Raw genomic sequence first — 72,089 nt, forward strand, 5'->3', positions numbered from 1 at the left:
TTCTGATATGTGATTTTGTGTAAGACCATGTCTTGGACGTTGGCATCGATTTGATATTTACGTGTAAGACCATGTCTGGGACATTGGCATCATATATGATTACGTGTAATACCACGTCTGGGACGTTGGTATTGTACGAGCTTTATGAGCTATCCGAGTATCCTTTTTGATTTCGAATGGTTCTACAGGCAAAGACATGACAAGACCGAATATGAATTCGATTTAAATGAATCAGGTAAGTTTGAGTTATATGAAGTTTGGAAATAAAGGTAAGTTTTGTGGTATAACATGAAAATGTGAACTAATTGCTTAAATGTGATTATATATATGTGTTCAAGATTGAGAGTATTTGGCCTAATTGTGTAAATTATACATGTTCTTTGATAAACTATTTGCTTATAACTTACTAAGCTATTTAAGCTTACTATGTGTTTGCTCATTCGTTGTTAAATAGATTTTGGAAGCTAGTTACGAGCTCGGGAATCGTCAAGAATCATCGCCACACTATCGACTATCATTCGGTACTTTTGAAGTTTTAAACTATGAACATTTGGCATGTATAGGCTAGATTAAATATGTTGGGTTTTGAATTTGTATATGTATATAAATAGCCATGCGAAAATGGCTTGATCTTAATGCTAATATGCTAATGTTTAAGTAATTTTGGGACATGGTATATATGTGTGGTATGCTTGGTATATGAATTAGGTGTGATGAAAAGATATATATGTATATATGGTTCATGATTAGTTCATTTTGGTAAGCTTGATATAAGGATGATGGATTTGTTTTGGTTGTGTTTTGTTAATGATGCTATGATAGTGATTTTCGGTCATGTATTAGATAAACTTGTAAGTATGATTTATAGTATAATTTATGTGTGGAATGGTTTTGAGATTTGGCTTGATTAAATAGGTAAGAAAATAGAAAGATGAGTATATCAATGATGGTGTAAATGCTATTTGGGTACAATTTGGAATGGTAATTAACGTATATGTTTTAAAATGGTTTGGTTTGATCATTTGAGGCTAAATTTAATGACCGAATATAGGGATACTTGATTTGTTGTGTTTATGTGTTTTGGGGCATGATAATTAGCAAGTGAATTAGTGTATTTAAAATTGTTGCTTATATTCAAAAATTGTTTAACGTGGCTATGCTGTAATGCATATATGTTAGTAATGTTTATAACTGTATTTGGTTGTATAATGAAGCTTGCTTATGTTTTATATTTGTATGCCTAATAAGGTGTATGAAAAGTTTAACCTAAGTAAATGTGCGCATATGCATAACATATAAATTGCTATTTTATTTATAAATTATTTAATGAGTTGGGTTAGCCATGATTTGGTATTTGAATTTAGAAATGGCTTTGTTTTAAAGTGTTATGCATATATATATATATATATATATATATATATATATATATATATATAATAAAATGATATGGTTGATACTTAGTTAAAGATATGGATTGTTATGACTTAGTATGCATACGTGCATAGTTTATAAAATAGCGTGGCTAAAATTTGCTAATGAAATAAATATATGCAACGGATGTTTTGACATGAAATTAGTAAATATGCTGTAATGAAATAAGCTTGAATTTATATATACATTAAATATTCGAATGGTATGAATATGATATTAAATAGGTTCGAACAATCGATTTGTAAAGCATGCAATGTTGTATTGATGCATATTAATTGGGCTGAATAGGTGATTAAATTAATAATATTGATTTCTTAAAATTTTAAAACATAAATTGCTTATGTATTATAAGTATTAAGGCATGATTAGTTTTAGTTGGATAAGTGATCTATACGTGCGAATGTGATTGATAGGATTGGGCTGCTAGTTACAACTTGAGTTTAAAAAAAAAATTCGTGCTTGAGTTAATATAATTTGTTCATAAATTGAAATGAATGGTTGTTCTGGGTTGTGTTTAGGTCGGTAATGCCTTGTGACCCTAATCCGGCAACGGATACGGGTTAGGAGTGTTACAACTTTATAATTGAAAAAGGATAAAACTGATATTTTACTGCCTAGTTAAGGGGGGCCAAGCCCACTTTTTGCCCCCTCTAGCCACACCCTTAGTTAACGTGACGACTCATGTGGTAGTTTACATGTACTTCATAACTGACATGGCCTTATTTATCTTATATGCTATGTTAAAAAATAATTTAAAATTAGAAAATATTCAAAAGAATTTAAAAAAATTCAAAAGTATGAAGCATATGCGAATTGTCATACGAGTTGCCATGTATAAGAATTTAATTTTGTTGTCAGTATTTCCATTAAAAAATAACAATTCAACTCTTGGGTCAAACTTAGCTAAAAAATTAATAAGGGTTGAATTGATAAAAGATGGGAACATTAAAAGCTAAATTTATCGTTAAAAATTAGCTAAAGGTTATATAAGCCCCTACAGTTTAACGAAAATATCTATTAAACCTCTCCACGAAAATTGCCCTCAATTAAACCCCTAAATTAAAAAATTATATCAATTAAACCCGTTTATTGATGGTTTACATCTTTTACAATGATTATCATAAAGTACTCAGACGTATTCTTGACGGTCATAGGAGTCATGGTGCATAGCATATACAGAGTGGCAGCAAGGGATTCTAGCCAACATCTATTCTCTGCTTGTACAAGTCATCAACTTCAAGTCAACAATGTGCTGGTTGACTTGATGGCTCACCTCAAATCTCCCATCACCATTCCATATCAGCCTACTGTGGGTGGATTGCTCTATATTTTTCTACAACTTCTCAAGAACCCTTAGTGCTATGTTTGTTCTCTATTTTGCTTCCCCAGTCCTCTTAAGATGCATCATTTATATCACCAGTATTCTGATATCTTCCAACATTGTTATAATTGAATTGCACCTTGCATCCAAAAGCCACCCATTGGAAGTTTTTGCCATATTGTTGTCCGCTCTTGTTGGTACCCTTGAAGTAGGCCTTAGATCAATGCTCAATTGGTGTTTCTAGAAGATCATTACTTCAATTATGACCCATTCTTCAACTCTTCATCCAATTATATTGTTCAACAAACATTGCCCTAACACACTTCCAAAATTGGAATTTTCTATTTATCTCTTTCCATTTCTTGTGCCAATTTGTCTGGCACACATTCTGGGAAAAACTCATTGAGTATAGGCAGCAGACCTTTCTATAGGCATATAACACAACTAAGTAAATTCATTTGGCTGATCTAAATCCACCATAAGATTTTCTAAAAACCATTTCCATGACTGTTTGCCCTCCCCTTCAACTGCCCATCCCACAGGGAACATTTGATTGTTGCCATCCCTGCCAACAACAGCTAGTAGTTCCCTTTTGCAAACTGAGTTCAAGAAGCAACCATCAAACACAATGAATGGTTTGTAACCCTCCTCCCAACCTTGCAAAATCCAAAAAAAAAATGTTACACCAACTAATGGTACATACATTCTTACTAAACCAAAAAATAGATTCAGCAAAGTAAATACCATACCTTGTTTCAAACCAGCTAAGCAGGCATACAACCTGTAAAATATTGCTTTGCCATCATTGTCTCTGTGTACTTGAATTGAGACAGTACTACCAGGGTTACTAGAAATCAATTCAACAGCATACCCCCACAGATTGACATATTCATCTATGTAAAACCCCTTCTTCTCCTTAAGAACCCCTCTCCTAGCTCTCTGACATATGTTATATCTAGCATAAACTCTTATATTTTTGCAACTCTCCTTTAGCGTGGCCACTATCATTCTTGGATCGGCTAGGATTTTGTCCTTAAACACTTTTTGGATATACTTGCAAGAGATAATGTTGTTCTTATTACTCCTAACACACTCAAGGACATGATTGCAACTTTTAACCATATAGCAGTCATACTTATTGTCGAAGCTAGTAAATAACGTCCAATGACAACCATCCCTTGTCCTTTTAGGTTCATTCTTAAATAAACCTCAACTAAACCCCTTTTGCAATAGCATATTTTTGAACAGCCTCCTTGAATTACTCATTATCTTTAAATGTCAGACCTAATTCCCACAAAGGGATAACACAGTTAGGATCATATCTATGTCATAGTGATTTGTTCCCTAGGTAAGCTCCACATATTTCATCATCAGATTGGTTATCACTATCCCCATATTCCCCCGAATCTTAACTGTCTATATAGTCACTTTCATGCCCCTCTAGCTTGCCCTCATTTTCCTTGATCTCATCATCATCAACCATATCCTCTCCCACTTTTCTCTCTCCTTGAACACCTTCATTAGCATCATCCTCGTTACTATCTCCACTATCACCTTCAGGATTATCCTCAAAAATTTGCTTTTCTTGTCTAACAATTTTTTTCTAATGGTTTCTACTTTCTCATCCATATCACTGCCTACCGGTACATCAACCAAGAATGCCTCTTCTTTTGAACCAGCTTCACTACTAGAACCTACCTCAACATTTAGTACATCCTGACAAATCTCTACACTTGCACCCTCACCAACAGCATCTAATACAATACCAACATCATCTACACCATCAGTAGCAACACTTACACCTTCACCAACGGTATCTACACCCTCAGTATCAGCACTTAAACCCTGTTAAGAAATGGCTTACATGCAGCTAAGTCTGTTTTTTGTTGCATGCTTGTTGCAGCACGACAGTATGCTGACTTTGGGACCAACCAAGTAGGACCATGAACTAAACAGTAAAGCATGCAACCCTAAACCAATAGTGAATCTGTTTTTTTTTTTCCTTCGTTAAGGAAAACCCAAATATTGCAACTTAGTCAAAAAGTTGTCCTAAAACCAACAAAGCAAACTAGAAAATGGGTGTAGTCGGCTCCGATCCTTAATCTTTTATGTATAAAATTACATATATATATATAATTTACCTATATATAAAATTGTAATAAATGAAATATATAAATTTTTAAATTTTAAATTAAAAATAATATAATATATTATTTTAAAAAGTTTAAAAATAATATGGGCAGATCTAAAATAAGCTTGGGTTAGCTATTTACAAATATGAACGGGTTTGGATAAAATTTTAGACCTATATTTTGGGTCGGAGAGGACTTGGACAAGCATAAAGTGTATTAATTCCATGCTTAAATTCGACCCGAACTCATCTCAACCCGACTCATGAACACCTCTAAATGAGGAGAACTAAATATATAACATCAATATGTGCATTATTTAAAATTACCTCCAATTTTGGTAAAAAAATCAAATTATATATTATATATACAAATATATCACAATTACATTCATATAAATATATTTTAATAACTAGTAATTTCAAATGTAATTATAGAAAAATTAAAATAGTTAAGATAAAAAAAATAAAAGTTGCTTTAAGATATCAAAACTTTGTACCAACCAATACGAATCAGTACAAACTGGTATTGACCAATAAGCCCAACCACATTGAAATGGTTTAAACACTTGGAAATTTTAACCGGAACAAAAAATAGACTATTTGGTGTTGATTTGAAACTAAAATAATACATACCGATCAATACGATACCGACTACCATGCCTTTCAAGAAGCAAAAGACACATCCCCCGGAAGAATCAAGTGAAAATACAATAGGTCTTTCATTTTCTTACATTCTTTCTTGTAATTAGTATTTAGTGCCTCATTTTAAGTTATATGTATAAGTTCTATTCTATGTTTTAGTGAAATTACATATGGTAAATACCCCCACTTTGGAGAGGTTTTCTTCGTTTATTCCAAATCATCAATTTATAATTCAAGGGTTTTAATTTAGTCATAAAAGTTAGAGTGAATTTATCTTAATCATTATAAAAGATGAGAGGAGACATTTCTATCTAAACCTTAAAATGATAGGAAGTTGTAAAGATTATACATTATTCTTGAAAGGTAACAATTTAAGATAATGAATTGGAAAAATCCTTGGCAAGTACGAGTAAGGTGGAGGATGTAAGTAATCAAGATCGATTTTTATTTTATAAATTAATTGTGTAGATCTTTTCTATCCTTTCACCCTTAACAAAAGAATTTTTAAGCACCAATTCACCTCCTCTTAGTAAAATTTCATCCACCAAAGTCAAAAACTCCTATGCTATAGTCTGTCTCATTGCCAAGCATCTAAATGCATTCTAATATATATTTTTATATATATATAAATCAAAGGTACACAAAGTGTTTATCAACAAATGTTGGATACAGTGGTAAGACACATTACAATCTCAAGGAAGAATACATGTTTGAACCTTGAAGACACATTGTTGGGAGGGGTAGTCATAAATCTTGAACATGGCGTGATTTGGTAAAGGATCAATAAATTGAGGCTACGTTTGCTTCACTGAAAATAACTTTTAGAAAATAGATTGATTTTTTTGAAAAAGTTGATATTTTTTTTATGTTTGGATTTGGATTAAAATCAAGATTTAATTACTTACCAAATTTTTTAGTTCGGAATCAAAGTTCAGGTTAAAAAATACTTTTCAACCTTGATAGTAAACAAACCTTAAATTTTGTTTGGCTCAAATTATGATTTGTATTGAAAATATTTTTTCAATATTAATGATAAACACACCAATAGAGAGTTGGTTTTAATGGGATTACCTCCATCTTGACAAACCTAATTATTTATTTTAAATATATTTCTTTGAAAATAAAGGTTCGGTGCGCCTCACAAATTTGTGGTTGATTTCAAGAATATATTTTATTGAACACATACTTAAAACATAAGAAATTGGACCATAACTATGCTTGGATTACATCCTAATGAAGTGGACAAAAGCTAACCAACCCCATGCCTTGGTATTAAACTAATCCAAGCTTGCACCGAATATGCCGTCAATATAAGAAAACAATGTTTTCATGCCAGCTGAGAGAGAGATTTTATGAAGCATCATCTTTTTAATTCATATATTAAAAAATTTGAGTAATCCATACAGAACAATATGCCAAGGATTCTAGATTTACAGATTGTCTCCTAATGCTAATGATTTGGAAAAGAATCTACTAGTTTTTATGCAAATATTAAACTCAATTTTGTACATTTCTGAAATATTTTACATATTTTTGTGCACAACATTTCCAAATTTGCAGATATTACCGGGAGAGTGCAACAGAAGCTGGAATGACGGAAGGTGAAGCTTTTGTCACCAGGAGGTAGATTGGTATCAGCAACACCACTACACAACCGCAAACTTCCCATGTGCAACTGGAACCAACTTTGCTGGCCAAAGCCAATAGGTGAACTGGCTGGAGTTATGAATGACACTCTCTTTTGCAAACAAGCTTGGCAGATCCTCACAAAACCACACTCCTTTGTTCATGTAATGCTATTGTTCCAATAAAATTTTTCTAGAGGTTCAGGCTCCACCATCTGATTTCTGAATACGGAAAAGCATCCTGAAAGGATGTGACGTATAATAATGGGATGGCTTTACACCAGCATCCGCTCCAACAAGTTTCGTGAGTATTAACAGCAGAACTCCAGGATAATAACATACACCAGTGGCACATTCAGTCAATAACGGAACTCCAGAAAGTACGCTTGGAAGCATAGCTTATTGGGTAAGTTCTTTGTCAAAGCAACTTACAAATTTGTAATTACCCCAGCACATGGAAATGGCGCAAATAACCCATTTAACATTAATTGGAAAGCTTTTTGGAAGATCAAACTCCCCTTTAGAATTCTAATCTTCTTATAGAAAGTGTATCATAATGCTCTACCTCTATGTAAGGAATTAAGAGAACGAAATATATCAGTGTATCCCTATTGTGTTCTATGCTCCATGGAACAGGAATCTGTAGACCACCTGTTTCACAAGTGCCCACTGGCTAGAGCCATATGGTTCGAAAATTCTTGGTCAGTGCTAGTCGATGACATTAGGTCTTAAATATTTGTGCATGGATCGGACAATGTATTAACGACTCGATTCTAGTGCTGAGGCATATCTAAAACAAAACATAATCTGATCATAGTATAAGAAATATTCATGCTTGTCATCAGGATTACCAGATACTATTCCACATGTCTTCGTCGAGCACTAAATGAGGAGCTGTGCATGTACAATTAACATAGTAATTTGAGAACGATTAAAGACCACCAACAAATCCTTCCTTGAACTACATGCCTTTTTCAATTATCATTTCGCTCCTCTATGACAGATCCACAATGACCTTCGGAACAACCGTAGCCCTTGTTGAATACTCTCCCTTGCCCCTAGTTTTGATCACACATTACACTGGAACATCTAAAATCCAAAGTAAACTCTTTCTTGTCAGGACTATCCAGTAGAAACTTAAGGCCATACACATACAAACCTTGCAGGCAAACGATTGTGTTTTGATGGAAATCCAACGACATCCTCTCATAACAAGACAACAATGATTCGCATGGCGAGCAACGTCCTCCGATTCCACTACTCTATGGCACTAGTTGATTTTCTTGTTTTGTTTTGACGCATACCAAAAAAAAAATAATTCTAGATATAAGCACCAATTTAAAGTTATTTAATTATAAATGGCAATCCTTATTTTTTTGTTTAGTAACAAAAAATACTTATGTTGTATGATATGAAAATTTAGCATTAATTCTAACATTCTTACCTCTTGCCTTCAATTATTAAAAACAAATCTCTAGCAAACTATTGGTGTGCTGATTTAAGATGTTTGAAATGCTAGCATTCATCCATAGACTAAACAGTTTCAATTGCATCCTTTTCTCAATTTATGATATTAAAAACAAGGGTAAACTATCAAAATAATCACTTTTGTTAACCTTAGGTTGCATTTTAGTTATTTATGTTTGAAATGTTACAGTTTAGTCACTTACGTTAACGTGATGTAACATTTTAGTCACTGAGCCGTTAATTGTTGTTAATGGTGTAATGGTAAGCTGACATGACACATTAAATCATCAGTTCAAACGAAAAATTTAGGTTAAATTATACAATTGATCCCATATTTTTTCGTTTTGAGCAAAATTTTTTCTTTTATGTTCTTTTAATTTTCCTTTTTTTTCTTTATTTCCATTCTCTTCTGCTGCTCTTGTTTTCCTCCCTTCCTTATCTCTTTTAACGTAGTTTTTCTATGTTTTTCATTTGTTAAAGCTTTTTTATGTTTATGAAAAAGGAAAGGTGAAAGTTGAATCCAAAATAAAACTTGTTTCACATATTCTCACCCCACAATTACAAACCCTCATCGTCCATCATCGCTTTAACCAACTAATTTGGATCACTTAATGACCTAGTCCACAAACTTGCCTCACTCGAAGACCTCGCTAGTCGTGACTTATGACAATTCACCCTTAATAAAGTTTCCCGAGCCTGTTCCTTTAATCTTCTAACCAACCCCCACAACCACCTTATCTATCTTACCTACAACATTCTCGCCCTCTCAAAACTACGTTGTTTCACGGATTTTTCAAAAGAGCTCTACACTTACAATGACTAAAATGACCACCATACGAAACTTACCCTCAACTTTACCCAAACCAGTTTGGTTCCATGCTCCCATTCTCTCTTCGGTTCATCTATGCTCGGCTTCCAATCAAGCTTGCTTGGGAATATCTAAGAAGGTTTAGATCAATTTTATCATTTGCTGGATTTTATTTGTCAAAAAATAAAAGAGAAGGAAGAGAATAATCTACATGATTCTGTAAAAGTTTGGAAATAGAAAAAATTGTTTTGAATATAAAGAATTTAATTTATGTTTAGATTTGATTAATGATATGATTTTTTATATTGATTAGTTAGATCCAATTTTAGTTTCAAAATTATGTTATATTCAAATTGAGATTTGATTAAGAATTATTGATATTCAGTTTTGAGTGAAATTCAATTTAGGAATCATGTGAAAGAAACAGAAACTTGGCTTATTTGGTGCCAAAGATTATGTTTCTGTACTGAAGAATATGAGGCGAGAAAAATAAAGGGGAAGAAAAAAATGAAAATAAAGAAATAAAAAGAAACAAATTAAATTGTTCAAAAAAACTGTAGGGATTAATTTTAACAAATGAGAAAAGTAGAAAAACTACGTTAAAAGAAATGGAGAAAAACAGAGGGAGAAGGAGAAGAGAACATAAAATAAAGAAAAAAAAAAGGAAAGTTCAAAGAACATAAAAGAAAAAAAAATTAAATTGCTCAAAATGAGAAAAATATAGAGACCAAATGTATAATTTGGAACTCAGCGTCGCAACTTCAATAGTGCAGTGTCGCTACTTCGAAAATAGTAGGTTGACATCGCGACTTCAGTAGAGGACGTCGCAATTTTGAAGGCTAATGTTGCGACATCCAAAGGGTGTTGTCATCGCATTGAAGGTAGATGTAATGCCCCAATTTTTTTCTAAATTTTGAATTGCTAAATTGTGTCAAGTGATTTAATCCATTTCAATGGTTAAGCGCCTTGGATGTGTGCTTTAGGTCTTAAGTTTAACTCCCTTCTCTTTGGAATCTTTCCATTAATTTTGAAACTATGTCTGACTTGGTTCGTAAGGGTTATTCTTAATTTTTATAAGATTGCTGTTAAGAATGAGCTTGTTGGTTTAGTAGTAAGGCATCAGCTTACCCTTAGGTCTCGTGATTGAATCTTGTATGTGTAAATTGAAATTAATTTTTGTTTCCCTTATGTTGTGCAGCCAGAACAGTAGTAGGTGGGTAAAATTCGAATTCTTAGCAACTAGATAAGTTAATAACAAATATGATATTAAGGGAGAAAAGGTCCCCAAAATCTCTCCTCTTTTGTGCCGTTCACTTCTCCACTTTTTCTGATTTTCCAAATTTTGTTTTTCTCACGTTAGTTCCTTGTTATAGCAAAAGAATATTTTTTCTATGTTGATCTCTTAGCCAATTTTTCCTCTATTCAACTTCTGGAATTCTACTTTTTCTCGCTGTGATCCTACTTCTCCTTTCTCCTTTTTTTTTTGTTCTTCTATCTTTTCTCCTTTCATCTGATTTCCATAGTTTGTTGAATTGTTGATTGTGTTCTTCTTCTTCCATCTTCCTTGTTGTTGTTAGTGTTACGTTCTCGGTAAGTACGATTGTATTTCATTCAGTGTTTTTTTTGTTTAGATGTTTTGCTATTCTTCTTCAAGGTTGGTAAGTGTTGGTGAGTTAAATGGATTTTTAACTGGTTTTAATGTTGAGTTTGAACGTTCTTGTGCTGATAGAATTTTATCGTGGGGCGTACAACGATCCTTCGGGGAGTTAAGTGCTATTTAAAGCTATTTGTTTTCCTTCGAGGGTAAGTGTTCGGATGTTCAAATTAAGGCTGGCTTCATTTAGTTATAAGGATCGATTGCTCAGGTCATTATTGTATGTGTGTTAATTAATTGGTTCGTTCTGGATTTTGTATGTAGATTCCATGTTTGCTGCTGTTGAGATGTCGTATATGAAGCATTCAGGTGTGTGACCGAACCCTATAAGTTTCAAGTGTATCTTTATCACGAAAATTCGAAAACTGTGGAAAAAATGAATCTATCAACATCACACGGCCGTGTGTTTGGTTGTGTGCCAGACTATGTAAGCTACATAACCATGTGTCAGGCTAGACCTGTCTATGGGCCGAGCGGCCCGGCCCCGCCCGACGGCCTGCCCGAAATATGGGAAGGTTCGGGTAAAAATATAGGCCCGAAATATGGGCTTGGGCAAAAAACGGCCTGTTTAAAAAAGCAGGCAGGGCCTCGGGCACCACTTTTGGCTGGGCCAGCCCACCCCGAATATAATAAATATATATTTTTATTTTTTAATTTTAAAATACTTTTAAAATACTTTTTTTTTATTTTTTTATTTTTAAAATAATTTTTTAATGTTTATTAAAAATAGGCCGGGTCGAGCTCGGGCTTATGATATTTTCAGTAGAGCTGGGCAAAATTCAGCCCATATTTCGGGCGAGCCGGCCCGAACCTATGAGGCAGTGAAAATTTTCCCTGCCCAAGACGACCCATGGACAGGTCTATGTCAAGCTGTGTAAGTGGAAACACGAGAATATATAGACTTTTTCAGCACCTTTTGAGTACTAATTCATGCAGTTTCTAAGTAATTTTTGTTAAATTTCATACTTTAGTTATAAAATAATTAATTAACACTTAATTTATGAAACATATTGAATTTTAATTATTTTTATAATAAATTTGCACAATTTGATCTATTTTCGACAATTTTACGCAAAGGGTGAAAAATTGGTTGAACAGTCACCTTGAGAAGATTGGACCATCGAAGCACTTTTCGTATCAATTGACCTAAGAGTATGACTGATTAATTTCCAGCCATGGACGACCCAAATTATATTCCTTGAACACATTTAATAATTATTTTTGGTCCAACACCAATTGGGTTAAAATTTAATTATAGTCTAATTTAGAGAAAGGAGCCCAAATGTGCTAAGTGAAGAGGACTGATCCACTAAGAAAATAGTAGCCCAAATTGTCCAAATTAGTTGACCCAATCATCTTATTTAGCTTATTTTTACACTTGCAAATCAGTCCTTGAACTTTTCCTAAATGCCATTCAAACCCCTCCCATTTTCATGCATTCTATTTTTAGCCACAAGCTAAAAATAGCAAATTCAAACTCAACCACTCCTTCCACTAGCATGGCCGGCCATAGGATGAGGGATTGATTGCTATTTTTAGCTAATTTTAGCCACCATCTCCCACTATAAAAAGCCCCATTCACTTCCCTATTTTTCATTCTTCACTTCACACATCTCTCTCTCACGCCTTTTCTCTAATCTTTCTTTTTCTTTTCCCTTCTAGTTGCTTTCAAAGTTCTTTCTTCCCTTGCCGAATTCCCCTCTTGAAAAAGAGCTAGCAAGCTCCTTGGAGAAGTAGCAATCAAGTGTTCGTGAAGGCTTTGGATCAACAGAACGGGCAGAGAAGAGAGGAGCGCATTAGTTTGGCTTTGGAAAATCATCGGGATTTGTTTTTCTAGTTCATTTCTCTTAATCTTTTTAATTTATGTTGTGATTATGATTATGTATATTTTTTATGTTGATGTTCTTGCATTAATTAAAATGACTTAAATTTTGTTCGTGTTAGATTAATTGCATTTTGTCCACTTGAATTATTAAAAATGTGTTTGTGTTGTTATTAGGCCTTGGTAAATTATTCAATTAAATAAAATCATGCCTATGTTATGCTTGCATTTTAATTGTAAGGTAACAATTGAATTAATTATTAAATGGATTGAAATTATAATTAATTGACACAGTGTTTAATTGGTGCATGTTTAATCTTCTAAGGTAGTTGAGGGTTAAATTAGCGATGATATTAAGCAATACTTTAGCCTTGCATAATTTGTAAGATTATTTTGATTAAATTGTTTCAATATAAGAATATATTGTTACATCACTTTATCTTATACTTGCTTATGAAAATTTGATTAATTGTTTGAATTGAAATAGAAATATGTTTAAGAGATTAATGGATTTAGTAAGTTTGTGCATTAGTTAAAAAGATACCAAGTTGCCGTGAAATTATTCGTAACAACATGAATATAGTTTTAATTATTCTAAGTTAAAATGAAATTGATCTAATACATTTATGTCATATTGATTAAACCTTAGTTTTTAGAAATCGTGCATTGGAATATTATTTTCTTAGTTAATCACTTAGTTAAATTAGTTTTATTTTTAGATCACCTTTTCAAAACAACATATTTTTCATCACAAAATTGTTTAATTTTACATTTCATAAATATTCACTTGCATAGTCCTTGTAGGTACGATAACTCGACATTACTTGTCACTTTATTCCTTGCTAATGATTATGTACACTTGCACATTTCTATTGTCCCAAGTTTTTGGTGCCATAGTCGAGGACTGTTTTAAAAGACATTATTTGTGAAATTGTTAATTTCGCATTTTGGTCTATTTTTCTATTCAACTTTAATTTATTTATTTTTTCTTTGATTATTTCAAGTGTTTATGAGTATTGATCGAATTATTGACTTGCTCCCCATAGATCCTGAAATTGAAAGGACTTTTCAACAAAGAAAAAGAAAAACAACTTAAAGAAGGACCGAAGAGATGAACTTCGAAAACCGTAATCAAGGAAATGGAGCAAATCATGCTCAAAATCCTATCCTTATTGCTGATGATAGGGATAGAGCTCTAAGACAGTATGTTGTGCCATTATTTCATGAGCTTAATCAGGGTATTAAGAGGCTCGAAATTGAGGCATAACAGTTCGAGCTGAAGTTAGTTATGTTCTAGATGCTTCAGATAATGGGCCAATTCAGTGGAATACCTACTAAAGATCCTCACCTTCATCTCAGATTGTTTATGGAGGTGAGTGATTCCTTCAAGTTAGCCGGAGTACTCGAAGATGCATTGAGATTAAAGCTATTCCTATATTCACTAAGGGACAAAGCTCGAGCCTGGTTGAACTCATTGCCACAAGATTCTATTACCACATGACAATAGCTAGTAGAACGCTTCCTTATGAAATATTTCCCACCTAGTAAGAAAGCTAAGTTGTGGAATGAAATCACTGCTTTCCAACAGATAGATGACGAGTCCTTGTATAAGGCGTGAGAAATATTTAAAGAATTGTTACGAAAATGCCCTCATCATGGAATCCCACATTACATCCAATTAGAGACTTGCTATAACGTTCTCAATGCTCATACAAGGATGGTAGTAAACGCTTCTACCAATGTTGCTCTCTTTTCTAAGTCTTATAATAAGACTTATAAAATCATTGAGAGAATTGCCAACAACAATTACCAATGGCCAACCAATCGAGCAACTTCAAGACGAGTTGTAGGAGTACATAAAGTAGACGCCCTCATGTCACTTGTAGCTCAAGTATTTTCGATATCCTCAATGCTTAAAAATTTTACTACTAATGGGTTTAACAATGTTGTAACTCAGCCACCTAATCAAATCAAGAATATAGCCTGTATCTATTGTTGGGAAGGGCACTTGTTCAAAGATTTCCCATCAAACCCAAAATCTATTTATTTCATGGATAGCTAGAATCAGAACTGAAGAATTGAATTGAAGAACTTGGAGAATTGAACTTGAGGTTCATCAAACACAAGCCAATTTTTCAACAAGATTTCAAACAAAAGAACTTGGAGAATTGAAGCACTTCTTAAGGCTTGAGATAGAACGAACCAAGAAAAGCCTATTCCTCTGTCAACAAAAATATATACAAGATCTCCTAACAAAATACAAGATGTAGAATTGGAAGTCGATTTCAACACCAATGGAGATGAATGCCAAACTTTGTGTAGTTGAAGGAAAATAGTTAAATTAATGCTACTGAATATAGCCTTTGTAGTTGGAATAGTTAGTCACTTTATGCAGAAGTCGAAGAAACCTCATTTAGAAGTTGTTCATTGAATAATGAGGTATGCCAAAGGCACACTTGACTGTGGCTTATATTATAGGAGAAAGATGTGTGAATTAGTAAGACACTGTGATACAGATTAAGCTGGCAATCATGACATATGACTATCAACCATTAAATATGCTTTCAGTTTGGGATCCATTACCATCTCTTGATGCAGCAAGAGACAACCTAACTTTTTTCTCTCCTCTCCCCATCCTTCTCATTGTCTTTAGAAAAAAAAATCAAACTTATCAATCCATCATTATCTAAACTTATCCATTAATTAAAACAATAATATATGTATAAATAGACTTGCATTAAGCCGACTTAGGGAAGGTATAAATGAAAAAGGATTATATGAAACTGGTATATCATGTTAGTTGTATCCCTTTTCCACAATTTATTGTCATTTCAATATTTTCATCCTAAATTTTAACGTATCATGTTTGATTTGATTTTTTCCGGATAATAATATTAAAATTTAAAGGAAAATGCCGTAAACTTTTCATTATATGTACGTGAGTTAGAAACAATTAAATGAATTGATAGCTTTCTTAAAGCTTTGGTATTATTGCTTCTTTAAACATTCAAGCTAATTTTATCTTCTATTCAATTTAATCCCTCATTTCTTTTGCATAAATTATTTTATATTTGCTCCTCAATTACTTCAACTGTTAAAAACCACATTAGACAACCACAAACTTTCAATACAAACTATAAAATCAACATGAAAAAAAATTAAAAACCTAATAAATAGCTAATTTTAAAATTTATATAAAATATTTAAAATAATGGAGTTGTGGTTTCCACGTGGCAAGTTTTTAGGACTTCACGTGTCAATCAATATTCGGACAAAATAGAAGGGGAGAGCGACCAAACACAAAAACGGACCAAAGCTTCCGATACGTAGATTTTGTGCTGTAAACCAGAAAACAAATACCCAGCTCCACCGGTTTTGGCGTCAGTTAGCCAATCCTCGTTCGACACGTCATCTGAAAGAAAAACTTTCTCATCCGTGTTGAGATGTTATTGATTCTCTTCACATGGTTATCTTAGGATTGATTCTATCAAACAAATTTTTAGATTTTAATATGCCGTCCCGTTATGTATCAAGCTAAGAAACAGGCTTACAACTACGTTTTGTCTAATTTAAGAACATAAAATCATTTTTATAATGGTCCCACCAATTATAACCATAACATAAGAAAGGTCATATAAAAATCGAATTAATGGAGACAAAATATGTATATAAATTTCAATTTTATTTAAATAATATTTTGAATTAACTTGATCCAAATAAATTTGATTTAAATAATAGTTACTATTATTGTTTATAAAATGAATTATTTTTAGATTTTTTAATGATTAAACAAAAAAAACCGATACCATAAGATTCAATGCGGAAAACCTTGGTTGGCAGTATCTTTTCCTTCATGCCTTTATTTACATATCCTTTTTCATTTTTTAATTTAATTATTTTACAAATAACGTACTTTTCAGCTCAATTTTCCACTTCCAATTTTTCGGTGGAAAAAGAAAAAGAAAAAGCAAGAAAGCAAGAATCCTTCTTTTGGTAGTGATCGATCTTCACTGATTTTTTTTCTTTAATTGTTTCTTTCTTCAATCCAATCTCAAACTTTTGAAATTCTGGTAATCCTCTGTTTTTTAAATCCATTTTCTGCAGATTAATTTAAAAAAATTCTGAATTTCTCATTCTCTTAACAACGAAAATCAACGGTGATCTAGTGATCCGATCCATCCCATCTGATGATTAGTTTCCAATCAAAGCATCAATCGCATTTGAATTTCTCAATTCTCCTTCCTTCCGATGCTTTCTTTATAATTTGTTTTAATTGCTTAAGATTTCGCCTCAAAATTTGATAATTTTTCTTTTTCCCCTGTTTCTTTTTCTTAGAAATCGAAACCCTAAATCCGTTACATTTCCAGTTAAAAGAAAATCAAAAAATTTTCAATGGCTGATCGGAGTAGGTTATTTTCGATTGACGATCTACCGTCGCATCTAATTTTGGAAATTTTAACGTCCGGTAAACGGTTAAGTGCCGTTGACCTAGTGTCGCTGGAGCTGACTTCGAGAACATTCGGAGGGTGTCACGGTGTTTATCCCACGAAATGCAGGTCGCTGGTTGATTTAGCCGCGTTTCAATTGTGCATGACGAATGGGATATATATAGGGATGAATTGTAGTAGTCAAAGGGACATTTTTGAACGGTGTGATGGGAATTGGAAGCGACTTTTGAGGTTTTTGCAATCAGTAGAGCAATCGTCGGACATGGTCCAAACCTCTGCAGGCAATGTAACTATTTCTTTTTTTTTAATATATTAATTTTGATCATTTTGCTTTTAGAATTAATAATTTTTTGTACTTTTGCCTGTTAACTTGAGAAATGGCTCAGAAGTTAGTTGGGATTTAGTTTCTGTTTGGTTTCTTATGGTTTGCTCTTTTTGGTGTGTTCGGTTATAAATAGAAATACTAGTTCTGAAGGAATTTAAAGTTATATTACAGTTTTTGTGAATATTAAAATGCCTGGTTTTTAGTTTTATATGGAAAATTATGATTTAACTGGTTAGCATAGATGATTTAAAGCAATTTCCGGGGCAACATGAAGGAAATAGCAGAAAGTAAGTGATAGAAGCAACAATTGTTTAAATGCTTAAATTACAACTTAAGTTGAAATTTGGCTGAACTCTACCTGCTTTCACTGTGGATTATTCGGTATTTAGTTTGGTTGCATTTTTGCTGGCTTTAGTAATTAGTTGTTTGATGGTTCCTTATCATTCATTTTTTGCTACACAAAGAGGTTTGTTTCTTTCTTTTTTTTTCATGTTGATACTTGATTGCATCTTTCAAATCTCTTATGTTTTTGTCTCCATCTCTTATATATCTTATATTGCCATTAAATGAGTTCTGGTTGCTCAACACTTATTATCAAGTTTGATTTACCAGATGCAGATAACAACTGGAAGGTATCACACATTGCTAATTAGGAATTCATCAGTGTACTCTTGTGGTTCCAGTTTGTGTGGTGTCCTTGGACATGGCCCTGAAACAACACAGTGTGTAGCATTTACGAGGATTAACTTCCCTTCTCTAGCTAATGTGATCCAGGTGTCTGCCTCTCAGAATCATGCTGCATTTGTTTTGCAGTCTGGAGAGGTTTGTTACTCACCTTTATTCAGTTTGCCATGTTTTTCAGTTGGCCAATGGCATACACAGGGTACATTTCGTAAACAAGCCACATATATTCTTTCCCTAGCAGCTGATGTCAATTCTTTGTAATTGCATATGGATGTTAGTGCTTGATGTGGTTTTGAATGTTTGATCCGGCCACTACCTCTGAGAAAGTCAAATATTTCATGACTGGAAATGATGATAACATAATATACTGTGAATTTGTGATAACGTCAAATATTCTTAACAGCTATGTTTCTTATTGCTTAACATGGGCAACCTTTTAGTCTATTCATTGCTGGATAGATCAATTCCTAGTATCTTGATTCGGCTGGATTTGGTAATAAGTTTATGAAAATGTGAACCCTATGGGAAGGGTTCATAGCGGTTGCAACCTCTGCGTGGACTTCATATATTAAATTCAGGCAGAAACAAGCTGAACCTAGCCTAGAAAGCAGAATGTATAAATTTGCAAGTCTGATTTGGTTATATTTAGCTCTTTTAGAGTATGCTTAGCCATCTACGAGCCTGCACTGATGGCTCTGATGCCTGATTAGTTGATCAGGCCTTTGGTTGAACTTGATTTGCTCTGGTGAAAAGCTTGAAATTGGCATACTTGAGCTAAACTCCAAAGCTTTGTTGAATGAGCTCAGGTGAGTTTTAATCTGTCTTGGCATGATGAACTCAGGTGAGTTCTAATCTGCTTTGCATGATGAACCAAGCTCATGTTACTTGAGTGTTATACAGAACTATAAACCTATTTTCTCATATTAGAGATGCCTCAGTTGATTATGATTTACTGATCCTAGCCTTTCAATGTATATAAAGTTCCATAGTTTTGGCTAATTTTATATGTTTTTTCACCCACTTTACTTTGTAGTCACAACTTTGTGAATTCATGCTTATCGTTTCAACATTTAAGGATGTAGGTGATCAGTATACCAAGTGGTTTCCATATTCATAGTGGCACCAATACTTATGCAGGTTTTCACATGTGGAGACAATTCATCCTTTTGTTGTGGCCATAGAGATACAGGCCGCCCCATCTTTAGACCAAGGCTTGTTGAAGCAATGAAGGGGATTCCTTGTAAACAGGTGTAGTGTATATTACCCTCATCGTATAGCGTAACATGTAAATAATAGTTTTGCTCGAGAGTTTTAGCAGCTTGTACTATAGGTTCTACAATAAGTGGTTCTTAAACTTCTTTCTATGTTAGTATTAGTATCTTATCAATATTGGTTGTATTTTGTTGTTGCTTCTATCATTGATGCTCTGTCATCTTCATTATCTTTCCCTGTGTCATTTTGAGGAGGAGATAGTAAAAGTTTTCACCATAATAGCCTAACGTTATTGCTACCATGCCGATGTTTGCTGTCATCATTATAACTATTGAGCTTCATACACTGATTATTTTCATGAATCCTGTCAAGTATGATGCTTAGATTTGCATTTTGTTTAGAAGAAGTCAGTATGCAGTATTTTGTTAAAATGCTGTTTATGTTTGTTGGTGATAAAGGTTTAAGCCATCAAAAACCATGTTGTTTGTGATAGATAAAGACTTCATTTAATGTTCAAGGTCAGAGCAGAGAGAGCTTTTGCAATAAAGCAAAAATTTAGTATAACCTAAAGAGTTGATTTTGAAGATTGACTGTTATTATTCTCATGGCAAGAATTTGGTAAGAAGTTGCCGCTTCTTCTTTTTTCATGGTTTCAGGTTGCTGCTGGACTGAATTTTACTGTGTTTCTTACAAGACAAGGGCTTGTTTATACATGTGGAACTAACACACATGGGCAGTTGGGTCATGGTGACACTCAAGACCGACCAACCCCCAAAATGGTTGAACTGCTTGAGAGAGTTGGCTCTGTAGTTCAGATTGCTGCTGGCCCAAGCTATGTTTTAACTGTAACTGACAATGGAGTAGTCTACTCATTTGGTTCTGGTTCTAATTTTTGCCTTGGCCATGGGGAGCAGCAAAATGAATTCCAGCCACGTGCAATCCAGACATTTAAGAGAAAGGGTATTCATGTTCTTCGTGTCTCAGCTGGTGATGAGCATGTTGTGGCAGTTGATTCGAGTGGATATGTGAGTCTCTCCATTGGAGTTGAACTTTGTGGTTGTTTATTATGCTCTCTTTTTTATGGTTTTACAATTTTCCATGCTTTTTGCAGGTTTATACCTGGGGAAAAGGTTACTGTGGTGAATTAGGCCATGGAGATGAGATCGATAAGACTCTTCCTGAACACTTGATTAGCCTTAAGGGTCAGCTTGCCGTGCAGGTTAATTTTCTCCGTCCTTATAACATTTTTATGCTTCATTTGGTAGGAGCATTATTTTTTCAACACGTATTAGTGCATGAGTTAGCAATAAATTAATTTCACTTGGTAATTTTTAGCCACTCACATGACTTATTTTCAGGAAAGGGAAGGAAAATCTTTTATTTTGAGAGGTCATTTTTTTTAACTAGTGTTTACTCATCCTTCCAATTTCATGCTTAAATTTGTACTGATAACCAAACGAGGCGTTAATGTGTTTGAGTGAATCAGAATATACTGTTTAATTCTACTTGCGAAGATGACCCATATCAAACTCAAGCACACTGTTCTCTTAATGAGTTCAAGATTTGAACTTCTATTCTATGTGCTGATAATATTTAATTGTGAGTGTATCGCAAAGCTTGCTGACATGCCTTGAAGCTTATTGAAGCTAACATGGATGCTTGTAACCTCCAGTCTTCAGTATTCATGCTTCTCTATTCATGACTATATTTGTCACAAAAAGAATCCAGTTGATTTACCAATAGCTGTGGCCTGGGGTTAGTTAGTAGAGTGTTGCTCTTAGATTTAGTAATAGCAGAAAAGAAGAATGATGAGGGTTACCATTTTGATGTAGGTTTGTGCAAGAAAGAGGAAAACATTTGTTCTGGTTGATGGTGGTGCTGTCTATGGCTTTGGGTGGATGGGATTTGGCAGCTTGGGTTTCCCAGACAGGGGCGTATCTGACAAAATTATGAGACCTAGACTCCTTGATTGCTTGAGAGATCACCGTGTTTCACAGGTTAGCACGGGTCTGTACCACACTGTGGTGGTAACTCATCGGGGGAGGATGTTCGGGTTTGGAGACAACGAGCGAGCACAACTTGGTCATGACACACTGAGAGGTTGCCTTGAACCTACAGAGATTTTTATTCATGAAATGGAAGACGAAGCAACTCTTCTTTCAGAAAGCAGATGAAATGCAATGAATTGCATCTGCTTTTATGGAGATCAGTGACGACCGTCTTGTGTTCCTACTTGAGAGGTGAAACACCGCTTATCCCCCTCATTAAAATTCTTGTAGAATTATATGAATTTTTAACTCCGCATTCGGGATGCTGACTGTTATATTTTATAAAGTTGCATATGTAGGCCGTGATAGTTGCTTTTCCCCTGCTTCTATCCATGTTTGTTGTTAAGTTTTACTTATTCGAGTTCAGAAGATTGCTTTGTTCTTTATTGCCCTATTCTTCTCTTTCAATCTGCAAATCATCATAACTCTCCGGTATGAACTCAAGATTTATGGTGAATACAATTGTGAATCTTCCATGCATACTTAAATTGCTTTAGGTCTTATTTCTATATATGATTTTGAAAATTTAATCTCAATTTTGCTTGGTATATTGACTATATATATTCAGTTTTTTACTATGTCCTGATTAAATTTTGGTTCTGTATGAAACAAAACAACCAAAACCAGGTTGTTTGATTCATGCATAGTCATTTTCATATCCTTTGTGTTCTCATTTTGTGTTCACATGCAAATTTGATATGATGGTACGATCATCCTAATATATTACAAAGTAAGGAGGAAAAACAAGGGAGCATACCTGTTAGCTATCCTTTTTCATATTCATAATATTTTCTGCATGATAAAAGAAAGAAAAAAAAAAGCCCCACCAGTTGGATTGATAAGACTAGGCTTTGCAAGACATGGCACTATTATTTTCCAATGTTGTCTCAATCGACTAGACTGGAAATTGATTGGGTTCCAGTTTAGAAAGAGGTAAAAAGTCGGTTGATCTACAAACTATAAACTGGTATGGACTAGTTAAATTAGATTTTATAATTTTTTAATAATTTATTTGATTTGAATCGGATGAATCAATCAGATTAAAAATTCAACTGTCAATCTAATTAAAAAAAAAATTGTTACGTTCTTCCCCACCATTTCCCTTTCTTCCGGAGACAGATTGTAAAGAAAGAAAGAACGAAATATATTGACCAACAGGTATATGTATTAGTTGGAAGATGATTGTCGTCATCTTTTATATCTTACAAAATCTGACAGTAAGATATCTTGCGTAAAAAAAGCTTGTTAGATTGATGAACCCTAGAGAAGTGTCAAATGGTAGCATATGATTTGTAGATTCAACCTCGAAATCACCATCTTTGAAACTGTTACTGATTAACTCATTAATTGCTTATCCGGTTTCTGGAGTGAGTGTCCATTGTGGGTGTATAATATATATACCATACTGCTCGTTGTTCCAGGTCATATGTTTGAACGAGGAACAGAAGATATATCTAAAACCTGAGAAGAGACACAGTTATATTGCCTTTAGATTGTGATAATTCACCTACTTCTTTAGGACCACCATAAATCGATGGTACCGTCATTCACATGCTATGTGAATCTCGAGCTGGGACGGTCAAGAGCCACCGATGTCCCCATCCGACGATGATACAAGACTGCTGTCCGTGGAAAGTAGATTAAGACATAATTCCCATCTTAAAACAGTGGAGATATTTGTTTCATCTTTCAACATTTTTAGCCTCATTTTAGTTGTCTCTTATTGTTTCTGCTGATCACTGACTGCTCCATAGGTGTTTATTTTACACCTACCAAAAAAAGAGATTTTTAAAATAGGAAATAAATAAATAAACCATTTTCCTTCTAAAATTAAAAATGCATAATGATAAATTTAGTTTTCTATCGTTACATTTTTTTTCAAATTAACTATTTTTAGTTAAATTTGACCATTAACTTTTAAAAGGACTCAAATCACTTTTTAAATGACCGATTAAAACATTAATTTTTAATGATGTTGGTTTGGTGACTCGTATGGCGAGTCCATGTGTAATTTAATTCGATATGATATTATTTGTCTTATATGACACGTCAACAAATAATTTAAAAATTATGAAAATATTAAAAATAAAACTAAATTATAAAAGTTCATAAAAATTAGCATGAGGTATACATAAATTACCATGTGGGTTGCTATGTTTAAAATTTAACATTTTAGTTGGTATTTTCATTAAAAGCTTAACGTTTTAGTCGGCATTTTCATTAAAATGATGGTCAAATTCAACTTTTATTAAAAGGTTGAGAATCAAATTTAACTCGAAAAAGTAAATGCAATAAAATATGTAAACATTAAGGATTTAATTTGTTATTATGCTAATTAAAAAACTCGACATTTAATGTACACATAATAATCATATATACCCAACGATTATTTATAACATTATAAGATCTAAAGGCATGTTGCATTCTCAAGGAAAGAACATGATTCGAATTTTGGAGACGACAGTCACAAATTTTGAACATAAACTATAAAAGAGACATGAAAAGTATAAAAAATCTCGTATGTAATGTATTTAAGTTAGTTGGTACAAATATTATGCTAGTTGGAATCAAATTGTGCTGACTTCTGGTTGGTACCAAGAATATTATTCTATTGTAAGATCATTAAATAAAGAAAATATACTTTTTCATGGATAGGGATTTCGACCAAAATTTTGTAAATTTATCCTTATTATTATTTAATAATAAAAATTAAAATTTATTTATAATAATATTTGTTTAAACTATTTTTATTTAAGAATTTGATTCAATTTTTACCTATCAATCAGATCAATTCAATTATAAAATTATTGAAAATTTATTATTTTTACATAATAACAAATATTATTCTAAGAGTTTTGTTATATTTTTAAAATCTAAAAATATATATAGATGATTAGTAATTTCTATTATCTCAAATTTACCATTTCATATCTTATAATCTAATTTAACCATTAATTTTTTCTTTAATAAAATGGGTTGCAAGGTAAGATTAAATTTTTTTTAAAAAAAATTAGGCCATCACTTAATTTATAGACAAATTCTACAAGAAATCACATGTTAAAATTCCAACTCAAACCTATTAAATATCGAAATTTCCCCTAGAATCCAATTCCAAGTTCAATTGAGTCATGGTTAACAGGGTTGGGTGTGAATTACCACTATCATTATTGTGGGTATCTTACTTTCCTCCAAGTATAATATATATAATTTTTTTTAAAAATAATATCCGATCCATATTAATGTATCGGTTTTATATATTATCGATGGATAATAATATAATATTAAACCTTATGTGATGATCTGATAGTTAAAAGTGTTCACCGCTTTAAGTGTGCTTTGAGTTTGAGTCATATTAATCGTGTTGGTTGTTTGAGTTTTATCCTATTACTGTAATTCATCAAAATAATAATAATATAATATTTTATCATTAAATAAATATTAATAATTTTTTAATTTAAAATTTAAAAATTAAAAATTTGAATTTAAGATTAAAGACGAGTTTAAGATCACCTTTCACTTTTTTTTTCAACAAATGTCATTGTCAAACCCCACAATGAATGGGAAGATGCCCTCTTTTTTTTCCACTTTCCCAGCATTCACACATCTCATTTGTTTGAAGCTTAATCTGAATCCATGCCAACCCCCCCATACTGCAAGCTCAAAAGCTGCTTCTTAAAGGCCAGTATATATATATATATATATATTCACTTTCGTTTAGACAAAACTGCTGGCAACATCATGAACTGTCATCATGAACAGCTTCAATATCATTAAAATGATTTCAAACTGGATAAAAGCAGCTCCATTTGTGTTCACATGTTAGATTTCAAAGTTTAAAGTAAATGTAAATGTTGATATTCATTAAATATTGTTGTAATAATCACGAAATCAAGTAAAATGATAAGAGTTTATTTATTTAATTAATAGTGGAGAGTTCAGTTCGTAATTAGTAAGGGGTTGACGGAGTTAGGGCCTTCTTTAAATTCAATTCCACCGTCTTAATATCTTTTATTTTCGTATTTATAATTAATGTTTAAAATTTATAATTATTTTTTTCAATAATACAATTTTTAAGATTCGAATTAATATTTTTTTTAAGAGGACAATGTACTTTGAGATTTTAAATTCCTACAACCACCATTCAAACACACATGGGGGAAGAATCTTTTAACCAGAATCATGAAATAAAAGGCTAAATCCTTTTGCATTTTGCTTTCTGTTGTTTGATATGATCTTAAAAAAGAAAGAGAAAAGATGAGATATATACTATCAGAAATGAAATACCAAACTCCAAATCATCTCAATTCTCACATGACAGTAACAAACAAAACAAAAAAATTCCAATATTCACACAAATCTTTTTCATTTTTTTATTCTTCCTCTACCAGCCTCAACTGAGTTCTCTCAGCATTGTTAGCATCGACAGAGATGATCAGCCAAAAATTATTAAAAAAACAAAAAAACTTTCTCATCTCATTTTCCTTTTCAGGCCATGGTTTCAAAACTTTCCCGGACAACTTTTAACATATCAGAAAAAGTGACAATCCCAACCAAGCTACAATCTTCTTCTATAACCCAAACATAATTCACCCTATGAGCAATAGCTTGAATCATCACTGCAACTAGTGAACTCTTTGGATGACAAACAATTGCCTCTGATCTCCTTACCATCCTGGCTGAATAACTCATTGATCTACTTATCCTTCCAGGCCTTGGAAATGGTGAAACTTGAACCGCCATTGAAGATGATGAATATTCCTCATCTGATGAAGATGATGATGAAAACCCACCACAAGACATTGAAACTGTGAAATGTTGAAGCATCCCATTCATGTTTTTCTCTTTTAACTTTGCTGAAACAACCTTGACAAGCTCTTCTGGAGGACCTCCACAGTCAATGTAAGCCATTAAGTCCATAGATGACAAGGTCTTGAGTGCTGCAGCTACTGTCTCATCACAACAGGCTAAAGTGAAAGGTGAAATCTCACCTATTAGGGTCCTCTCACTGTCAACAACAGCCACTGAGGTTTGTTCCACCAAAGCTCTAGAGATAGCTCCAATGGCAGCTGAGGCAGGTGAGTGATACTCAATGGTGAGGGTATTGGGGCTGATTATGTTAAGTGTGTCAATGGAGAAAGAAGAGATTGGGGAAAAAAGACCAATGGAGCTTAATAAGAATCTGATAATATCTTCTTGTGTTAACCAACAAAATGGCTTTTGTTGCTGTTTTGATCTCTTGTTGTTGAACACCTTGGTTTTGATTGGTACCACAAGGTTTTGTGCTCCTTCAAGTATAAGATCAATTGCTTCTAACAAGCTGAAAATTATGAAAATTGATAAAACAAAACTTAAATAAAACATTGAAGAAAAAAAAGCTAGAAATCATGTGTGTATATAAATATACCTGCAAGATGGTTCCACATGGATAATAAGACCAGGGATCTTAGGTAAAAGTACAGAAACTGGTTGTTTCAAAGCAATTGAAGGTGATACCAAATTTTCATCTTTGCAAAGATAACAAATCACATCCACAATGCAAACTTTGCCTACACATCTACTACAACACTCATCATCATCACAATTCCAGATACTAACAAAGTTGTCATCAGAGGTTTTCAAGACCTCAAGAGCTTCAGCAATGGTGGATGTGATGGAAAGTGACCTTAGTGCTGGCTTCCCAAGACACAGGTCAGACAACTCATGTGACAATAGACTTACTGCCATGCAAAAAAGAAAAGTACGGAAATTTTGAGTAACTTAAAGTGGGGTATAAAGGGTTGCTTCTTCTTTCTTTCTTTTGCTGGTTTTTGAAAGAAAGATGGTGAAACTGGAGATTGTGTAGGGGGTTATATATAAGAGAGGTGATTTGTAAAATGAAGGGGGAAGGGGGAAGGGGGAAGGGGAAGGGCAAAAGAGAAAATGTGGGTCCAAGTTATTTTGTTTTATAATTTTAAAGTAAATAAATAACTAAATGAAATTATTCATGTTACAGTTGGCATAGGTAAAAGTATTATGTAATTCCTGTATTAGAAATTAGATTATATCATGTTTTATTAATTAAAAATTGAATATATTAGTTTATATATATTATATTAAGGAGTAAATTGATCTTTCTGTTAAAAAATTATTTATTTTATTGTTAAAATTAATTTCATACGTCAACATAAGATACATGTAGCATATCATGTATCACTATTTAATTATTCTACTAATCACGTTAATTTTTAATAGAAATGACTAATTTATTTTTAATCTAATATCGTAAATTAATTTACTCTTTTCTGACTAAATAAAATAAAATGCAAGAGATATTCATTTTACTTTTCCTGTTTTTAGGTCATCTTCAAATGTGTAAATTTACATTTTATAGTACAGGTTAGGTTTACATTATGGTAATTATCATTTCCTTCAGGACATCATTAAGTTCTTACAATGGAAGCTTTTATATTTATGTTTCATCCGGTTTGTATTTCATATATTTTGATATTAATTTTAAAATTTAGAAATAAATATTAAAGTTATACATAAATTTTGATTCAATATATAATTTGATAAGTAAATTTTAATTTGGAGTAATTATACACATGAAACTTTAATTGTGGTTCAAATGTATATGTGAAATTCTAATTTTGATTCAATCATATATATTTAAAAAATACATCAATTTATTTTTGTATAGGTTAAATATAATTATTTGTATATGCAATACATAAATATATAAAATAATGTTATATCAATAATTATATTAATAATTTATGAGAATTGGATCAAATCGAATTATATATATATTCTATATTTTCCTAAAACTGATAATAAATTTATTAGTAATGTATTTTAATATAATTTACCGTCGGTTAAATCGAATGTATCAATTAAATTGATTAAGTCGAATGTATCAAAACTTGGTTATCAAATAAACTGACTCCATAATAATAAATATAACCCTTAACGTTTATCTAATTTGTCATTTGGGTCTTAATTCTTTTCTTTTATCACTTTAGCTCTCAACCTTTAAATTTGAGTTAAATTACCTTTTCTTAAATGAAAAGTTAACTGAACTGTTAAAGGTTTAACGACATTGATGTAATAACTCATATATATGACATTCCATGTGTACCTAATAAAAATAAAAATTCAACAAATTTAAAAAAGCTTCATATTTTTTAAATAAAATTATCCACATCAACAACAAAATACATGTAGACTATCACGCGGGCTAGCACATTAGTACGGTTAAAAAATTAACAATTTTGTTAGCTTTTCTACCCAGCAAAAAACAATTTAACCAAAATTTGAATGTTGAGGTCAAAGTAATTGACAAAAGAAAAAGAATTAGTACTAAAATGACAAAATAGATAAACATTAAGGATTCCTGAACTAAATAATTACTAATTTTACAACCATAATTTTTATTAACAATAAATTACTAATTTATGATGAGTTATCGAATCTGGTTAATTGGTCAAATGTGTTTATCTCTTCTCAAGTTGCAGCAATTACTTATCAATAATTAATCTACAACTTTGAATAAAATATGCTTCCCTTCTTATAATTCTTTTTTTCCAAATTTATGCATGGCTCATGTTGTTTTGCATCATCTTTGCTTAATTTATGATGTTTTTTCCTAATTAGAGAGAGAGAGAGAGAGAGATGAAATTAATATTTTATTTCAAGCTAAAATTTAAAAAATTGAAATATATATATAAAAGAAGTGTAATGTCTGCTTTTATTCCAAATTTAAGCATTGGGCATGTTGTTCCTACATCGTCCATGCTTAATTTATGAACTATTTTCTTAATTAGAGGGTACAAAAGAGATGAATTAATATTTTATTTTAAGCTAAAAATAAAAATAATTGAAATATATAAAGAAAAAGGTACAATGTCTTTTCTTTTTGCTCGTAAAATAATTAAAATAAGTAAATGATTACATAGACTTATTCATATTAAAGCTTCTTGAATAACCACATGAGGGTCGTTAAACATATGCAAGTCTTCATCATTCGAAAAAATCATTTTTACTATTGCACCCACTACCTTATTAGACTCTATACGAATGTATCTCAAAAACCATTTCTCTTCGTTTGATAAAATCTATTGAATTCTTCTAACTAGTGTAGAATTTGAGCATTCAAGTTTATTGTCACAAATAGCTTCAACAACCTCAAGATTATGATTGGATGGTAACCTCATCATAACTTTGTTTTCGAAGTAGAAGTAGACTATCCAATATGCCACATAACTCAACAATAAAGATCGAATACTTCCTCAAAAAGCAATTATACCTCAAAATCCACTTCCCCTTTTCATCTCGTATTACTTCGCCTACAACAAAGAAACTAGATGTAGTCTATCCAATGTCTTTGATTTATGGCATTTTACCCCAAGCTTATGCTTTTAATTATGTGGTTTTGTAATAATTTGTAGTAACAATTTGCTTTTAAGAACCCTAATTTAATTGAATCTACTCATTCCATTGCTTATAAGAGATAAATTACAAAAAGTTATCCTTTAAGAAAGAAAGAGAGTGAAACATGTGATGGCATTGATTAATTTTAATTATTGTGATTCAGCTCCTTTTTACTCTAAGTTGAAACAACAATAATTAAATATAATACTAAAATTAACATGTGCATAGACTGGGGATTGAGGACCAAAATGCAGAAGAAAAAAAACTTCTCTATTGTAACAAAATAATACCCAATATTGTATTTAGGCACCATTTATTTTGAAATATTAATTTCTATTTATATTTTTGTGGGTATTAATTTATGAATTTTAGTCGATTGAGTATTAATTCGATTGGCATGGACATTATTGTTAGTGCAGGAGGATGTGGGTTCGAGTGCGCTGAAGCACATTATCTTCCTATTTATTGGTTAGGGAGGAGCTATGGATAGTTCTAAATATTGTGTTAAAAGGAACAATAATCAGAACCTATAATAAGTGACACCAGAGATATTCTTTTGCTATGTAATTTTCAAAATTTTAAATCAAAATGTCTTTTTAGTAGTAATTAGGTACCATAAAATTTAAGGGTTAGTATTTCATTGGTAGTGAAATCTTTTAATTCTACAAGCACAGTTAAAAAATTGTCACGTGTCTTTTTCCTTTATATATTTATTTTTTAATATTTTATTATACTAAATAGGACATTTGTTATCATCCAACTTTACTTGTACAGTTTAAAAATTCTATTGGGAATGTACGAAATATTTTGTTCATAATTTAATCATCAATTCTCATTTATATTTTTATTTTGTCGTACTTTTCGAATATAAGTGAAATATTATGTAATAAATTTATAAAAGAATATTATAAAATTCAAGTAAGACTTTGGTTAAAATGATATAGTTAAGAAATATATATAAAACCAAATTTATAAAAGTATATATAAAACTTTCTCAAAATAATATTCGTTACTTTTAAAAATAATATTTTTTAATAATTTCACAACTAAATTGAAAAAATAGATCAGTGAATCAAACACTTAAAATATAATATAGATTAATATACATTTTCTAATTAATAGCGTCAAGTTAAATATATTCTTTTGATATTAACTTTCAAATTAAAACAAAATTCTTTTTTAGTGAAAAAATAAGCAATTAAAGAGCATAAATTAATTCCCAAAAAAGATATGTTCCTTTGCAAAAGGTATGGTCATGCTTATTTTTGTAAAGACATTCAGCATTTCACCTATGAGACATTTTTCTTTTAGCGAAAATAAATTTAGTTTTTTTTAAAGAAATTTGTTAGGAAATAGTTTCTGAAAAAAATAAAAATTTATTATTTTTTTTAAAAGTAATGTAGTTTTAGTTTAATTTTTTTAGTTTTGTTTTAATTTTTGTTAAAATCGATTTTGTTTTCTCTAACTTTTAACCCCAAAACCCAAATATTTGGGATTGCTCTTGGGGTGAAAAAGTGTTTTTCCACCCCGACAACAATCCAAAACGTCAAAAAACTAAAATTTTATCTTTTGCAAAAGTGTTTTTTGATTGAAATTACCTTTTTATCCTTATTTAAGAAGTCCAGCATATCTTCTACTTTAGAGCATCATATTTAAAATGAATATTTTTTTAAATGCTTTTTGAAAGTAATGGCAAACACAGTGAAACTTTTCAAAAATATTTTTCCACGACACTTTTCTAAAGTATTTTTCAACTTCAATGATAAATTGAACTTTAGCCTAATTGTGCTATGGCACATATATGTAAATTATCAACGCAAGTGTGTCATTAGATATATTAGAAACAACTAGTGGAGGACTTTGTCAAAATAGATCAATGTGATTAAAAATGTGAAATTGTATTCGAGATGATGAAGATGATGATAGGTCACTTGAGATCTAGTTTTCATGCATCACTAATGCGGTGAGGTCTTTTGTGAACCTTTAGTAGTGTCTAATTGGTTGACTGGAGTTTGCTGTTAGTTAATTTGATGGTGTGAGGCTATAATGTAAGACAATTGATCAATGTAATGCATCTCTAATTAATTTATGAAACTTTATTGTAGCAGTTATTGTTAGTTTATATCTCTCCTCTATTGAATTATTCTTGAAGATAATGATATTTGTGGACTATAATCATTATCATGTTATGTATTCAGTATCACTCTTTTGTTCTATTATCTTTTATTTTAAAAAAAGGGTTTTCTTTTAAATATATATATATATATATATATATATATATATAAACTAAAATTAAAATTTTAGTTGATCCTTAAACTCCCCAATTGTCTCCTTCATAAGAATCTATAACTTTTGTTTTGCTTGTTTTATTGAATAAAATTACTCAATATTAGAATTGAGAGGTTATACTAATGAAGCCCAAGATTAAGGTATTAATATTTTGAGATTTTAAGTTTGAGTCACATTTCATATAACCAAATTTATTCTCCTCGAGTTTTATTCTGATTATTATCGAGTTAACGTTAGCTTAGTCGTTAACTTATTTATTCAATTTGATACTTATACTAATTGATTTTGATTGGAGCTAATATTATAGATTAAAATTTAAAAAAGTTGAGGGGTTACCTTTGTTAAAATTAGAATTGTTCCCCAGTTTCACTGAGGATTTTCAGATTTTTAATGAAAACTTATCAACTAATAGTTATTCATTTAAATTCTTTTATCTTTAAATTGTAATAATATGGGTATTTGATTATTTATGGAATTTAACTTTATCATAATTGATTAGTTTAAGATATAAATCTATGCTGAGCTGCAAGTCAGATCAAACACTTTTAAATTATATTTAAAAGAAATTGACTGACTTGAATTCCCCATTATTATTATTTTAGGTTTAATGACTAACGTTTGTATGTTTTATCAAAATGATTTTAATTGTATTTTTGAGTCTTTTTTGTCGTCAACCTTTGTTCTTTTGTTCAATTTACTTTTCTAACAGATTTAATGAATAAATTCAATGGTTCAATCTTTATTTTCTTTCAAAAGGTTTTAATATTTCATATGTTTGTTTATTAATAAGTGTTTCTCTTGAGTTAATATTTTTAGATAATTACGTTTATTTTCTTTAAATTAAGGATTATTTTTAATTTAATTTAATTTATTATTTTCCACATATAATTATCTTATTGGGTTACCTAAGTAATAAATTATATTTCATTAAAATATTACACATATGATATTCCATATCATCCCGATAACTTTTAACGGTACTTTCATTAAATCATTAGAAAACAACATATTGACAAAAAAAATGTTGATGACCAAAAAGACTTATTTTGACAAAATATACAAACGTTAATGTCTGAATTTGTCATTAAATTTTTTATGTAGATATTAAAGCGATACTAAATTAACTTACTGAGTGTATTATACTATTACTCCTCAATTACTTCATTTTAAAATAAATTAAAATTTAACACACATTTTAGAATAAATTAGTGTGAATCCTGAATTGATTTCACTACAAATAAATTCATTTGCTACATTATTTAAAGTTAAAATTAAAATAATTAATAAAATAAATTTTATTTTTAACTCTTTTATTTTCAATTGATTGAATAATAATTCTAAATTAACTTCGATTCAACTCATAAACACATTGTTTGCAAATACTATTTTTGTATATATTGATAATTTTGAAAATTAACTTAAATATTTTTATATTTTAATATCTCAAAGAAAGAGCTTAAAGCTAAATGATTATGAACCATAAGGTGTGATATACCTCGTCCTTTAATCATGTAGTTGGAAGTATGATTCCCATTCATGATAATGGAGTACATTTCATGGTTAGCTGTTTTCCACTTTAGAGAATACCTACGATGAGAAGATTAATCACTATTACTAGTAATAGATACCATAATTTCAACAAAAAAAGCTAAATAATTATAATAAATTATATAAAATATGGTATGAATGACTATGCTAAATAAAATGAAAGGTAACAGGAGTATACTAATGTTAATTATTAATGTGTATTTTTAAATTTATAAAATTCAAAATAAAAAGAACTAATATATAATTTTTTCTAAAATTGAACTATTTTGATGATCATGCAAAACATTTAATAAGTTGAGACACAACACATAAGAATTAAGATGAAAACATCAATTTTATTTGAATTCAACCATAATAATAAACTATACAAAATAAAATATAAATTATACATAACAAAAATAATATTAAAATTTTTATTATATATTATTAAAAGAAAAAATAATATTAAAAACTTCGATTTTTAATTTTTACTATAGTAAAAGAAATTTATTATGAGGCCTTGACTCGATGGGAAGGTTGATGTTCTGGAAAATTTGAGATCCTATGTTGAAGTCCCACCTTATCTAAATGTGAGTTTTATTTTACTTAGTTGCATGGGTATTTTAATTGGAACTGTTGACATATATATTTGGAGGCAATGTAATTTTTGTGGTCGCTTCTATAGCTAAAACTATGACCACATATTTAGGTAGTATTTCATTATTTTACTTGTCTATTTTAAGAGTTGCCAATTTTAAAATAAAAAATTTAAGCTATTTATTCTGAAGATAATTGGACGAGTAAAACCCATAACTTGAAGACCAATTAAATAGAAATTGAATACTTGAAGATTGGTTTCTTATGGTTTAAGGTAAATTACTTGTCAATTGGAGACTTGATCTTTAATGAGATCTATCGACATGCGAAAAAGGTGTATAGTAAACTTGTACTTTTGCCCTTATATGTTTTGGATCATATTAACAAACTTAAGGTTTTGTTTGTACTTTATTCATACATATATTAATGGATAACGAGAGGTTTGGGCCAATAACCAATAAAAGCCTCTTTATTTTTAAAATTACCGAAATAGGTCAGGTCTTGAATTAATTATCGAAATAGACCATTTCCCCCAAAAACGCGTCCACGTCAGCGTGTTGCCAGGGATAAAGCAGGAAAACGCTTCCTCAAGGAAGCGCTTTGTCCACGTGGACAGAAAATGCTTCCTCAAGGAAGCGCTTTGTCCACGTGGACCGAAAACGCTTCCCTGAGGGCGCGCTTTGTGTTCACGTGGACAAAGCGTTTCCTTGAGGAATCACTTTTTCCGTTTTTTAGGATTTAGGGTTTTTTGCAATTAGAGTTAGGGTTTTGGGGTTTTTGAGTTTTTAGATTTTAAGGTTTTAAGGAAAAAAATAAATAAGAGTTTAGAATTTAGGGTTTCTTAATTAAATTAATTATAAATTTTAAAAATTAGATTAGCTTTTAGTGTTTATGGTTTTAAGGAAAAATCAAATAAATTAGGGTCTAGAGTTACTTGAGTAAATTAATTATAAATTTTTTTAAAAATTAGATTGGAGTTTAGTATTTAGGGTTTTTAAGGAAAAATCAAATAAAGCTAGTTACTATTAGTTATATATTTTAAACTCTTCTAAAAAATAAACTAATAAAATTAAAATTTTTAGTAAAAATAAATTTATTAAAAGATTTTTTTAATAATAAGTTAAAAATAAAATATATAATGAATTTTTGTATTTTCAAATTTTAAAATAGAAAAAGAGTTTTTTATGAAAAATAGAAAAGAGTTAAAATTTTATATATATATTAAATTTATCTTTTGTTGTAATTTTAAATTTATAATAAATTAAAAATATTAATATAATGTAATATAATATGCAAAAAATACATGAAATTTAATATAATACAATCATATTAATAATAGAATATTTTAGGGATAATAATTCCTTAAGGTCTTAAGATCATGGGTAAATATTTTATTGATTGTTAGTGAATGATTTATAAATAAGTATTAATAACTTTATTTAATGGAATTTAACACAAATTTTAATATTTTAATATTTAATATATATTTTAAACTGTAGAAGTTTAAATTCAAAATTCGAGAAAAAATATAATAGTTGTAATTATATTTAACTATATTTAAATAAAGTTAGACTTAATAAATAATTTATAAATAATTTATAATTTTTAAAATTTATAATTAATTTAATTAAGAAACCCTAAACCCTAAACACTTATTTATTTATTTTTTTTCTTTAAAACCCTAAAATTTAAAAACTCCAAAACCCTAACCCTAATTGCAAAAAATCTTAAACCCTAACAAACGGGGAAAATGCTTCCTCAAGGAAGCGCTTTGTCCACGTGGACACAAAGCGCGCCCTCAGGGAAGCGTTTTCTGTCCACGTGAACAAAGCGCTTCCTTGAGGAAGCGTTTTCAGTCAACGTGGACAAAGCACTTCCTTGAGAAAGCGTTTTCCTGCTTTATTCCCTGACAACGCGCTGACGTGGACACGTTTTTGGGGAAAATAGTCCATTTCGGTAATTAATTCAGGACGTAGCCCATTTCGGTAATTTTAAAAATAAATGAGCTTTTATTGATTATTTGCCCAAGTGGTTTTTTTGTTAAAGTGGAGAATATGTAATTGTGATGATTTTATTTTCCCTGTATATGTTTTGTTTAAAAATTGTCAGAGGGGCAAAGAAACAAAGAGAAAAAAATAGAAGGAAAATTTGGGGAAAGAAAAGAGGGAGAGAAAGAAAGAAAAAAACATATGGTAATGGACTGTTGGGTGGGTGAGTAGATTGGGGAGAAAATCCTCACCACAATCTTTTTACAACTTCCTCACTAACTCCTATCCTTATCCACATCAAATCTTTCCGAAGTTTAAAATAAAATTAAAAGGTAAACTAACACTTTAACACTGAATCAACAAGCTCATGCTAATATTAATAGAGCAAAAATAATATATAAATCAAGTATTTAAAGGTAAGGGTTTAGGCAAAAATAACAAAAAAAAAATTCAAACCCAAAATTTTATACACATAAGCACAACACCTATTCACCTAACCAGATTAACACACTTAACATAATTTTACTATCCAATTCTTCTAACTCGATTTTGAGATGTAAAATTCATAAATTTTATTTATGATGTTATTAAGTGGTCCACAAGTAAATTTCAAAAAATTCCAACTTTTGCTGTTCTTTTCACTTTTTCTAGTATAGGTTATATAGTAAGTACAACTTTTCAAATTGGGGTAATAATTTGTGGATTATTATAATCCACGTACCATTGACAAATTCATATGAGTATGTAAACTAGTGTATATGTATTAAAAAAACATTTATATGGAAAAATAAATGAAAAAGAAAAAATATAACTTATTTTGTTGGCCACATTTAAAGCTACTAGCGAAATTATAGTAAATTTTTATGAATTGAGGGATATCTAACCTACCAAGTGCTTGGCTAAATTAAGCATTTCCATACCAAATAACAACAAAGGGTGTTCACATATTCTTATTTAAACAAACTAAAATTGAAAATTTCGTGTAATTTTAATTATACAATTTAATCTTGCATACAAAATAATTCAAGGAGCAAAATGAGAACTTAAAAAGAGTACTTTAATAATATTAGAGAATTTTTTTGTTTTAATTCGTTTTTATAATGTGAACTAATTTTAAATAATTTCATTATAGGTTACGATTATATTTGTTCTTTTAATACAATACCTGAACTATCCATAACTCCTCCTTAACCTACAAATAGAAGAATAATACACTTATGTACACTCGAATCTATATATTTCTATATTGATAATAATACTCATAATAATCGAATTAAGACTCAATTGACATTTTAGTACTAAATTTTAGTCAAATATGCAATTTTTTTTATTTTTGAAAAACCCAAAAATTTAAGAAAAAGTCTAAAATTACTCCCCCTTCATGAAATGCAGATCTGTGATTGACCAATTGATGTGGGGGTTTTTTTTCTTGGGGGGGGGGGGTCCTCCATGTGATTATCTGAAAATGACGTTTTTGTCCACGTTATCTAGGCCCTACTACTACTATCCACCAACGCTTTTGTTGAATTTGTATCATTGCCTTATTTTAAAAAGTAAATAAATAATTCTAATAATAATACTAAATAAATAAAAGGTCATTGTCTTTTACCAAAAATTAAAAAAAAAAACTAATTGTACAAACAAGAAAATTTGATTGCAAAACGAAAAGCAGGTGTTGAAATGGTAGGTTTGGTTAACCGAGCAAAATTACTATTAACTGATTTAATAGAAATATAAGAATTTTAATTGTTAATTGAATAAAGTTTTTTAATGAATATATTAACTAAACTAAAATATTTTAGTTAATTTTATCGGTTAATCGAATTAACCAAAATTTATATATTTTTATCTTTTAGTTAAAATAAGTATAAAACATATAAAAATCATTGCTAATGTTCATTTTCTTTTATTTAATAATTCAAAAAACTTTAAATGGAGGTGAAAATAATTAGGGGTGAGTATTTGATCGAGTCAAGTATAATCGAGTCAAAAAATTTCGAGTTAGTCGAGTTGACGAATCCTATTTTAACAACCAAACTCAATTTGACTTTTTTCGAATCAAATCGAGTCAAATTATTTCGAGTCAAATCGAGTCGAGTTAAAGAATCATGTTACGTTTACATAGACCGATTATTTAACTAGTAGATTGAGTACAAGATTATTTAACTACATAAACAATATAATGATTTTGTCTTTTAACTTGATGAATAAACATTTATCAAAATGACGTAATTTTACCTTTTAACTTAATGATTTTGACTTTTAACTTTAGAAAGGTAAACATTTATCAAAACGACGTAATTTTACATTTTCTTATTCTGATTTTCGGATAACTCGAATTGTATAATTTATATTCAAGTTAAACCGAAAAACTTAACTTTTTATTTGAGTTGATCCGAATAACCTGATTAACTCAAATAACTCGAACTATTTAATTCAAAATTTGAATTTTTGATCAAGTTTCTCAATCAAATCAAATTTTGCTCACCCCTAAAAGTAACAAATAAGACATTAGGAACACTACATAAGTCTTGAAAACAATAAAAATTTCGATTAATTATCTTATTTCGAACTAAATTAACCAATAACTGAAATTTCAAAAAATCATTAACCGTCCTCTAACCTAACTAAATTCAATCACAGATCGATTAACTGAATTAAATCGATTCGATCGATTAATTTAATTTTAACCGAAATGTGAACACCCGTAACGAAAAGTAATATACCATTGCAAAATATAATGCTAATAAACAATAATATCAATTTGTATATCGTTTTTTTTTTCTTTTTCTATGTGTGCTTAATTCAACAAATTTTTAAATAATTTATAAGGATAATTACAAGTAAAATCACAGATAATATATATTCAAATAATTATAATTATAATCAAAATCAAAATTAAATCAATAAATATATAAGTAAGTTTAAAATTGAAATATAAATTAATTTATATTAGAATAAATTTGAATTATGAACTCAAAATTTTGATTAAAAAAACCGAAACATTAAAGATTCTTATTACCAAAATCTTATCTTTCCATTCAAGGCTTCATCTGGCCATTTTGAACTATTTTAAAACCAAAGATAATCTAGTTCGGTTTAGTTCGAATTTAAATTAAATATTTTTAAAATATTTTATTTATATTTAATTATAAAAATATGTAAATATTAGTATAAAATTATATATGTTAATATTTTATTGTTTTAAACAATAATATAAACTTCGAGATGGACTAGGTTTAGGTTCGGACCTCTTATTATATTTTTAAAAATCGTGTTTCAACTCATGGATACCTCTAATAGGGACAAGTTTGAATTAGTCTTTATATTATAAATATGAATTTGATGCAAATAATCAAATTCTAACCGTTTTAAATGTTATAAAATGATGAAGTTTCAATTTCTTTAAGGATGTGCTTGGTTAGATGAAAAAGTGGAGGGATGGGAGGAGGGAATGAAATAGTGAAAAGAAAATGTTAGAAAGAAAGGTGAGAGGAAAGAAAATAAGAGATATAATCATTTCTCATCCTAATGCATAAAAATCAATCATTCCAAAGTGAAAAGATAAAATGAGAGAAAATGAAAGAGATGTTTATATTAGTTCAAAAGTATGCATTTGTCAAATGTTTTATTTTCTTTCCTTCCATTTTCAGCTCTACCAAGCAATGGATGAAAAGAAAAAGTAATTTTCTTTCCATTTTCATCTCTCCTACTAAGCACACTTATGGAAAGAATAATAATATTTTCTATCTTTCTAGTTTTCACCTCTTCATTCCAATGTTCTTTTCACTCTATCAAGCAAAGCTTTAAAGTACTGTCAAGTTTTATTATGACATGAAAATAAAAAGAATAAAATGACACGTAAAAAGACTTAAGAGTTAAAAGAAACTCTTGATTTAATAAGAAATTCAATTAAATCAATTTGCAAAAATACATTTAATTATTAACAAATGTTGAGTGCATTTCTATAAAGAGAATTTATGTTTAAACCTTAGAGATAATATTATTAAAAGAATAACTACTAATCTTAAAAGGATTAATTTTTATGAATAAAATGAATATAAAAGATACCGTAATCATAAAAAAAAAGTCTAATTGAGTCCTAAAATGGAAATGAATACATGCACTAGCCAATAGTCTCCCTGTTTGTCACATGCACAGTAATCTTCCACAGATTTCAAATGATTTATATGATAAATAAGTCAAATATATATATCATGATATTGTTCTAATGAACTATTTTCTTATTTTATTAACATAATATATTTATTTTCATGTACGTGTTTTCTAAATTTTTTATTTCTAAAATAATAATATTAGGCTATAAAAATTTGAGATTATTAAAATGCATATTTATAGGTAAATTTTAGTCCCATACTAGATATATGAGACATATCAGACTAACTTAAATTTTAATAGTGTTAATTAAATTACTAACAATTCCAACAAAAGCCCCTATTTTAGAACTTTCGTATTATAAAATTAAAATGGCTTAGACGGTAGAGGGCTAGGCTCTTGAGACAAATTAAAATGATATATTTTTACATTAAAAATGGAAAAAGAATATTCATAGCAATAAATTTGTCTAGTAGATACACGAAGACTTTCGATTATATCATACCTTCTGTTTTTATGGTGGGTGTTTTATTATTATTATTATTATTATTATTATTATTATTATTATTATTATTATTATTATTTCTATAAAATTTCAATGCAGGTTAGTTGTCGGGACATTTGGGATAGTAAAAAATTGAAATAGTGAGAACAACTGTTGTCAACCATACAGGATGATAGAATATGAAAACAGTGAAATCCATCATTATTGGACAACTTAGGATGACAAAGTAAAGTAAGAATCATGAAATATTGATATGATCAAATGGTATGAACTGAAAAGAACATATGTGCATTCTTGATGATAGAATATTAACACGATATGTATATTTAGATTTGCTAATTGTGGCAATGTATGAATTGAATCATATGATATGAATAGGTGAATTGAGATGGATGACAAATTGATCATGCTTTGAATGTATCTTTAATGTGTTAATGCTTTTATGTTATTGACTTGAATCATGAAAGTATTATTGAGCTTTATCGCTTAGCATACAATTTGTTTATTCCGTGCATAAGTATCAAGGAATCTTAGAGTCTTAGGGATTGATCCAGCATCCAAATTGTAGCTCTCGACTCAGCAAAGTTTGTATAGTTCCTTTACGTTTTGAAATATGGCATGTACCTAAGGTTGAGTCGGTTTATAGTCTGAATGGTCATGTTAAGACTTAGAATGGTAAATGTAGATTTGAGCATAACTATATGATTGTAAAGACATTTCTATAGTTAATATGATGTTAAAGAAGTATGTTATGTAAATGATTATACAAATATTGAAAGGTAGTGTTTTGGTATGTTGGTGCCATGAATGAAATGTTGTATGGCTTGTGACATATATGCTTATTTGTGTCAAATGGTTATCTGGTATGCTGATTGAAGTTTAAGTGTTGAATTGGTTGAAAGCAAAGTTGTGGTTTATTGGATTTTTTCAAACAGGTGGTAACGTCGCAACCACAGGATCTCAACGTTACGACTAAAATCATCAATGAGTGGCGTCGCAACCTGGAACCCCTGAAGCCGCGATATCAACTTGACAATTTTAAGAATTTTACATTTTAGTCCTCAACCAGTCTTGATTTATCGAAAGAGCTTTTGTAAGCTAATTCAAGTTTCGAATTTAATTATATAATATGTTGTAATTATGTATTAAGCCTAATAACATGTATAAATAGCTTATTTGTTTTGCGAATTTGGTCGTAGTCGCTTCGAAAAAAATATGGCATTTCGTAGCTCAGACCTGACGATCGGGTTGCGTATGGGTGGTTACATTTAGTGGTATTAAAGCTACAAGTTTAGCTGATTCTTGGACTAAATCGAGCTCAAAATTGAGTCTAAAGGTACATGCCAAGGTCAAGTTGAGTCTGAGTCGAGATTTGGATGTTGATTGTGAATTGTCCTGTTTTATAGTTGAAAATGTCAGAGCAATCAAGAAATGAAATCAACAATAGTGATCACTTTTTTGAGGGTGAGAATCAGGTAGAGATCAAGGCACATGGTGTTGATCAAGTCGGTGCTCGATGAAATAGAGATGATAGACCTTGTTGTGAGGGTCAAGGTGATGAGAATTTACTTCGTACAATAGCAGAAGTACTTTAGAGAGTAGTGGGAGTTTCTTTGTAAGATGTGCTAGTAGCTACAGCTTAGCGATCCCCAATAAAAGAGTTGCTAAAGTATAGAACAACTAAATTCAAAGGATTGAAAGGTGTTGACCATTCTTAAACTGAAATCTGGTTGGAGTCAACCAGACGAGTTCTCCAATAGTTAGAATGTTCACCACCTTAGTGTGTCACTTGTGTGGTATCTCTTCTAAAGAAAGAAGCTTATCAATTGTGGCTAACTATAATCTGTCATATGCTAGTCAATCAGATTACTTGGACATTCTTCCTGTCTAAATTTGAAAAGAAGTATATTGATAAATTATATTTAGAGGATAGAAAGTAAGAATTAATGATGTTGAAGGAATGGGATATGCTAGTAGTTGACTATAAACGAAAATTCTCGCAACTCTACAAGTATGATGTCACACCCCAATATAGAAATAAAGCCTAGATATATTTGAATTGAAATCCCTGGGTTACTTATTTCTTTTTATTATTTTATTTTTTCTATGGAAATTATTTAGTATCTAGTTGAAAATATATGGGTTGAAGTGGGCCTTAGTGTAATTATGGAATAATTATGTGGCCGGTTAGGGAATATTTGGAGTGGGATCGAATGGTTGAGATGTAACTACACAATTTCTTAATGGAAAACTTAATGATAAGGTTATAAATTTTATAATGTTTATTGGGTTCTAGAGATCAGGGCAGGATGAGGGGTATATAAGGGGGAGAATCAAAGCTATCTTTCCACAGACTCTCTCATTCCCTTATTCTCACATTCACTTTCTTTCTTCCATTTCTTCTCTAGTTTGTGTTGCAAGCAATAAAAAAAAGAGGGAATAAAGGGAGCAGTATGTAAGTGGGTAGAAACGAATGTTTTATCTTGAGTAATGAAGATTTTGGCAAGCTGGTAATCTTTCCTTACTCTTCTATATCTTTTGATTTTGAAAAGGAAGAAAACTTGTGAGCATTCAAATTAAATGTTTGTTGGTGGATTTAAAAGTAAGAGAAGCTTGTTAAATGTAGAAATTTTCCCTGCATGTTAATGAAACTCGATTTTTCTTACTCATGAATGCCTCATTTTTCTTCTTCTCCTCTTTAAAAGATTGATATTGTTTTGCTAACAACAAAAGGAGAAGGGCCAAGCAGCAAGGGAAAAACTAAGGGAAGGTGGTTGTCTTGCTCACGAATGCCTCATTTTTCTTCTTCCAGGTATTCTTGCTGGTTAGTTCCCAAACTTAAATCTTCAGTATTTGTCTTGCATGCTTTGTAATATGATGATCAGGTTGTGTGTTATGCTGATGAGGAAGTGTTACCTTGTCGTGGGAAAATCACCATAATTGTAATACCCCCTACCCGTATTCGTCGCCGAAATGGGGTATGAGGCATTACCAGATTTTACCGATTTTTTTTGAATTCAATATAACCCCTTTACAAGTATTTAATCTTCCCTGCAATTTTAAACCGAGACCAATCCAACACAACCAATTCATTTCAACATATTTTCAAGATAGATTTAATGTATTCATAAGATAACCTCATCACATACCAAAACCAAAATTTGTTAGCCATACCAATGGCTAACCATACATTCATTTTACATTAACATTTACTTTACTAGTTTATGCATGCCATTGATTTCCAAAATAAAGTTTCTTTATATACCGAGATCTTGAGGTTGATAGTGTGATGCGTCTCCGACCAAATCCGACCTCCGAGCTCTTAACACTACAAAACAAGGGAAAAGGAAACAGGGTAAGCACTTTGTGCTTAGTAAGTTCATGTAACAAGAGTTATACTTACCTAATATTTTCAATACAATGCAATAAACATTCATACACCCATTCCATACATTTTTCCCTATCATGCATAAACTCAACATTCAAATTAGTCCAATAATTTCCATGTATCAATAATTTATACCATGATTGATGAGCTCATCAATACCATGATTTCTATTTCCTTGTTATTTTTCCATATTTATCCCGTTGAATTTCTCGGAATTTCGATGGATTTTCAGAGGTACACTTTAGTGTACAAATTCGGGTTCGTCAATTCATATTCATGTGCGCACATTTCTATTTCAGAGAGCACACTTCCGCGAACCTCATCCTTACAGTGGATTACCAGTCCAGGCTAAATCCCCTGTAATATGAACTCATAGAGTATTGTCGGGATTACCAGTCCAGGCTAAATCCCCTGCAACGACAATTACTCTAATGAGCTTGATTCTGAATTACAAGTTCAGGCTAAATTTAGACCCTAATTCGGATTACCCGTCTGGGCTAAATCCATTTTTCATATATTCTTCGGGAGGGCTATATCAGGATAGGATTACCCGTCCGGGCTAGATCCTTTTTACCGTCAATTCCTTTTCAGAGATCCATCGAATTTTCCTTCCATTCAATTGGGATTTCTTCCCTTTTTTATCAAATATATTAATATTTCATCAATTTTCATACAATGAACATTCAAATCATATTCACATCAATAACAAACATTTCAAGCATTTAAGAATATAATTCAAGTTACACAAACTTACCTCGATACTTGTTCGTAAACAAAAATCTACTAATCCAGAACTTTTTCTTTTCCTCGATCTAGCTTCGTATTTGAATTTTCTGGATCTAAATAAATAAATTTAATCACTAATCTAATACATTTCATGGTCATATGTAACATTCTCTATAATTCCATTATTATTTATAGTGCATTCAAAGCTATCTCACTGAGGCACAGTCACTAAATTTTTTATATCTTGAGCTAAGGAACTTAAAATTAAGATCCGCTAATTTTCCCTAAAACTATACTTACATATCTTCTTACCATAAAATTGTCAGAATTTTTGGTTTAGCCAATAAGTACAGTTTATTCTTTAAATTTTCCCCTGTTTCACTATTCGATAATTCCGACCTCTCTTCACTAAAAATTAATTATCTCATTGTACAGAATTCAGATGATGTTTTTGTTTGTTTCTTATGAAAATAGACTCATTAAGGATTCTAATAATATAAATTTAAGCCCATAATTATTTTTCTACAATTTTTATGATTTTCCAAATTTAGAACAGGGGAACCCGAATTCATTCTGACATTGTCTCCCAAAATCTATTATATCTCATGATTTACAATTTCATTGCTTACAATGTTTCTTTTATAAGAAACTATACTCAATAAGATTTAATTTAATATTTTGTTCACTCTCTAATTCAATCTCTACAATTTTTGGTGATTTTTCAAAGTTAGACTACTGCTGCTGTCCAAAACAGTTTTAGTGCATGATGTTAATTACCATTTTTCCCTAAGCTTTCAATAAATGATAATTTCAGCCCTGCTCAATTAACCTCTCAATTGAGCTGATTTTTCTCAATTAACACTTTATCCTATCACTTTAAACTACTTTGTAAGCTTTGGAATTCAGAATTTTAGTAGTAGACTTTAATTCCAAACCGTTTCACAATTAGGTCCTACAAATCAATTTCTATTGAAATTACCTAATAAAATCATCTCATAAACAAATTAAAGCTTCAATTTCATGCTATTTCATCATAAAATTCCATCACATATTCATAGAAACTTTCAATTTCATTCATAAAATCAAAAACTAATGAATTTAGTAATAGGACCTAGTTGTAAAAGTCTTAGAAACACAAAAATTACAAGAAAAAGGTAAGGATTAACTGACTTGGTGAAAAAAGTATGAAAAAACAGCTTGAATAAACCCTTAGGACGTTTTTGGCAGAAGAGAATGGAGAAAAATAAAGAGAATTCTAGATATTCCACTTTAGTCCTAACTTTTAAAGTGAATTTTGCAATATTCCAATTTTACCCTTAATTCTTCAATTCTCCTGATTTTTCTCAGCTTATGCAGCCCAAAATATCTCCTTTTGGGCTTATTTGCAATTTATGTCCCTCCTCATTTAACAATTGAGCTATTTAATCCTTCTAGTAACTTTTACACCTTTTTTAATTTAGTCCTTTTCACTTAATTGACTACCCAAACATTAAAATTTTCTAACGAAATTTTAATATCATATTAATAACATTTCATAGATAATTATAAAAATATTTTTGACTCGGTTTTAAGAGATCGAGGTCTTGATACCTTATTTTTACCCAATTTCTTCAATAATTTCTTTTCTAACTAACCACTAAATCGGTAAAATTTTTCTATTGATATTTTCATACGATTTTCCTATCATGTCAATATTCGTGCAAAAATATTAAAATAAATTTCTTTTTAAATCGGATTTGTGGTTACAAAACTACTATTCTGATAACCTTGAATTTGGGCTATTACAATAATCGTGTATGCATGTTATGAGATAAGGCGCAAGTTAGTTGTGAGCTTGAGTTATGGTATTAATAAATTTTTTGATGATTATAGTGTTATTTTGTATTATGATCTATAAATTATCCGCCAAGTACTTTGTATGTATGTTGTTTTGGTGAGGTTTTTTGTTATGATGTTGAGACATGTTAAGTTGGTGTGCAAATGTATGCCCAGTTGTAAGCATAAGCTTGTTGTACTTATAAGTTGTTACTGGGTAAAGTACTATGGATTATGTTATATTGATGAATGCTTGATATGTGTTATTTTGTGAAAATGAATGATATGCGGAGTATGGAGGGATGTAATGATGGATGAAGGAATAAGGAGATGTCATGTTGTGCACTTTGTGGCACATGTTATTTGATTTTGCAGAGGTTCAGTTGGACTATACGGAGATATATGTACACAAGTATATGATAGCCCTATAAGGGTTCTTCTCAAGTATGAGGCTCTGCAAAGTCTAAAGCTTTATGCCTCATGTGTGTATGTAAGTACCATAGCCATGGTCATACGCAAGTTATGACAATCCATTAAGCATTGCATATTGCATAACAATAGCATTATCTTGAAGGAATCTAGCAGAAGGTCCTAAATTATAACCATTTCCATCATGTTTCACAAATTTAATTTCTAATATCCTTTACTTTAAATATCTTAAGATATTTAAAACTTGAGATCTTATGCATCCCATAATGTGAGAAATTACTGATAAAGGTGATGTAAATTCTTTTGGAAGGAGTAAAGGGTGTTCTATTGGTATCCATACAAATTACCTCAACTAATTCTAAGTTTCTTATGACACTTTTCAAGGTATATTTAGATTACTTTCCTTTAATGAAATATATTTAAATACCATAATTAGTGTAACACTCCACACCTGGCCTAGATGTTATGGTCGGATTGTGAGGGTTACATTGCACGTGAAAACAATCTTGCTTAATTTTTGGTGAGAGGCTCGTTAATTAAAAAAAAGGATTGCTTAAAACATTGAAAACACAACTATTCTGAAAAACCCGTGAATACTTTGATAAAAAATCGTATTTTTATTAGCTTTGTTTAAACAAACCTAATGCACTTAATTCATTTGCGAGTAAAAACATTGTAATGACTTAGTCAAAAACTTTGCAGCGAAAAACGTTATAGTGACTCAGTCTTATAAAACCTTAGTCATTTGTTAGTCATGTTGTCTTGTCTTAACCACCGATTAAAATTACATCTTTTGTAAAACATATACCAAAATAATTTTTAAAGTCTCAAATAAAAATTAAAATATCGAAGAGTCCGAAAAGTCGAAAGAATGTCCAAAACATACTTAAATACAGTGTACAACCAAATAACGAGAAAACCAAGCTCCAGAGTTGCAGTCCAATCCTAAGCCTCAGAATCACCTAAAACAAAACATACAAACACATGAGCTTTATGCCCAGTGTGTGATTTGACCCATATATAATATATATTTAGAGTTTGCATCATATTGAAATTTCTTATCATATATCATATAACATATTGGAGATTATCATATCTCATACCAAAGCATATCATAATTCATATCAGTACATATCATAGCATATCCTACCCCCATCCGCTACACACCATCTTTGTCCACCCAATCACACCAATTAGGAACACTAGAGTCCATCCATCCAATCACACTAATATGTGGTGATGTGCCACTCATAAATATGCAGCTGAGTTGCCATATAGAAATTTGCGGTCTAGCCGGCATAATTGCAATAATAACTGCCACATCACACTTCCTCCAACAAGTCATGACCTTCCCCAATTCATATGCAAAATCATACTAACATACATACAAATATCATAAGTTCTATGGCATGCATACTTAAGCATATATCTTATGTATCATAAATATAGCACATAATTTATACAAACAAAACTTTCTTATCATGCTTCCTAAGCTTACCTGTGTGTAAATATCGTAACTTACACTTTTCTGGGCCTACATAGTGCCCACGGACCCAATTTCCAAGTCATTCAATCTTCCCCTGATAGGGACTTAAAATTGGCTAAAAAGGGCTACATGGCCTAAGAAGCCAGCCAGTGTGGCCCAAATGGCCTACCTATTCAGTCCGTGTAATTGCACACGGTCTATCAAACGACCATGTAATGCTGGGTAGTTTCGAAAACAATCCCTATTATGCATTTTTTTGAGTTTCACACACCTGATGGTAGATTTGATTGACCACACAACTATTGCACTCCAAATCCTACATAAAACATTTAAATGGACTGATTATAACACAATTAAATCACAAAATCTTACAAAAAAATTACCCTTTTTCTTAAGGAAATAATCCCAAAATCAACATTCGGATACTTACTCCACACAAGAACAATGAACAACACTACGATTACACCGTTAGAGGTTCTTCATTCACAACCCTGTTGCCTAAAAAGAAAACCAATTGAGCACTTCATAAAGTATAGAATGAAACTCACATTAAAGCTCAACCTTCACAATGAACGAGCTAAAACGGACAATAACAGAAAAATCAACAACGAAACTTATGTTATTATTGCCTTATGACCGACACAGAGGATCAACGTAATTCCCACGACGAAACCAGGAACAAAAATTAGAAAGAGAAAGAAAAAGCTTCCAAGAAAAAGAAAACACAAAGGAAAGAAAAAAGAGTAAAAAAAAAGAGAGAAAGGAGCACAAACTGACGTGAACAAAAAAAAAATGGGGGTTGTGGGCGGTTGAATGGGGAGCAAATATAAGGATATTCTCTTGTTAATTCAAAAAAAATAATTAAAATATTTGTTAAAATCCTATCAGATATTGTAACACCCTATATCCGACCTGGTCGTCAAGCCCAAAAATCCGAATGCCACACCACCGTCTCATGTCACACACAACAAGTAAAAGCTTATTCTAAACGAAACGTCTTTCATATTATCATTCACATAGGTTCTTTTCCTTGCCTTTATCTCTACTCATAAAAGGTTCTATCAAATTCAGAACTTCAACACAAAAAATTCACACAATAACACGTCCAAAAATTGGTCAAGGAATCATTACAAGCATACAAAACATAAGCTTAAACTAACTTCTCATGTAACTGAAACTTATAACATAGCAAACGTTATATTTGAATATATCGATCCCTACTTAATCTTTTCACCTAAAATCAATTCCATTCATCTTATAATTCACCTACGACTAATTCCTAACCTTTAAACTACAATAAAATACTCAATTCATAGTATTGACTTTTATGACATGTTTTATGGCTATTTTTCGAAAATTCATTAAAACTCAAGAAATATTTAATGAAACTTTAAAGTAAGTTTAGAAACCTTCTAATCATGTTACAACTAATTGAAAAACACTTTGAAACCATTTTTTATCCATAAACCCGAAATTCACCATTAAAGACTCAATTTTTGGCTTTTATTTAAAACATGTGTTTCAATGGCTACAAATTGCAAACCCCCAGATTCAAACACTAGACCCTTAGGTAAACTAATATCTTACCACTAAACCAACAAACTGATTGTGTCATAATTTGTACAAAAATAAGATTTAAGTCAAAAGATTAAAAATAGGGATTGAACTAAAAATTAACAAAATTTCAAGAGATAGGATTTGAACTTAAGACCTCTCATACACATACAAAACACATAACCACTAAACTAAATTAAATACTTACTATAATTTAACTTTCCAAATTAAAGAAAATTCAGGCGTTACAATTAGTAAAATCAAGAGTTGTCAAAACTTTATTTTTTTACTAATGTTTCAATCCTTTCTTTAGAGACATGACGTAAATATCTTATGCCACAACATGTATAAAGCCTTATATTGATTAACACATTCGATGCAAATATTCACATTCACATGGATTGGAAAAATATCTAATTGAGGTTCACTATGTATAATCCATCAAATAAACAACTTAAACCAATCAAAATATTTTCTATAAGGTTACAAGATTGTTTTAAAATAAAAATGATAGGACAAGGTGCAATTATATAAATCTATGGTCTAGCCTATATTAAAAAAAGTTTGTAATTTCTATTTTAACTCTTGAAAGGATTTTATTTCCCATAAAATGGTCTTTCTCTATCTACAAAAGCTAGTTTGTAGGAAATTAGAAATGTGAACATATTTACACCAATATCTAACTACCATGTATTAGAAAAGTAACATACATAAAATTTATTGCATTTATGAAAGAAACTAGATTAAATTTGCTTCCAAAATACTCTTTTCTTTGTGGTCATTCCTTTTTTATTTATATGTCCGTTCTTCTTACGAGGTAGAACAATATATCACCTTCATACACGTTACTTGATGCGCTATTTTTCCTTTTATTTGGTGATTTTCTTGTATGCCCCTATGATACCAAGTGGATAATTTGCATTCATTTTTTTCGTACTTTTGCACACATATAACTATTACTTTATGATGGTCCATTGAGCCTTTTGTGTGTTGCAAGTTATCTTGGATGGACCAATCTAAAGAGTAAGAGAGATAAAAATAAATTGCACTAGAAATAATTTTGAAATAATCATATTCAAGGAGTTAAATTGTTCTACCACGTTATTCATTTCCATTATGTGCTCACGCACACAATACTCTCACTGACTATAATGTATGCTTTAATAGTCAAGTTGCCATAAGCATACCTAGTAATGCTGTATCATAAGCATTTATGCTCAAGAGACTCAAATGGTTGGAAAGCTCCCAAATTGCATGTAGATTTTCTCTTATCATCTTTAGCCTTTTTAAGTTTATCCATCATTAGGCATAATCCAAGTCTAAGCATTTCATTGTAATGAGTATTCGTTCATTCTAATAAGATTAATTGGAACTAATCAAATTGAAATGTTAGACAAATAGCCTTATAAGAAGCTAGAGTAATAGTTATAAATACACCACAAGTCATAAAGCCATAATGTGACAATCAATGCCTTATAATGAGTAATCTAATGCATCATCAAGATCAACCTTGGAGTTAAGGCAATGACATACGATTGATTCACTATCGAATAAGACGATTAGTATCTTGTAATGAGTAATCTATTGCATTATCATAACCAACCTTTAGGTTAAGGATATGACATGCTATTGATTGACTCTCAAATGTGAGCATTAATATCTCATAATGAGCAATCTTGTAATGAGCATTAATATCTCATAATTTTGTGAATCATAAATATAATAGTATTCATAAAATAAAACTCATACAACATAATTTTATGAATCAAATAAGACATACTTTGATGCATCTTAAGTCTTGGAACTTAACCACGATTGATTATAGGTATTGTAGGAATTCAATTATGAACATATTAACACTTACGATGGAAAACTTGATTTATGTAATGACGCACACTTGATCTTCTCTCTCCTAGCTCACTTTGATGTTTGATCTTAAGTTATAGGAAAACTCTTAAACCTGGTTAAGTGGAGAGGGATCAAGGGCCCTTTATAAAGTAATTCCATAAGACATAATCCATCATAGTGTCAATGTCCATGCATTATTCTTCCTCCTTTAGCACATGAATGTACAAGTGTCACGGGCTACCAATCAAAGCCCGTGACGAATGTACACAGAACATTCCATGGAGGTTAATTAATTAAATGGGGCTCATTTAACCCACTTGAATTGACTCGACTCGTGGAACACATGGAGAAGCCCATCTAATTGAAGCCTTGGTGGACCAGTGGAATCCTCCTGTAAAACTAGAGTTACCATGGTTAATATTTGTAATCCTAAGGGATAAGACTATATAGAGTTTAAAACCCTTAGGACTCTTATCTTATAGGTAGGCTTTAATCTTGACCATCAATGTAATTTAAATTGTACAGCTGGATTTGGAGGAGCTAAACTATAAATAGAGACATTCCCCCTCATTTGTAATCATCCTGTTTATCCTATTTAAAGTTATTAAATACACTTTGAGATCATTTACTCAAACAATTGGTGTGCTTAGTTTTATTGTGGCCTTTCTGTTCGATCCAGGTTCCTTTGTCTTTTCGAGTTTGCTTCCACTTCGGTGCCTTAGAGAATTTCCATGGGAATTCTCATTTTTCAAGAGTTTGGCTGACTTAGGTAGATTTGAAGCAATGAAATCGCCTAAGGACATGCGATTTGTCAGACTTAAGTTCTAGCTCCATGGCACAAGCACATGAATCATTTTAATGTGATACAATTAACCTTGGGAGATTAATCTTAATCATACATTGATCTAGGCACAATGCCATTTTTTTAGGGGGTGCGAAATTAAGCTGTATATTTTAAAGAGAGTTAAAATGCAATTTCATAACTTTAATAGCTTATATCTTTATTACTTTTTAAAGAACTAAATCAAAATTTTATCAGCTTTTTGAAGGGAGGTTAAGAGCAATTTTACCATGGACTAACTTAAATTTTTTAATTTTAGAGCACAGAGACCCTTGCCAACCCCTTACCATTGCCCCTACATTGATCATTAAGGATACATAATTTGGTTAATATGCATACTGAATTTTAATGTATATACTTTAATTATACTTCGAAGATTAAAAATGCATGACCTTGATGAATGTACCTATTAATGTTTACAGTATATATATAATACATAAATTTGATTAACGTACTTAATAAATAAATAAATAAATCTTTTGTGTTCATAAACACATTATTCTTAAGATTCTTCTTAAAAGAATGCTTGTCGTGACGCCAAAGATTTTGGTTGATATCACCCAATGCAATCCAAGAATTGTCATCTTTGTTAAGCAAGATTTATAAGTGCCTCAAAACTCTTTGCCTGCCTGTAACTCTAGGGTTACTCTAAATGCATGTTAACTAAAGGGAACAATTAGCTATACCGATGTAAACAAAATAAAATTTGTGGTCACATATAATATTGTATCCAATGTTACTACTCCATAACAAAATAGTTCCCCCACTATTTCCAAAACATTTGAATCTAAGTCAATACAAGAGAGAAGGCCGTGAAACACAATGCCAAGAGGTTTTTACTATATGGTAATCTATACAACTTACTTGAAACCCCAAAATGTTTTTTGGCTATTCAAGCTGACCACAATTAGAAATAATTAGTAATGGGATGAAAACAAATTACTCGTTTATTTGATGTCTATTTTTTTTTATAGTTTTTAATAATCTCATAAGTTCTTATAATATCTTCTCTTTTTGACACAATATCTAGAACTACCCATAGCCCCTCCTTAACACATAAATAGAAGAATGATGTACTTCAGCGCACTTCAACTTACGTCCTCCTACATCGATAATAATGTTCATGCCAATCGAACTAAGACTTAATCACCTTTAATAATGAGTTATATATAAATATGTATAGTTAGGTGAAAGAGATTTGTATTGCTTATAGGTTTTATTTTATTATATTTACTCCTATATATTGTATTACAAGTTGCTTCTAGTATTTGTTTAATTTTCCCCGAGTCTCTCATTTTTATCATATTTAGTATTTGTTTATTTAACAAGTAAATATATAATATCGAGAAATGATTATAATTTATACGAAACAATTATGTCACATCAATATATATTTCCTTCATTTAAATTAGGTAATCATATTTTAAATGAAAAAAAAACAAACAGACTATTATTAGATATATCATCTATAATAATCAAATGATTTTTATTATAAATGGTTTGATTTTAAAAATTGATTAGGTGACATTATTTAAATGAAAGCTATATAGATTGTTCATACAAATCTTTCTTCATATACTATCTATTAAAATTATTTAATTGAATTAAAAATAATTGCTATAATAGTTTAACAGACCTTTTGTAGGTAGTTTAGTATTAAGGGTGAGTAAAATTCGATTCGATTCAAAAAAAGTAAAAAAAATTTCGAGTTAACTGAATCGAGTTATTCAAATTATTTGAGTCAACTCAAATAACTAGATTCGAGTTTCGAGTTCGAGTCGAGTTGAATTTTACAATTAGAATAACTCGAATAATTCAAATAAAATGAGCAAATCGCTCTCTCTCTCAACACAAATTATAAAATAATTCAAAATAATTTTTAAAATTCAAAAAATTTATAAAAATTTCAAAATTTATATTTTTTAAAAGATTATAAAAATTATAAAAATATATATAAAGAAAGTTACAAATTCTAAAATAATAATTTTAGAAATTTAAATAAGTTAATTAATGATTGAAGTTTACCATATTAAAAGTATCTTCTTCTTTTTTTCTTTGAAAATTTTTCAAATATATATGGTTTTAAATTTATGTGCTCTAACATAGAATTAGTTATCTTTGTAACAATATTTAATTTGGCATGTTCAGTTTTTTTAATTTAACTCGAACAATTTCACTCGATTTGACTCAAATTTCATTTCATTCGACTTGATTCGAAAAATTTTCGAATCAAGTTGGGATGATAAAATAGGACTCATGAACTCGATTAACTAAAAAAAAATTCACTCGATTCGATTAAACACTAACCCCTACTTGGTACCATAGACTCCACCTTTATTATTTATTAAATATTTTATTTAAATTTAATTATAAATATATATTAATATAAAAAAGTTAACAATGAAATAAACTTTTGATTAATCTGTACTTCATAAAAAAAATTTAAAATCATATCACAATCCAACATATTTAATGTTTATCATCAACATCATGAGTTGAGTGTCATAATGGCATCCTATGCTTAGATACTACAACAGATTTTCAAAAGAGTGTTCCATTCATAATCACCTCCTTTCAATACTACAAAAGGACAATTCAATATTATCACTATACCTTTTCTTTGCATTTTAAATGTTTAGCCAGTGAAATCATTGTTTTTGCAACAATATCCAATAAGTGGCCACATCCAACCATATTGTTGAGTTATATTCCTTTTCAACATTGGGTGAGGAACTTAAGAAGAAATAAAAAAACATATGGCCTTTTGAAGAAAAGGAACATTTCATTCATTACAATAATTCAAAAGTTTCTTTATATATTGTTGAGATGATTATTCAGGACCCTACTTGCCTTAATTTAATCCCTAATTGCGATTAAATAATCTTCATATAATTATTTTAAACATAAACAACTTAAATAATATTTTTAAGATTGAAAGACAAATCAAGAGATTAAAGTCCAAATCTACCCATATTTTAAATAAATTTAATTTTTACCTAAACTTATTATCGGTGTCTATTTGTACCTAATACTTTTACTCAAATTTCATACCAACCTTTAAAGTTGACGAATAACTCAACTCTTAAACAAATCGCTCTTACACGCTTCACTAATTTTTTTCCTGAAATCATTTTAATAACAAAATGAAATTTATTTTACATTTGCCTTTTACACGAAACTTTTGATACATGAATAACTTCCAAAGTTCCAATAAACTCATATCATTATATTTGGAGAAATAATATTTTATCTCAACAACATAGGAAGAAATGCAAAAATAGTTGACTTAATTGACACATTAACTACCATTAAAGATATGCTTCAATAAAGCTGAATAATTAGTGTACGTTAAACTCTTCACACATATATATATATTATTATAATATAGTTCACCCATGCAATGAATCTTATTTCAAATATTTGCCCAATTAAGTAAGAATTCACAACTTCTTTAATCAACAACTTGTTAGATAATCGTGTGTTCTTAAAATTTTAAATAATGTTGTTAATTATTTTCATCATTATGTCTGACCATCCTTTCAAAATGTGGAAAAACAAAATGCAAAGTTATTCCCTTTGCTTCCTTTTAATAGATTAAGAAAGGGGAAGTTGAATTTGACACCTAATTATTTGTAATGAAGAGGGTGTGACCACTTAATTAAGAGATGTTTGCCCATTAGCTTCTTCTTCTTTTTCGTTTATCAAATATGCTTTTTTGTGTGTGTTGATTTGATGAATTTCTCGTTTACAATAAAAATGTAAAGAAATTACAATAAAAAACCGGGGTTTTTTTTTCTTTTACTTTGTTAACATAATTTTTTTATTTCTCAACTTAGATTTTAGAAAAATATAATCACTCAACATATACTAAATTCGGCACTGGTGGGTGTCGAAATGCTCCTAAAACAAATATTCTGTAAAATAACTTTTCATATACTTATAATAAATAATAGGGTAAACTGCAAAACTGATTAAAATTCTTTTTTAAGTTATTGAACTATGAAGAGTTACATTTTAATCACTCGATAGTTTTTAATATTTTTTAGAATTATTGTTAAAAATATAAAAATACCAAATTAAATATTTTAGCTATAACTCAAGGGTCAAATAAGATATTAACCCTTGAGTTAACATGCCACATCACTTCTCCATTAAAATATAACAAATTTTAACGAATGAGTAACTAAAACATTTTAAGTCGATATTGTTAATGATTAAAATATAATATTTCATAACTTAAAAATATTAATTTAAACTAAATTTAAGTTACTATTATTTTATAATTTGTTCTAAATAATATTAAATTTTATTATATCAAAGTAAAAACACCACCAAAACCAAATTCATTTATTTTCTTAATAATTAATGACAACAAACTGAAGAAATCAACTTCAAATGCATGTGTGAACTGTTCAATTACATCAATGCTTAGCCCATGTAGGAGTTTCAACCAATTGGTGGGGACCCAAAATATTATGGTACCAATGTTGTAGGAAAAGAATCAATAGATTAGAAAGTAATTTCTTTCTCTCCTCTTTCTTCATTAATTAAAATTGATGTTTACATCTCAACCATCTCTTTTATGCTTTGAGCCATTCTTAAAGGTACATGGTTGCCTGGCATTGCCAATAAAGTTATTGAATTACAATTAAATGATTTAAGAAAGTTAAATTCTGCAGTTAATCTTTGTTAACTTAGTTTTTATATTTTAATTTAATCAATTTTAATCATTATAATTTTTAATTTTAAAATTTTAGTCCTAATTCAATTAACAACAATTAAATTTATTTGGTTAAATTTAATTACTAGTCATGTATTATACATACAATTATAGATTTAGTCTATGTTCTCCAATTGGACTTCATCCATTAACTGGATTTTCAGTGAGTAATATGTGAAAATAATAAGTTGACATAGGTATAATTAAAAATTAACTTAATCAATTTAATAATTATCATTTAGTTAAGATTGAAATTTTAAAATTTAAAAAGTAAGAGGACTAAAATGAAGAAATTAAAATATAGGTATTAAATCTACAACTTTTTACATAGTATAGGAATAATAGCAAAATTTATCATTTCAAGAATAATAAAAGTTTTAGATTAAGATGTAATATTACATTCTTATGGTGTTGCTTTTTATGTAAGTTATTTTATAGAAAAGATAAAATTAAAAAATCATTATAATCAATTTTTTTATTTTTTGTGAATTATATTAAAAGGTAAAGCTTGAATAATAAATATAATTAACATGACTCGAACTTAGGTCACAGTTAGCGTAATGAATAATCTTGACCATTAAACTATTAAGATTCTATTTCTTTTATTTTTTTAATATTATTTTATTAAATGTAATTTTTTAATATTATTTACAAAATTAAATCAAAATTTTAGAAGTAAAATTAAAACAATTGTGTTAAGTGGCGGGTTCAACCTAAACTCGCAATTGTGTCACAAGAATGCTAAAACCAACACCTAATGTGCTGATTTCACTCTTCTGACATGTCTACTAACTACTATCATGGCAATTTTCTACCACATCTTGTTTGTAAAAGGCAAGCTGAAATCGCCACCTAATATGGTGATTTCACTCTTTTTTACATGTCTATCGCCATGATAATTTTCTGCCCATGTGTCAGGTTGAAGTTGAAACCACCATTTAATGTATTGGTTTCATGTTTACTTTTTGAAAGTTTGATATAATTTTGTAAAAATAATGCGAAACGTAATGTTGAAGTTATTGAGGGAGAGTTTGGATGGGCGGTGCGTTATCTGCAGTTAGTGTAAAAACAGCGGTGGCGGTGAGATTAGATACTGTAGCGTGAGACAAAAAGTAAGCTAAACGCACCGCACCGCACCCAATCGCCCATCCAAACCCACCCTGAGTATGTTGCTATGTTGCGTTGCGATTTAGGTATATATTTAAATATTTGTTTTGTAGTAGAATTAGTGAGTTGATATTAAGTGAATCTTGGTCTATAACATTGACAAACAGTTAAGTATATATTCAAGCATTTACAGAGAACGAGGGATTATATGTTTGTGTATTTCGAAAGAAATTTTACTCTTATCGGATATATTGATTCTAACTTCCAAATATGTGGGGATTCAAGGAAATCAAAATTAAGCTGTGTTTTTATCTTAAGAGACGAATCTATAGTGTCGAGAAGTGTCAAGTAGAGTTGTATTGCTAACTCCACTATAAAGTTTGAATATGTGGTTGCTTTTAAGGTTACAAAAAAAGTAATATGACTTTAAAATTTCCATACAGAACTTGAAGGCGTTCCTGGCTTGGAAAAGCTATCACATTATATTATGATAACAATATGACAATAGCTAACACAAATGAAATCAGAAACCACATGAGAACAAAAACACATTGATAGAAAGTATCATAAGGGAGACAATAGTGATTGACAAAATAATTGATACAGTCAAAGATCGCTTTTGAGGACAAACCCTAGGGATTTGTTTACCAATACCATACTAGATAGAGAGTTTTGAAAGAAAAAAAAAAACATATAGAGGGCATAGGAATGTGAAACATGACTCCTTCATTTTACCAAGGCAAGTGAGAGATTGTTGGATCTAGTGCCTTAAGTGTAGTATTTTCATTTATGTACACTTGTTTTTCCGAACAAATTGTTTAATAAAATTATCCATGAATTACATTAATACCCTTTGTATATTGTCCACAATTTTTTTTCATGCAAAGCAAAATGGAAACAAATATTAGTTCACTAGTTTTCTATTAGTTAACTAATACTAAGCGGTATCATGTGGTCAGATCGTTGCACGAAAATACAAATTGTATTAGTAGATGAACCTAAACATATCTTTAGTCTAATAAAAAATGAGCAAACTAATTGAAAGACTAATACATCATCTATTAAGTCCAATTGAGAAGATGTTTTTTTCTTGAGCATCGAAGCAAATAACTTCTAAAAGATAGAGACATAGATGTGTCTGGCTGGATTGGCGCTACATCGAACATGACCCATGTCACATCCCGAAAACTTGGTTAGTAGAATCTAGTTTTTAAACCGAAGGTTTGTGTCAGATATCGTAAATTAGGGTCGTAAATGAGTAATTAAAGTATTAGAATAACATAATCGGATTTTTATTTTATTAACTAGCTTAGAACGAAATTTAATTTTGAGGTCTAATTTTTAAAAAATAGATTTTAATTGAATTAGGACCTAATTGGGATAGAGAAAAAATTGTAACACCCCAAACCCGACCCAGACGTTATGGCTAGATCGGGAGAAGTTACTGCAATTTATTTGAAAAGCCAGAAACCGTTTGAGAGTTGTAAAGATGACGCTAACTATGTTAAGTAAAAGTCCAGTTGTTGGGGTAATACCTTTCTTTACATATTTGATAAATTTGCTGATTATCTATACTTAAAAAAAAACCTTTAAGTTTACAGCGGAATTCTTAATCACGTTCAATTTTGGAAAATGCAGTTTGTTTTTGAAAATCCAACATTTTGCACATAAAATGTATATCATCAGGAAATCATTTAAACAATTAAAAACAGAAAATAAAATCCAAACTTTAAAAACAATCCAAAAATAGTCCATGAGCAACCGGATTAAATACGAATAAATCAAAGATTCGCAATAGTAATAAATAACTGAGCTCCCATTTCACCGACCCGCCTAAGTATGAGGATTACTTGAGAATCAAACAAACAGATAATAAACTTACAAGTTCAGTGTGTAACTTGTAATAGAATAAAAAAAATACGATTTTAGACATGCTTTCAGATTTCAATCAGACACATAAACAGAACAAAATCAGAACATATTAGATGTAGATTAACAATCCTACCTCCATCCGCTACACACCATATAGGGTATTAAATACCCATCCAACCCTACACACCACTAAGTGACTGTATGTCACTTTTTAGAATATTTGCAGTCTAGCTACCAAACCACTAGGTGGTAATTCGCCAAAAACAAATATATATATATATATATATATATATATATATATGTGGTTGAGCCACCAAATACGATAGATAGATTAATTGCCCAACTTTCTCTACAAACATATTCCCCACCCTAATACACATGCAGAACTAACGATATCATAAATGTATGTGGCATACATGCTTTTTATAGAAGAATTAGATCATGCTTAGCAAATAATAGATCATACTTAACATAAATCATGTTTAATGTTAACAAAATATCAGAACTCATGATTTATTGCCTAATTTGTATCCCCCTATACAATGGAGTGGGTTAAGACCACAGATCTCATCTCTCTGAAGTTGCAGTAGAGCAGATCTCATCAAGATTTATCTTTAAGTTGTAGCAGAACAAGTTGAAGCTATAAATCTTATCTCCCCGGAGCTGCAGTGGAACAGATTAAAGATAGCAAATTTTGTTCTTTTGAGAAGCTACAATGTATGAATCCTATCTCCCCGACATTACAGTAGGAGTGGATTGAAGCACCATGTAGAAGGCTTACATTCAACTCGTACGTCGAATACAGCCCTTGAGAAAAGTTTAAAATTTGGGCTCACACAGCCTACTTGGTCAGCTCGTGTGGCCCGTATGGCTTGACGCACAATCTCACACACGCCCGTGTGGCGCCAACAGACCAATTGACCCAACCACATGATCTGGCACATGGTCATGTGGCGTCGATAGTCCCAAATTTCAACTTTTGTAGTTCAATGTTTTCTCAGGTTTCTATTACACACCTAATCTAATTTTGATGCGAAACCAAACACAAGCCTTTCTGAACCTAAAATCAATACTAACTCAAAATTTTGATCAATTACGTCCACATTTGGCTCTCAAGAACACGTTAGAACACTTACCGAATCGAAATAATAATTAAATGATGTCACACAAATCAATTTCCTAAACATTTCCTTCACAAATAAAATAATTAAGCAACCCTGAATAGCATAACAACCAAACAAAACTTATATCTTTACCCAAATCACGAATACGCACAAGATCGAAACTGCGAGGAAAGAATCGATAATAACGAAAATTATAAGTAGCATTGTTTTAGTACGTAGGATAAAAAGAACATAATTGAAATCAACAAAGCAAAATGGAAGAAAAACAGAAAGAAAAAATGACAGAAAGGGGGATGGGGAAAACGTGAGAAACGTGAGAGAGGAAAGGGAATTTTTTTGGAAAAAAATAATAATCAAATAATAATCAGATATTTTTTTTAAAAATACAACACAATCCCAAACAAACCTATCCAACCCAATATTCAGATATCCTATCAGACTACCCAAAGATAGAATTCAATTTAACCACAACCACTACATGGGTGGTTCAACAAAAATAGCAAAAATTTTGCTACTTTGCTCACGCAGATATTCGAACACATGGCCATAGGGTAAGCTAACACTTTATCACTGAACTAACAGACTCATTCTATCATAAGTTAAACGAAAATAATATGTAAGCCAAATAAACAGGGATAGGGCTAGAACCAAGGCGGTAACTAATAGGTTCTCTCCCCATTTCCCTTCCTATCTCCATCTAACCCCTTAAGGTTTTTCCCACAATCATGCTTCATGCTTATGCAACCATGGCATACTTAGACAGTATAGAACATAATAGCAGGTTTGGAGTCTGGAACTCACCTGAATCCTTATCGTTCCCTTAGCTTATTCCTTTTTTCGAACACTAGAGCTTCCATTCTCCAGATAGTAGTCGCTTGCTAGTTTCCCTACTTTTCAGGTCCATCTTCATAAAGTCTACTTCATGCAGAACCTTCCATGGCTACTCTTCTTCGAGCCACTGAAGAAAATGAAGAACGAGAGAAAATAAATCAAAATCGGGAAGAAAATCATCCCTGGGAGCCATCTCCCAGCTATTTTAGCTCTTCTCGCGCTATCACTAACCTTAGGAGAACCGTCCATTGTTATTATGATGTCTCCACTAAAGAATCGATTGGTTCCATTCTAACCAAACTAGAATTGGATCTCAATCATGTCTAATTCAGTTTTTAGCTTTCTCGTTTCTTTCAATATAGGTCGCCAGATTGCGGCCTCTTTCAATTTAGTCCCTTAATGATTCTTATACCAAAATTTTATTTCTATAAATATCACAAACTGGCTTGGTTTTTAAATTTTTAATTTTTTGCTATGAAAAAGCTATTTTTAAATTAGATTTTTTTCTAACACAACTAATTTTGTAGGTTTCAATAGTAGTTTATTCATCAGTTGCAAATAAAGAAACAACTTGTAGAGAAATGCTTTTCTCTAATTTCACTTTGTCCCTTCTGTCTTTCTTCAAGCTCATTTAAAGTGTTTGAAAAGAACCTATCAGTGCATTTATCCTCTTCGTTTTGATGTTATTGGTGTCCTTAGTGGCTACCACTTTAATGGATAATATTTTAGGGAGGGATCTTAAGACCTTACAAACCAACATTGCATTTGAATACTCTTGACCAAGGCAAAAGTTTGATTAGAAATGCAACATATAGTTTAGCATAAACATCTAAAGGAGTTTCATCCCAAACATTCTCAAATTCTTAAACCTAGTGGTTAACATCTAGATTTTTTACTACTTTACACTAGTAGTCCCTCCATGTGTGGTTTCAAGTTTGTTCATGCCTCACAAGCAGAAACACACTTGGAGATGCAACTAAATTCTTGAGGGTCTAAACCGTTGAATATCACATTCAGAGCCTTTATATTGTAACTAGTTACTTTTTCCTTCTCAGTAGTCAATGTGGTCTCAGGTTTGGAAGTGTGAACACCATCAACTTCACTAATTGGTAGTTCCCAACTTGTTAAGATTGTAGTCCACGCTTTCTCATCTATGAACTTTAGAAAGGCTCTTGTGCATGCCTTTTAGTTGGCATCGTTTGAGCCATCAAGCATAGGTGGCTATGAGATTAAGCTTCCTTCATTGTTTCAACAACCAACTACACAATCTTCACCAAATTTGTTCGATGTTTTACTTTGGTACCAATTGTATGTGTTGAAAGTGCTGAATAAATTGCTATGTTGAGTTACGACTTAAAGTAACAACTTAAAACTAGAAAACCAAATAATGAACTTAGGGATTGTTTGCGTAGTTCGGATCTATTTTAATATTTACGAAACCTCGCGCAGAGAACAATTCATTATAATTTCCACAATAGAAGAGATGATTTAGGCTTACCTCACTCACACCTGTTGCAACATCAATCATATACAATTATAATAAAACACCTCCCCACTTAATACAAATTACTAAAATAGTTTGAATACAAACAAATTGCATTCACAAATAATCTTTTCAATGAACAGATTCGAGCTCTCTTAATACCACACTTAGTATAGCAAAACAAATCTTTAATATATAAAGAGTAATAGTTATAACTTATTGCATTAACATGGAAGATGTTATATTTTTTTGTAATAAAGAAAATTGATATATTTATTAATAAAAAAACACCTTGCAATCATGTAAGGGAGTATAAAGGATCTTGGTTGCGTGATGCTTTTTTATTGGCTTCCATCAAGAACCAAAATAATAATAATAATAATAATAATAATAATAGGTCCTTTTTTGCCTTGCTATTTAGTTGAAAGTATCATGTTGCCAAGCTTAATTTTCGGTGCCTAGATTGTCCTTTCAAGGCTAGGCATTGCAAAAGAAACTGTATTGCTTTGGTTTCTTTATGCATGCAATTCACATTGTAAAACACATGATTCAATTGCGCATATGTCCAAAAGAAATAAATGATTCGATTGCGCCTTTCGATGATTAAATCAAAATAAAATAAATGACATTAAAATTTTCTTTTCATACTTGAAATTTATCAAATATATTAAAATTATGAATAGTAAAATTCGAAAAGTTTATTTATCATAATTGTATTTTTAATCAAATTAATTCATGTAATAGCTTATATCAAATATATTAAAATTGTGAATAGTAATACTTGTAATTAATGCTTTGTTGAAGAATCAAAAGTTGATAAAAGTGATGATTGAATTTTAGTTTAATTGGTATTGGTATTGGTATTGTTGCTAGTATAAGAGGGCGTGTGTTTGAGTGTGTTGAAGCACATTATCCTCCTATTTAAGGGTTGGGAGTAGGGGTGTTCAATCGGTTAATCGACCTGAATTACCATTAACCGAATTAACCGATCCTTTTAAACTCTTAACTATTAACCAAACAATTTTTTTTTTAAAAAAATTTAACCGAATTGAACTTTTTTAGTTAATCTGGTCGGTTAACCGAATTAACCAAAATTTATATGTTTTTCTTTATTTTTGGTTAAAACAAGTATAAAATATATATAAAAAAATTAACAGAATTAACCGACGGATTAATTTATACTTCCAAAAAATGAACCAAACCGACCGACCCCTAACCGAATACTTATATATTATAATATTATTTATTAAGTTTGGTTAATTCTGTTAACCGACTAATTTCGAACCGAATTAACCATTAACCGAACTTCCAAAAAATTATTAACCGACCTCTGATATAATTAATTCAGTTAACCGATCGATTAACCAAATCCGGTTAGTTAACCGAATTAATTCGGTTTTACCTGAAATTTGTACACTCCTAATTGGGAGGGGCTATAAGTAGTTCTAAACAAAAATATTAAAAACAAGTGATAAAAGAATAATTAATATAATAAAAAATTATAATGAGATTAATATTTAAAAAATTAAAAAAATCATTATAATTTTTTATTTTAAAGAAACCAGGCCCTACCATATTTCAATCAATTAAAATTTTCACTTGAATACAAATTGATGGCCAACTCGTGATGATCATGGTTGGTTTCATTGTACGAAAGTGAGGAAAAAGCTGTTTATCAGTAAATGGAAAACAGGAAAAGCTTAAATTTCACTTTCGAACACTAAAACGTTAGAAGACAGATTTTTGGTCTAACGTGCTTGATTTTGTGTTGGAAATAATGGGTTTTTATTTATTGTCTTAAAAGATTCCATACTATTATTATCCACTATATAAATATGATAAATAGATTAAACCACGAAAATAAACAAAGACAATGTGTGAACGAAGCCATAAAATTCGATCTCAATCCCAGTTTTCCTATCTCAATCCATTTTCATATTAACAATCCCATTTTATAATTAATTAATTTTTAATATTATTTTTATAAAAAAAACCTTAAAATCGAAATGAAAATCTACTCCTATCTCCAACCATGATTATCCCATTGATGGAGGCGAATTTATCTATTTTTTAAATTAAAATTAAATTATAATTTTTACGATAATAAAATTGTAATTTTATCGTTTTAATAACCTAAATCTTTATAATTTTTAAAAGAAATTAAATTATAAATTTTATGATAGTAAAATTATAATTTTATCATTTTAATAACCTAAATCTTTATAATTTTTAAAGGATTAAATCAAAATTTTTTGTGCTAAACTATTAGCATGGGTAGAAGTTACGGCGGTTAATAAATTGCAACCTTCCAAGTAGGAGCTGGCCAATCTATTGAGTATACCACAAAATTACAAATGTTGTACATATAAACTAACCCCTAAAGCGAAATAGACACAAGGAAAGAGCAATAGGCCAGAACAACCTACAAAATGAAACTGTCCCTACTTAACCAGTCATCCATAATATCAAATAAATTTTTTTCATCTTTGGTAAATTTACCAAGGGCTATAGTCATAGCAATCCTCCTATTCAACTACTTCAACCATTTCCGAGCACCTTATGTTATGGGAGAGTTGGGGGATTCAATTTTTTTATATATGATTTGATTTCTCATGTATTGCCCCTTATAATTAATTGGTTTCAAATTTAAATTTTTTTTTTCTTGTATTGGTCCATAGCTTGATTTAGGTAAATCCATGAACTCAATTTGTTTACTCTTTTTTATTTTTACTAGTTGTCTGAATCATAAATTGTCTTTTGGCTCATCAATCAGATGATGAATTTTTTGAACGAACTCTTCAATTCAAGGAAGAAGTGATCCATTCTCTCGCTACTGGTTGATCTTTTAAGATGACTAAAGTGTAATTTTATTTTTACTGATATAAATTTTAAAAATTTTACAGAGATTTAAATAAAAAAAAATTTCATTTAGAGGGGCGGGGCTCTTGCCACCCCCTAATTACACCTCTGACAATCGAGCTGGTTTTTTGTCAGTGGCCTCTCCTCATCGTGGCCTTCCTTTTCTTCACTGGGATTTGTCAATCTGTGAATCGAAACCCTTTCCTCCTTTTGACCGAATATTTCTTCTTTTTTTTTTTGGATGTTTGTTGGAACCCAAACTTGGCATTATTTGGAATATTCTTTGAAATTGAATCAATTTGATGGTTGGATTGATAGATCAAGGTTTGAGAAGTCAAAAGTTTGGGAGAAATTTCGAGACTTTCGTGAAAAATAAATTGAGAACTAGAAAGAGGAGATGATTGGTGTAAAATTTTGGCCTAACGAAGCTCTGGTGAACGACAGGGCCGGCAGTTTGAGTCGTGGCAGCTAGGTTAAGAGAAGAAGAAAGTAAATAGCTTTTTAGATTAAGAGAAAAGCATTTTATTTTTATGTAATTTTCTAATAAAAATAAAAAAAGCTTTATTGTTGAGGTATTATAGGAAATGTGCTAAGTTGTTTATTGTTGTCAATTTCAGTACTACAATATATGTTATATTTTTATTTTTAACTTTCATGTCCGTTTTACGATTTATGTTTAGAGTTCGTGATGATCTCTCTTAATAATGTAATCTCTAAAATTTGAATGTATTTTTCATTAAGAGTGCAATGTATCTTATCACTGCACTCAAATTTTAAAATTAACCTACTTCCTTAAAAATTAACACAAAATCCTAATTTAAAAAAAACTTAATATGTCTAAAATTTACCTCTCCAAACCCATTTCAGTTTGGTCTTCAATTTAATTTGCTTTTTCTTTGTTTTTTTTATATATATAGAAACAGAGAAGTCCTTTATTTGTGATCTCATCCAATAGATTGTAATTTACTAATTTTAGCAATTTCACTTTTGTCAATCAAGTGTGCACATGATTTCAAGACGTTTTAATAATATACTTTTTTCACGTGATTTCTTTTTGAAATTTTGTTGCTAGGGATTTGTTTTTAACAAAAAGCTGTGCAGCTTAACATAATATTAATTCATGGTTTCAGTTAATGTTGGTTCATTTATTTATTGCTTAATTAAAAAAGAAAACAGCAATTGCCCAGACATTCTCTCTGGAATTTCCATTAGTAATCAGTTGTTCTATAAAATAATAAAAGGAGAAAGAAGAGACCAAGAATTCTGTATTTAAACCATCCATCTATATGTTCTTTTGTTTTTTAAATCCAAAATTTCTTTTCAAATTTAATTAAACTAATCTAAATTTTCTCTTAAATTTTAAAATTTTTAGTGATTTGCCCTACTAATTTGGATTTTCGAGCTATTCTAAATATAAAATTTCAACTATTGTGATGAATTTTTAAATTTTTTTGAGTTTGTAGATGCATTTGATTTAAACTAAAAAAATAAAAATCTAATGGAGCAAAATTCAATTTCATTATTTAAAATTATGCATATTGTGTTATTTAGGAGTATTTCTCTATTGATATTGCAATTGAAAATTACATTTCAAAAATGCTTTTAAATATTTTAAATAATGTGATATAATGATACATGAAATATAAAATTTAAATATTTTTAAGTAATTAATATAAATTATTTATAAAATTAATGATACATTATATTTAAATAATTTAATAAAATGATACATAAAATATAAATTAATCTAATTTTTATATATATTTTAAATCATTAATATATAAATAAAAATATTTTGATATATTTCACTCTAAAATGTAAAAAACAAAAATAAATAAATTTCAATTTTACGTTTTTGACTACAAAATTCAAGTATTTTCATTGTTTTTATGATGAAAAACACTTAAAATTCAAAACTAATGAAGAAGAGGCCTTAGTTTTTTATTGAAATTAATTTATTAAAATTTAATTAATAGCATAAGATTCTCAGTTTTACCCAATAATATTTTCACAAAATTCGAATATCTGACGTTGGATAATTGGATTGAAGCATAAAAGTAGAGAAGAGAAAAGACAAATACCAACCGACAAGCGCACATGGAAATCCAGATCATGAACTGTGAAGATCCGTACGTTTCACATGTGAAGAAGATAAGTACACAAAAACAATGTAATTAGCTTACAACAATATTTATTTATTTGTTTCTGAAAGTAAATCAAAGAAAATATTGAAAAGAAAATACGGGAGATTTAGTGAGAGGAGAAGTAGCTTATCGGCCATACTTGTCAGTAAAACATCAACAACAAAACATGGAATTTAAGATTTTATAAATGTCTGTTGGGAATCTTTGTTTGGATTATTTCAACATCTTTTTTTGTTTTGTTGTTTGGTATTTTTTTGTTGACAAATATTCCACATTATCTGTTGGGAAATTCAAACCATTCATTTCGAGTGAAGATTGTCATGCTGGTTTTACTGTATATATTTTATGTTTGTAATTATTATTTTTATCTTTAGAAATACAATATATATTATCGCTACATAATTAAATGTAAGGCTAAAATTTAAAGTTATTTATGAATTATATTAAGTTAAAAGGTAAACTATATAGATAGTTATTCAACTATAAAAAATATCATTTTAATTATCTAAAATAAAAGTTCATAATTTAAGTACAGACGTTACATAGTTCAACCATTTTGATCACCCGTTAAAATCACAAATGACAAGTTACTAATTAAAAAATCTTTATAATAACAACTTTGATCCTTGACTTCAGTATAAGAATACTTATTAAATTTAAATATTAGAGTTTGACTCAAACGTACATCCCAAAATAACCATGATTAAAGGAAAACATAAACAATTATTAGGAAACAAAAAAGAAATTGTAATTGATATTGTTGTTGAAAATTTCATCCCTACCTCGTACCCAGATGATCATATTTGAAAAGAAATAACGAATCAAAAAACATAGTGTCCACGTTGAGCCCACATGAAGTGGTGAATGGGCGGGCCATTTAAGTTGCTTCAGTTGGACTCTATTTGCTTTTCACGAACATCGAATATTTGAATCAAATGGTGGGGGTGAATTATCGCAGCCGAGGATGGTTCACTGGTCATATGTGATGATTTTGTACAATCGTTTACTGCTCAATCTATACATTATATTACTAAATTTTCCTCATTCAACTTCAATAAGTTATAAAATATCAATTTATTATTTAAAAACTTTATTTTAATTATTGGGTTAGTAAAATAGTTATTGCATGTCTTTCTTTTTTTGTAACTCTTGCACTAATCGAATGCTCTTATTCTCATTTTCTACAATTTAATATTCATAAACATTGACCATTAGTTCGACTTGAATCTAAGATATGCTCTTCAAATCGTCAATGGGTATCAATCTACCATATCGATCGTCAAATGGTCGTTTAATGTACTTTAGAACTCTAATAGTCATTACAAGTAGAGGTTTATTTATACTTCCTATGTCTATAAATATAAACTTTGGAGAAGCATTGTAAACATCCCTATTGATGAATAAAAATACATTCTCTTTTGCTCTCCCATTTTACTTTATTTATTATTTATTTTATAACACATTATCAACACAATACTTCCAAAATTTTCTAACCTTTTTCTTCTTAAACAAAATTCTGAAAATAATTAAAATTTCTCAATCCCAACCAAGACCAAACACATGCATGAAAGGTTGGATTCTTCTTTCTTAATCATCCGACCACACAGGTATCACTCTTATTTTGTGTCAAGTATTTTATAAAACCAATAGCAATAGAGAGAAAGAAATAAAACATCAAAATATTCATAATATTCATAAACATCAAAATCACGATAGTTGTGATTATAGAAAGCAAGTTGTAGAGAGTAATGGGATCCAAAAAAGAAGTCCTCAAATGAAACTTTGGATCTTCTATGTATAGCCTCCCAAAAATATACCCAAAGAATGCTTATATAACAAGTGGCATATTTTGTAGGACGTGGGAGAGATGTGGGTTAATTCACAAGAACATATTATAAATTATGGTTAATGAGTGTGAATGAAATAACATTCATGTTACTTGTAGTGAGTAATGGGAGAGAACTTATGAAGATAGTGGATATAATAATAGGTTTATGGAAGTTAGACTCATGTAATTCATTTTGGCAATGAGAGTGCTACTTACAAACTTAATTGCAAGTATACAATTTGATCAACAAGGAGAGGGAGGGGAAAACACTTGTAGTCCATAGAAAGGTTAAGAACTAGCATTTTTCTTAGCCTCCAAGCTATGTTCTCCAAGACATCCCAGCAATGGAATAAATTTAATAATCCTACCCATCTTCTTAAGCTTAGCTCTACAACATTTTTTAACATGGAGTGATTCTACAACGGGTGATATTTCTTGACACTAATATTAACAAAAGTGTTAATAACAAAAAACGAGTATCTACAATTTCAAAATGTTGAAACTATTGAAAATGTAAAACTAGCACATCAAGATAATATTTGCAAACCAAACATGATACTATTATGTAAGAATCTCACATTACCTTAGAAATCTAAAACTGACCCAACCAAATGCACCTTGATTGTATTTAGTTCATGTTCAAGTTGATAACAATTTTTAAAAAAACTGCAATTATTAAAATTGAATTGAAATTTTTTAATTTATAATTTATTTATAAATTTTCTAATATTAGAAAAATATTTTACATCTAAAGTAGTAAAAATTACACCAAAATTTATTTAAAACAATTTTTAAAATTATTATTTAACATCTAGATAAAATGAATTCAAACATTGTCATCTTCATTGCTCACTCTATTAAACAATTTTTTAAAAACCAAATTTCTACACATCAACCACAATTTATTTTTTAAAACTAATCCAAACCAACATGTTATTATCATTTTTGAAGTCACAAATATATTATCATTTTTTATAAAAGTTCC

The 72,089-nt window shown here is 30.1% G+C and overlaps 2 protein-coding genes and 1 non-coding gene across 3 annotated transcripts; 1 reads left to right on the forward strand and 2 right to left on the reverse strand.

The window, feature by feature from the left end:
- Positions 1–14,456: 14,456 nt before the first annotated feature.
- On the reverse strand, positions 14,457–14,563 carry LOC128041435 (small nucleolar RNA R71). Its single transcript, XR_008196457.1, has one exon. It is a non-coding gene; the product is annotated as a small nucleolar RNA R71 (small nucleolar RNA).
- A 2,214-nt stretch (positions 14,564–16,777) lies between these two features.
- LOC105768388 (uncharacterized) lies at positions 16,778–22,010 on the forward strand. The gene is made up of 6 exons (XM_052630319.1): positions 16,778–17,635; positions 18,287–18,496; positions 19,496–19,606; positions 20,227–20,595; positions 20,682–20,789; positions 21,403–22,010. The coding sequence occupies exons 1-6, from the start codon at positions 17,294–17,296 to the stop codon at positions 21,742–21,744; spliced, it is 1,482 nt and encodes a 493-aa protein (XP_052486279.1). The 5' UTR covers positions 16,778–17,293; the 3' UTR covers positions 21,745–22,010.
- Positions 22,011–25,894: 3,884 nt separating this feature from the next.
- LOC105768389 (CBS domain-containing protein CBSX5) lies at positions 25,895–27,448 on the reverse strand. Its single transcript, XM_012588283.2, has 2 exons — positions 27,023–27,448; positions 25,895–26,935 (listed from the first exon to the last, which is right to left on the reverse strand). Exons 1-2 carry the CDS (start codon positions 27,340–27,342, stop codon positions 26,104–26,106), a joined length of 1,152 nt encoding a protein of 383 aa, XP_012443737.1. The 5' UTR covers positions 27,343–27,448; the 3' UTR covers positions 25,895–26,103.
- Between the last annotated feature and the right edge of the window lie 44,641 nt (positions 27,449–72,089).

The sequence above is a fragment of the Gossypium raimondii genome, chromosome 5, assembly GCF_025698545.1.
Source record: "Gossypium raimondii isolate GPD5lz chromosome 5, ASM2569854v1, whole genome shotgun sequence".
Taxonomy (NCBI): Eukaryota; Viridiplantae; Streptophyta; class Magnoliopsida; order Malvales; family Malvaceae; genus Gossypium; species Gossypium raimondii.

What these genes read in the sequence shown, in the direction of transcription:
- LOC105768388 (XM_052630319.1), top strand. Translation starts at nt 17,294, where the DNA reads ATGGCTGATCGGAGTAGGTTATTTTCGATTGACGATCTACCGTCGCAT. An exon ending in AGGGGATTCCTTGTAAACAG is followed by an intron (nt 19,607 to 20,226) that starts GTGTAGTGTATA and finishes TCATGGTTTCAG; the next exon opens with GTTGCTGCTGGACTGAATTT. An exon ending in AGGGTCAGCTTGCCGTGCAG is followed by an intron (nt 20,790 to 21,402) that starts GTTAATTTTCTC and finishes ATTTTGATGTAG; the next exon opens with GTTTGTGCAAGAAAGAGGAA.
- LOC105768389 (XM_012588283.2), bottom strand. Translation starts at nt 27,342, where the DNA reads ATGGCAGTAAGTCTATTGTCACATGAGTTGTCTGACCTGTGTCTTGGG. An exon ending in CATGTGGAACCATCTTGCAG is followed by an intron (nt 26,936 to 27,022) that starts GTATATTTATAT and finishes CATAATTTTCAG; the next exon opens with CTTGTTAGAAGCAATTGATC.